Below are 71,920 nucleotides of genomic sequence, written 5' to 3' on the forward strand. Positions count from 1 at the left end.
AAGATAGCTTGCACAATTGTTAGGATGAGTTGGCACTCATTAAATTAAGATGACATAGGTAGCAACTTAGAACAAGTTGGTACATATTAAATTAAGATGACATAAATAGTAACTTCTCATTGTTTTCATTTGCTTTAAGGGCAACAAGGGTCAAGGTGCATGATCGCATGGTGGAATTCAGGCTTACCTATGTAAACTATGATTGACGAACTTGGGAGACAACCATTATAGACAAGCTAACTTCACTAGGCAACATGACACACCACATGTTGCTCTTGGCGCACCACCTAACATGTCTTGAGGCCCTAGGGGGGCTCATTGATTTTTGGCCTCATAGAAAAAGCATAGAAATTAGCCATTTTAGTGCATTTTTTGACATATAATTCAGACAAACATCGTTGAAAGATGCTCACGATCAGCAAAAACGTGCAAAAAAAAAATGCATGAAAAAACTTAACATCTACATGTACATTGAAATGATACATCTACACTAAATGGTGGAAGTGTTCGAGTGCACCTAGTTGTAGGGTGTGTGTTTGTTGTGTGTGTTCAATTCAAGTTCTCTCCAAAAGAAAAGAAAAGAAAAGAAATGATGCATCTAATTTCAGTACCCTCTCGGGGGAAAAAAACACACATACGCAACGCTACCACCATAACTACACAGGTTGGGCTTCTCTCTCTGGCTATGGCGGAGGGTTCTCAGGTGAATCGGCGGCAAGGCACTCGCCTTCTTCCCAAGCTAGCCTCTCTCGCGATCCGCCATGCTGATTTCCTCATGTATGTCACCTCTCCCCTACTTTAATCTGACTCCATAATTAGGGTTTTTTTCTGACTTAATCTGCACCTTCACAGTGCTACAAGCTGCATTCTTGGATTGATCGCTTTGCTCCTGCTACCAGCATTGGCCAAGAACACTTACATCTCCGAAAATGCTCTTATACCAGGTACGCCGGCATTTCCTTATGTTTGGTATATGGTTCTCTCTTGCTGTCCTCAGGAAGTTAAGGACTGCGGTGTATAGCGCAAGGATCAGGTCAGCCGGCCTGTGGTATTGCTTGAAGCCTTCTTGCAATCAGATACTCACGCGCATTGGCTAATACATCCCGTTAATGCGGTGATTTAGCTGCAAGCAATGTATCAACACCAGAAGAAGTAAAGGAGCAAGAAGAAATTGAGGGAGTCAAGGGAATGGTTGCAGCCACCGGGGAGAGGCCGTTCCTGTTTTGAAAACGGGAAGCTTCAGCTGTGACCTGTATGGGAACAGCTGACGGGCTGACCATTCCCTGACGCCATTGTCCTCGGGAGATGGATGGGGATGTCAGCAAGAGGGCTCATTCAGAGGGCCATCTAAATGTAATCTGACTCTTGTCAGCACTGGGAATGTATTCCAAGGTCAGCCCAATTATTTTCGACAGATCAGCACTGCAAGAATGGATTCTGAAGTTGCTAACAAGTACCCGTGGATAAATGATATGTTAGAGTAGCTAGCAGGTGCTTTAGTGTTCAAAAGTATGTGAGGATTCATTCAAATGACATCCAAAAGACAACCTTGCAAACGAATCATTGGAGATGCCATATGGCTGGACAAAGTCCCCCAGCATTTTTCTGTCATATGATGTCATGGATGTTTTAAGCCATATGGGGGCATATCCATCATGGTATTTAACGAGTATATTTGTGAGCGCGGTAGACACTCTTGCATTGATTTGGGTAAGAAGTAAAAAATCTACTTGTTGAAAATTTCCTATTTGGATCACATCGTATCTGTTGATGTTGAATAAAAGACCAGGCCAAGGTAGAAGCTATTTTGCTTTTGTAAGAAGCGTCTTCTCTCATGCATAATGCTCCACAAACCTGCAATAGAACACTGGCAATCCCAAGGAACTTCAAAACTTGTTCCCAGCAGCTAGGATTGGCCAACACAACCTAGAGTAGGGTGTTCTGCTGGATATTGGAGAAGCTGAAGTTGTTGATGCCGTTTGCACCCATTCTCAGTCTTGCACATCCACAGGAAGCTTTCACAATCATCTATGATGCTACACTGATCAGCCAGTGTCACTGATTTTCCCACAGCATGCACCATGGCAAGGCACTCTTAACATAGGTAGAAGAATACAACAGCTCAAGTTCACAAAGTAACCTGTTACCATAGGCCATTAGATAGTCAAGCTGCAGCAGCATGGCACCAATCCCCCCAACAACCTGCTGAAATCTGAATTGCAAAGTTTAGGGTTGAGAGAAGTACACAATGAACACTAGATTGGGTCCCAATTCACCCTCTCAAGGCATATTTGCGTGATTACTTAGAAGAAGGGAATGAAGTACAAGATTGACTTCTTTCTGTCCAACAGTATGGACTGAACTGGACCTGTTTGGGACTGTTTTAGGCTGCTCTGTAGAGGTGCGTTTACTGTCTGTATAGCCACCCTGCTGTCTTGCTGCTGGTTGCCTATGGGGCTGTGTTAACTTGCACAGGAAGCACCTCACACATGCATTTACAGTAGATGAGTCACTAGAAGTGTCATGTGCACACCCGTGCCATGGCTAATCTCTAGGAACATCATAATCCCTGATTAGGACATCAATTAGGACAACATCTAGGTCATCATCAGCATTAGAATCAGCATCATCAGTGTCATCATCAGCTTCAGTATCAGCACCATCAACATTATATATTTCCAGAATTACATTTTCTTACCTTGGTCAATGCCCCTAATTAATATGAATAAAGAAAAATATAAATCACGAGCATTATGGAGGAGCATAAGTACCCAGTTGGCAGCCACATCAGCAGTTGGCTGCCAGCAGGGGACTTAGGCAGCCAATTGGCCAAGCATTAGGGAGGTGACAACAGGTTTTGACCAGCCAGGGAATAAGCGCAACATTTAATAGGCTTTTTAGCATTGTACCTTGTGGCTGACAACAGTAGTGTCATATTTCTGACTATACACATGTGGAGGAACACCATGGAAGGATTGAGATCATGGTGTGAGTTCCTAGCATGGTTTGTTACATGTGGAAGGACTCCATGAAAGGATTGAGATCCTGGTCTGAGCTCTTGGCATGATTTGTTACATGTGGAAGGGCTCCATTGAAGGATTGATATCTTGATGTGAGTTCCTGGCATGGCTTAGTACATGTAGAAGGGCTTCATGGTAGGGTAGATACCTTGGTGAGTTCTTGGCATGCTGATGAAGTCTCATGGAAGGGTGGACACCCTGGTGAGCATTCTTTATACTATATGGGCGGTGCCCAAGACTGGTTCTGCACAAGATGAGTAAGTTGGGAGATGGAATCTAGAATACTATGCATAAAGCATTTGTGTGTGTTTTGACATGCATGAATGACTTGTCTTAGCTGCCTGGACAATGCCTGGTATTTCTGCTTGTGATTGTCCATGGGCTCCGGGGACGTCTGGAAACCTGTGGACGCGTGTGTGCACACCTGTTTGGGACTGAGGCGGTGGTCTTATGTGTTTTGTAGGTGGTAAGTGACCCCAAACCCAAGTTACAGTTTATATTTTATTACACCAAGGTTTAGGAGTGCAGGTGTTCACATACACTTAAATTTGGGTGGACAAATTATAAAGTGTTCACATACGCTTAAGTTTGGGTGGACAGTTTATAAAGTGTTCACATTAAGTGGACCAATTTTTAATGAAACTTGGCCATTACTCTCCATCTTGCAATAATAGCTCCACGAATTGCTATTCTAGGAGGGAGAAGCCAAAAGTAGCTAGGCGTCTCCTTTTCCAGCTGTTTTGGAGTGAAACGCCTAGGGTTGGAGGACAGGTGTGAGTTTGGCATGCATAACAACTCTACAAGGCTTGTCGACTCCTTCCAGGGTTGATATATAGCTGATTGCTAGCCTCCATAGCTGCTACAGATGAAAGTGATTCTTCTCTCTCTCCCTCTCTCTCTCTCTCTCTGTGCATGCAGCTACTTCTGGCTCCTGTGCAGGGCTGGTCGACTGCTGTACAACAGATTTCAGGGCTGCATTTGATGCTCCATAGACTTTGGGCTCAAGGCAAACAAGAGGGCAACCCTCTCATCTCTTGGGGTGAGCTGTACAGCACATTTGTGGACTGAAAACAGTGCTGTTCAATCAAATTCAGCAAGGTTCTTCGCGACAAATTCTAAGGCGAATAGAATCTAAACCTCCGCGAAGCCTATGGCTCTAAGGGTGGAACCTTCGGCTGTGAGAGCTAGGGTTTTTCATGGCTGGTTATTCGGGACAACACTACTGCTAGATGGTGTGATCACGTACTAGAGTATGGTTGTGCGTGAGGGACTCTTGGAACACTGAGATTGAGGTCTTAGGCAATTGTTTTATTCGTTTTCATCATATTCTTGATGTATCTGGTGCCAATCTGTGGAGTGTTTACTCTCTGGCACCCGTTCTCTTGTACTGGAACACTTTGTTGGCAATAAAGAAACCTCCGCGCGCGGGGCGGGCGAGGGGGGGGGTGCCTAACTTCAGCCCCTAGTGCTGTGTCTTGTGGAGGTTTCTCATATTGTTGTTTCATTGGTTACAAGCATGATTATGTATTGTGACATGCTTATGTATTATGCCATGATGTTATGTATGGGATAAGATTTTTTGAGTACACGCTTCCGTATTTGTGACAGTGGTATCAGAGCCTTGGTTCTCTAGTCTGTGGTAAATCCTAATGTTGAGGGTAGCAGATAGAGCGTTTTGAGCACAGAAGATTATTGTGTTGGCAGAAATTTGTGGTCAGCAAGCATGGCTGAACATGTGAGTGATGATGAGCATGTGATGAATACACCCGACAGACAGATGCAAGATGAGGTGCCCAGGATGTACATAACACACCACTTGCCACACCACTTACGGATGTATTATCTGAGTTGGAAACTCTGAGACACTAGGTTAGGCGATATCGTGATGAGACTGCAACATTGCGAGCCATATAGGCAAATCCCAATGTAGAGGGGGTTTTGCAGTCTAAGAGAAAGAGCAATACAGATGGCGAGGTCTTCAAGGCCATAGCTGCATAGTCAGGATATCCGAATCCCAAGGAATTGGCCAAGTCTTACTTGTAGGAAAAAGGAGAGATGAAGAAGGATGTGTCTCATCATGCCACTCATGCAAACTCTAAGGAGTCTGATGATGCCTCCTTTCATTCTTGTCATGCCTCTCAAAAACAAGAATACTCCAAGCATGAAGGCTCTTCTCATTCCCGGAGTAAGAGACAGATTTGATTCCCCTGACAAGTCACGCAGCAGGAAGAAGACTTGAGAATTCAAATCGGGAGATAAGGACATTAAGTTTGAAAATTTCCATGGAAAGATGGATACTATGAAGGCTCTTTCATTTGTCAGTCAATTTGAGATAGCCTTTTGTGATGGAAACTTCACAGAGAAGTAAGCTGCGACATGTGGGCATTCACTTGAAAGATACGGCCAGTGATATTGGTGGATGGCACTGCGGCTCTTTCATGGACTGACTTTAAGAAGTAGTTTTATGCACAGTTTTTGCCACCAAACTTTGTTAAGAATGTGAAGAAGGAATGGGATTGGCTTAAGCAAGAAGAGGGAGAGTTAGGAAGAGGGAGAGTCTGTGCAGACTTATGTGGCCAAATTTTGGAAGGTGCTATTGAAGGTAACTCCCTTCATGTTTCTTGACGAAGAAGAGAAGAAAAGAAAGTTTGAGGTTGGTTTACAGTCAGTTATACAGGACAGCATTGAGGTGTACCTGAATGAGACAATGCAAAAGCTCATTCATTCGGCTACTGTGGCGGAACGGTTGCATGTTTTGCCCAAAAACAGGCCATTTTCAGATCCATATAAAGGCAAGAAGAGGGCTGGTTATGACCAGAAAAAGGAGAGAGCTCCATATAAAAGTGACCAAAAAGGCTCCTCAAACACAAAGGAAGGTTCGTTTAAGAAGTCAGGGAAGAAGAGAAGAAAAGAAAGTTTGAAGCTGGCTTACAATCTGTAATACAAGACAGCCTTGAGGTGTACCCGAATGAGACACTGCAAAAGCTCATTCATTCGGCTACTGTGGCGGAAGGGTTGCATGTTTTGCCCAAAAACAGGCCATTTTCAGATCCATGTAAAGGCAAGAAGAGGGCTGGTTATGACGAGAAAAAGGAGGGACAACCCCATAAAAGTGACCAAAAAGGTTTCTCAAACACAAAGGAAGGCTCGTTTAAGAACCCGGGGAGTAGATTCTTTGATCATGGGCTGTCCAAACAGCAGAGGCTTGATTACATACGAGATGGAAAATGTTTTGGATGCGGCAATAAGGACCACTTGTACCCTAAGTGTCCAAAGAATCCCAAGAATGCAGGGGACAAGGCAGAGAAGCCTAATGTGAATGTGATTTCCGATGTGCAAGTCAGCCTGTTGAGAGCAGAACCATATGCAAGGCTTGGGGGCAACTGAAGGATCAGCCCACTCTTTTCCTTTTTGATGATGCATCCACAGATAACTTCATCTTTGAGGAGATGGCTGTAGCTATTGGATTAAATGTATCAGATTATGGTATGCAAATGAATGCTGATGCCGCTTTTGCTGGTAAAGGGGTGAATGTAACTCCTATCATTGGGAAACTTCTGGTAAAGGGGTGAATGTAACTCCTATCATTTTAGTTCAAGAGTGGTGCTATCCGCACAATTTTGCAGGTATTGGCTGTGATCCGCCAATGGCAGATCGCTATGCTCGGAAGAAAGGTTGTCATCTCGATATACTAATGCAAATGTAAGTTCAAGTTTTGTCTGCGGCACTGGTATAAGCACTAGTACAAGAGACTTTCATCATGGAGTACATGAGAATATGAAGCATTTGGGGCACGTCATCCTCTAGTAGAGGGTACACCTCTCTCAAGTATTTGGAGCATGGGTTTACTGAGTATGGCTGAGAGGTCTCCTTTTGTCATGGTACATGAGAAGGTGGTGTGATCGAGGTGGAGCATGTCGTGGATCTGGAGCTGATGGGAGGATCATGGTTGGTGTCTCGTGGGTTGGGGACGTCGGGTATGTTGAAAAGCGCGCAAGTCCATTCCGAAGTGACTCCTTGTGCTTACGAAGCTCTCCAAAGACTATGGCCTAGTGAGCTCTATGTTCTTGGAGAATATCATTATGTCATCAAAGAAAACACCTCTGAATTTTTGATGCTCGTGAAAAATGGAATCCATTGTACGATTGAAGGTAGCTAGGGCATTTGTGAGACCGAATGGCATCACTAAATATTCAGAGAGTCCAAAATCTGTGCAGAATGCCGTTTTGTGTACATCGTGGGGAACCACACGTACTTGGTGATACCCACTCTTCAGCTGAATACAGCTAAGCAAGCCGATTTATCCAATTTATTAAGCACGCAGAAGTATTAATTAGGCTGTGTAAGACAACCTGGATAGAATCCTCCTCTTTGCCAGTATTAGTAACATGCATACGGCCCTTGTGCATAGAAGTGATCCTGTTTCTATCCCCCTCTTTGCCGGCATTAGTAACATGCATACGGCCCTTGTGCATAGAAGTGATCCTATTTGTCTTGTATTCCTTTTGGGGCTCTAGGCGATGATGCCACAGCTTTCCAAGCAACACATCACATCCATTGAAGGGTGCAACCAAAAAGTGCTTGTGATACAGATACCCCTATACATGCACACAACTTTCCAATAATCGGAGTCACTTGCACCTCCTTGCTCATAAAGCAACCTCTACTTCAATTTGAGGTCCCATGTCCCTCACCTCAATGCCCAAGGTTGCGTGGAGATGAAATTATGCATTGGCATAAATCATCAAATGGAGCAAGCTGATCCTTGATTTGTTCCCAAGCTTTGCATACAATTCTCTCTTTACCTTTATGCTTTGTATTCCCCTGCACATCTGGAACTGCATGTACATACACTTTGTGCCTTCTTGTCATCCTTCTTGCGTTGTGGGCACTCTCTAAACTTGTGCCTCCACTCTTGGCCTCTTTTGAGTCCCTTTTAGGTGGTTGCTGCTGGATCATGAAATGGAGGGAAGTAGTGCACAAAGAGGAGGATTAACTAGATTAACACAATATGATTAACAAGGTAAAGAAACCCTAATCTACTCAACATACAGGAGAGCTTTGAGGGCTACACTTGGCTAAACTTGAATGAATTAATTAAAATTACAAGGTTGTTATATAGCCTTTTGCTAGTACACGATATGCATGCACGGAACGAGTGTCACCTACAAAGTTGCCAGTGTCCATTGAGGTGGCACGTTATGTTCACACCCATTACAAGTGTCCACCCTCTTAACAAGAGGTGTTAACATGCACCCACACAAATACACTTTCCCTTTGCTATTTCTCTTACAAACCCTCCCTCAAAGGGAAAGGGATAGAAAGGAAGTGAACATGTAAAGTTTGAGCAGAAGTTTGTATGGCAGCTGGAATTGGATCCTCTTGCCATGCAAGTGTGAGGACATGAGTTGCCACTGGAACCACAAACAAAATCCCTCCCTCGACCTCTAACTGAAAGGTAAGGGGTGGTTGATGTGTTCTCTCCATGAACCATGGGTCTGCAGAGGATGTGATAGCCAAGATAACTTCCATTGACTGGAGTCACTAACATTGATATTGGCACATATTGATGGCAGTCTTTATTTAACTCACAAAAATATAAAATACTCTTCTCTGAGATGCATTAAGACCAAGATGCACAAGATAATTAGGATCCCCTTCTTGAGTGAAAACATGCCCAATACTGAAAATTGGATGCCAAGATGTCGATGACCATATGCTTGGAACACATCAGTAGTAGAACAAGAGTAGAATAAGACTTTGACGATGTACCTTGAGGTCAAGGTGGAAAGGTACGTAGTGTACGGCACACTATCAGTACGTACGGAACGTACTTCTGTGTGGAACAAATTTTAAGGTACGTAAACAGTACGTACCATTTGTAAACAGTCCTAGAAACCTGAATATTTTGTAGACATAGCAACCAAAATACTTAAAATAAAGACTGAACCTCATTACTTAAAGTTTAAATCAGTTACCAAGCCCATTACACAATACCTCATGTCAACAGTCATAGTGATATAAGCAAGAACCATGAAAGTCATAGATGATAAAAGAGAGTACAAATATCATGTCTACAGCACATGTCTTGGTCCACAAGTGCAAAAAGCAAAACAATGAAACACTACAGTTGTCTAGACTCTAGACGCAAGAGTCTCAAATCTCATCATCAGATGAAGATGATGAGTCTTCTGAAGAGAGCATGCCTCCATCATTGATACCATTGCCCTCTTCATCGAACTCTGGCTCAGCAACAACAAGCTCCAGTGCATCCTCGTCATGTGCCTCGGGAATCTGAGAGTGAATGAGTTGGACAGCCTCATTTGCACGCCTCTGCTGGGTGCGACGAACTGGAAGCTTTCCCCTGCGAATGCTCTCTCGTCTCGCAGAGCCTGGATCTGGAGCTGCCTGGCGAAGAGGAATGCTGAGAGATCGTGCACGTGAGCGGGTCACACAACGATCCACACTCTCAAGCTCTCTATTTAAAGCTCTCAAAATCTCATCTTGCTCATCTCTAATCTGCCGATCCACAAGCTCCGGGCTGAGTTCATCTACCAATTTGAGTAGTGTTGGATCAACTTGTTTAAACATGCCACAAATTGCATATTGGATATTCATTGAACTAGAAAAAAATTTCTACTTCTAAGTTCTTCTTGAGTCCAATTTATACCTGCTTCGGTGACCCCAAAGCATGGTAGCTTTGCACGAGCCTCATGTTAGCTTTGCAGTACACCAACTTCTCTAATTGAGAAGTACTAAGGCGATTCCGAATCTTGGTGTGTATAAGAGTATGAGCTCCAGTTCCGCTCACATGCTCCAGCTGAGCAATCCTGTGCAAAAATGAGTGCAATGCGAGCAAATTTGTAAATCTTTTAATGCTAAAACATCAAGCTTCACTTCCGAAGACTATTCTTTAGAGATTAATTACAAGTTACCTGAGATAGAACACGAAGAGCAAAGCATGAAAGGTTTGGAAGACCAACCCTTCCATAAGAGTGCCACCATGTCAAAGGGAATTTCATGGCTTCCTTCCTCAATGACACAGGTCTCGCAAATGAAGCGCCAATACCACTCATGTACGTGGTGAACTCTCTATCGATCTGAAGTTGCTCCTCCTCTGAGAACATCCTTCCAACATACTCTGACTGCTTCATGCTCAAAGCAGTATTATTCCATAGCTCTGGCGACCTGTAGAGAGGATGGAGCATGGCAGCCATCGCATGGATGGGACGGCTCATGAATGTCCACCGTTTGTCTACAATGTCCAAGATCTCACCTCGGCTGAAAATGAGAGATTGAAAATACATGTCTTAGGTTATAGTGTACACATGTCAGTCCTGACATGTCATGAGAATCGAGAATCGAGAAGTCATAAAAATCAAAGAAAGAGGAAGAAATTAGAACTATTGCTTACCGTTGAGCAGTCATCATGGAGCACTGAGCAACATGGTCTTTCATTTGCATAAACAAATGAAAGACCAGCCCCAAAGTTGAGCCCTCCATGTCTGTAAGTCGGAGAAGGACATACACGGGCTTAAGTGCAACTGAAAGGCTATGAACTTGCTGCCAAAAATCATCATCCAGGATCCGCCTCTGCAAGTATTTTGTATGCTCATCCTCTGAATGATGCATCTGTCGCCACCTTGGATCCACAACTGTTGATGATAGTGAATCTCTTATCTTGTAGAGCCTATCCAAGACCAAGAATATGTAGGCAAACTTGGTCTTGGAGGGTCTCACCATATCCAAAGGGCTATGGCTCCGAAAGATGGCAAGAGCGTGATGCTTCTTGCGGAAGAAGGTGGTGATCTTTACAGCATCTGCAACAATGGGCTGCACCCAAACAAGCTTCCCAATGTCTTCCATAAGTAAATCAAGACAATGGGCAGCACATGGAGTCCACACTATATGTGGAAACTCTGCCTCGACCATTTGACCCATTGCCTTGCAGTTAGAGGCGTTGTCGGTCACCACTTGCACAACATTGTCCTCCCCAACCTCAAGGATAGCCTATCGAATGTGGCCATAAATGAACTCCCCTGTGATCCTGTCTCCTGCTCTCCCTGCATCCACGGCACGCAAGAAATAGGTGCCCAAGCAAGATGACACAAGGATATTGATTATGTGCGAATGTCTGCCCACCCATATGAAATAATAGTGCATCCAAACTCGTGCCAACCTGCTTTCACAGGAGTGAGCGCCTTGTCTATCAAGGCCTTCTGCTCATCCAACATGGATGTACACATCTTCGTATACTCAAGACCTGTCCACGTCTCAGTAGGCCCTACTTGCGCAATTGCTTTCACCATTCTTTTCCATTGGTCTGTCCTTAACACATTGAAGGATATATTACACTCAATAAGAGTACGACAAATCTCCATTTCTGCCACCCTTTGCCGCTCCTTTACCCAAGCTTGTGATGAGATACAAGAACGCAGAGTGGATTGCATCATATGGATGAAACTGAAAGTGAACTTGCCACTTATGTAGCCAAGTGTCCACGATCTCCTTGGTGCGCTGCCTTTGCTCGCCCCCGAACGGTTCCGGAGTAATATTGGGGCCTAAAGCTGAAGCCAAGGTATCCATACCCGAGAAAGTAGAGAGGGTAGTGGTCAATAGAGCGATGGAGTTCTGCAAAGCTTGCATCTGGGCTGCGATTTGTGCCTGACGTTCCGTCGAAGAAGCTTCGAGAGCTACTTTGAACTCTTGGAAATCTGATTTTGACACAAAATCGTCTAAAAGATCGACATCGGTACCTTCCGTAGCCGGCAAGCCTTCGCGTTCCACAAGGAGCTCCAACTCTGATTCTTGGGTCGACATCGTGAAGAGGGTACGTGGAGAGAAAATTCGATCTTTGCACAATGAAAGTGCGAGCGAACTTGAGAGCTTGAGAGCTTGAAAACTTGAGAGATGTGTGGCAAGAAGCCCACTTGAGGGGGTTTATAAAGGTCCAAAAATGAAAAAGCCCCCAAAAGCTATGCTTGGCTTTGTCTTTGCTTTTGTGTTTTTTTTTTCTTGAATAAATATAAATATAAATATATATATGGATATATATATTCTATTTTCTTAAAAAAAAATAAAACACCTTGGAAATCTTGGAGGAGTGTTTAAACCTTAAAAAAAATTTAAAACTTCAAAAAAAACGAAAGCTCTAAAAAAAAACGTGGCTTTCCTTGTTTTTTTTTCCCCCTCCTGGATTAGCCCGTCGGCGTGTTGGCTGCCGTCGCGGGAACTGCCTGTGCGAGTCATCCTGCCGGTGCCACCCTGCCTGCCGTCGGCTGCTGCCAATAGCTGCGCTTCACGCCAGCCTGCGCCTACCACCACCCGAGTATGCCTGGCCACAAGGCCACGTGGCCTGGGCTGGCTACGCAGGCCTGGTCTGGGCGCTGCCTGGCTAGCTACGCAGGCCTGGTCTGGGCGCTGCCTGGGCTGGTTGCGCAAGCCGCCTGGCTGCCTACACGGCCTAGGCCGCCTGGTTACGCACCTGCCTGCTTGCAACGCACCTGCCCGCCTGCCACGTCAACAAAACTCGGCCAGCAAACGCACTCGCCAGCGAGTATGCGATCCAGCACTTCTCTCGCTCTCTCTCTCTCTCGTGCGCCAGCAAACCCACTCGCCAGCGAGTATGCGATCCAGCACTTCTCTCGCTCTCTCTCTCTCTCGTGCGCCAAAAAGCAATGAAAAGCAAACATGCTTTTTTCTGTTTTTCTCTCACGCGACTGCACAAACAAGACTCCTCTTCCTTGCAAAGCAATCAACCCTTCCTAACTACCATCTCCCCCATCAACATGGGTTTCTTTGATGAAGGAAAACACATACTATTCTGAAATCTACAGTATGCACAGAAAAAACAGCAAGTTTTTTAACACATACCGTTCTTCGACCTCTTCTTCTCTACCCACCCACTTGCTCGTTCACGAGGTATGCTCTGATACCATTGTCAAATCCCCACGGATCTCCTTGTGATCGATCTCGGTTCGAAACTCGAATCCTGCAAACAAACGTTCGAACAAACAACAAGGGGGTGCAAGCTTGACTCACCTCCCAACCATGACAGCCGTGGGCAAGCCCACAGTCTTGGCTGTCCCCACCGAGCCACGAGCTGAGCTAACTAGGATGACATACCGACCAATCTCCTCCTCGCGACGTCCCATACAGCCACGAAGCTGCCCTCGCGGGCCTCGAGATTGTTGCTGGCCTCGGCTGCGTAAAGCAGGTGCACGTCTGCACTAGATCCAGGCTCCAAGACCATAGAGCTCTCACAAACTCGCGAGACTCTCTATATCCCAATAACTAACCTTGGCCACCCTTTTATAGGCTTTTGGTTGGTCATCGGGCGTCCACACTTGGGCGCCCGCCCGTCCATACTTGGGTGCCCGCCCGTTAGTATATCCCTAACTCAGCTCGTCAATCAGCCTGCCTAGTTCCAAGCTTCCCCAAGCCTCGAAACTAGTCTTGCGTGCATGTAGCACACGGTAGATACACACTGTGCACATGACACCTACAGCCATCAAAAGGCTGGTAGACCTGTTGGCAGCCCCTGGCCTGCCCCTAGGGCTGTCCTACAGCCCTCATGGCCTACCCATGGCTGGTGGGTACAGCCAGGACCTTCTTGGTCCTCATGGGGGTGATTTTACACTGTCCCCATGCCCACAGCCCTATCGGCTGGCCCCTTTCCTATAAGCAAACCCTAACTTGTCTACACAACGATCTGGCATCCAATACCATACCAGATACACAGAATCACTGACATCATTCCAGAGGGAGACTCACATTGTGGACTGGCACTGTTTCATGTGCAGGACAATGTAGACCTGACCTTGGACTCATGTGTAGGACAATGCACACCTGACCTCGGACGACTGGGATGGAACCCTGGCTGATTTGATGTGAGTAAGTGTCATGGGTCCCCTGCTCGGGTCATCCCCAAAAAAGATTTGTAATAAGTGTGTATGTGTTTGTACCGCCTTGTGTTATAAAAGGCTTCGGTACTTCAATTTATGACTTTTAAAGGTTGTCTCAAGTCACTCCACCATCACTCCAAAGGGGGGTGTGTTGGGTATTTCGAAGTCTCTGTGTGTACCCATCGCATACGTGTACCCTTGTTTGTGTACCCACTTGTAACATGTTACCAAACAAAAGCATTGGAGTAGAGTTTTTGCGTTGGTCACAAATTGGAGCTGCTACATCGACAAAAACTTCAGATTTCTTCTACTCAGCTCTCAATTTGTGCGATTTTGGGTTCTCTGCCTTGGTCTCGGAGCCTAAAATGATGCTCTCGGTGTTGATTGCCCGGCAACGCCATCGGATTAAGATTCATTGCTGATATTTGTGTGAGGTGGGGATCTAATCTCCCATAAAAATCTATGTTTTGATGTAAGTGTCATGGGTCCTCTGCTCGGGTTATCCCCCAAAAAAGATTTGTAACAAGTGCATGTTTGTGTTTGTAACCGCCTTGTGTTATAAAAGGCTTTGGTACTTCAATTTATCCCTATTTAGGTCTAGGGCGGGTTGACTTTCCGAGAGACTGATGTAAATGAAAGTCATGAGTGGTCAAGCTCTTTTGGCACCTGCGCCCTAGACCTTTGGTTCTCTGATTCTCAATGTGTCCATGCGTGTTAAGCCTTTGAGCCATGCTTGTTGAGCCTCTGAGCCTTTTGTGCCAAGCACACTAGCCTCTGAACCACGCTTACTAGCCTCTGAGTCTATAGCAGGGAACATGTCTTAGATGGAGCATTAGAGTGCACTGTTGAGCCCAAATCACTGTGACTTTTGAAGGTTGTCTCAAGTCACTTCACCATCGCTTCAAAGGGGGGTGTGTTGGGTATTTCGGAGTCTCTGTGTGTACCCATCGTGTACGTGAACCCGTGTTTGTGTACCCACTTGTAACATGTTACCAAACAAAAGCGTTGGAGTAGAGTTTTTGCGTTGGTCACAAATTGGAGCTGCTACATTGACAAAAACTTCGGATTTCTTAGCTCTCAATTTGTGCGATTCCGGGTTCTCTGCCTTGGCCTCGGAGCCTAAAATAATGCTCTCGGTGTTGATTGCTTGGCAATGCTGTTGGATGAAGATTCATCACTGATATTTGTTTGAGGTGGGGATATAATCTCCCATAAAAATCTATGTTTTGATGTGAGTAAGTGTCATGGGTTGTCTGCTCGGGTCATCCCCCAAAAAAGATTTGTAATAAGTGTATGTCTGTGTTTGTAATGCCTTGTGTTATAAAAGGCTTTGGTACTTCAATTTATCCCTATTTAGGTCTAGGGGGGGTTGACTTTCTGAGAGATGGATGTAAATGAAAGTCATGAGTGGTCAAGCTCTTTTGGCACCTGCTCCCTAATTCTCTAATTCTCTGTGTGTCCATGCGTGTTAAGCCTTTGAGCCATGCTTGTTGAGCCTCTGAGCCTTTTGTGCCAAGCTCACTAGCCTATGAACCATGCTTACTAGCCTCTGAGTATGTAGCAGGGAACATGTCTTAGATGGAGCATTAGAGTGCACTGTTGAGCCCAAATCACTGCGACTTTTGAAGGTTGTCTCAAGTCACTCAACCATCGCTCCAAAGGGGGGTTTGTTGGGTATTTCAGAGTCTGTGTACCCATCGTGTACGTGTACCCCTGTTTGTGTACCCACTTGTGTTTGTGTGTGAACTGTTAGAAGTCATCTCCTGTCTAGTTTTATACACCAGGGCCTTTGTTGTGGGTGTGCCCGCCCTTATGAGGTGTTTTCCCATTTTTCCCCACTCTCCGCATTTTTCCCCTATTTTTTCCCATTTTTCTGAGGCTTGGGAGGGCTGCCAGAGGGTGCCAAGAGCAGTACAGTGCTGGCCGACTGGATGTTTATCAGTCGTGGGCACTCTTGCTGCTGGCCGACTGGTTTTGATCAGTTTTGGGCACCAGATTGCGTGGACCTTTTTATCAGTCGTGGGCTTTTTCTTATGCTGGCCGACTGCCCTCTAGGGGAGTATATATAGGTCCTGAGCCCCCATACCTCATTTGTATCATTATTCGGGATCTTCTTGTGTATATCAGAGCAGAGTTACACGCCTACATCTCTCTCTCTCTTGTGCTGTTTTTCTGCCTGCGTTTTTGCTTTTGCTCTTGTGTTCCCAGATCTGGTCATCATCTCCGCTGCATATTCTGACATGGTATCAGAGCCTAGGCTCTAGATAGGTCTTGGGATTTGTGTGAGCAAGAGGGGGCTGTTTTGTGGCTGATTGGTGGACTGTTTTGGACTGTTCGGGAAGAGGAGAAGCAAGAGGAAGGCGGGCTGATTTGCTGGACATCCACTTGCAGGTATCAGTTCTTCTTTGTTCCCACCCACCCACCCTTTTCAGAGTACATCCCCGCTATGGCAGATCTGTTTGAGATGGCCGAGAGACATGTGAAGATCCCGACTCTCCCCACGTTCCCGGTGGACCGTCAGTTGGACGGGAGCAACTACGACATATGGAAGGTGATGATGGAATCCGTTCTGGAGTCCTACGATCTCGCCGATTTTGTCGTTGTTGGTGTTCCACGGCCGGAAGTAGAGGAAGGGGAGTTACCGTCAACCCGAAAGGACCGGGAGGCCCAGACACAGATGTGGGATCGTGTCAACGCCAGGGTCCGTTCGTTTATTTTCCTCAACTGCACACCGCAGGCAATCAATCATGTCAAGCACATGACGCTGGCCAGAGGTATATGGCAGCATTTGGCCTCACTTTACAACAGGGTATCGCCCATGAAGAGGATTTCCTTGGAAGTACAGATGCGGGTTATGAGCCCTGCAAAGTCGTCGACGATGCGGGAGCATATTAACAAGCTGCAGGCTCTTCAGCAGGAAGTTCTTCAGGCTGGGAAGGAGATATCGTCAGAGGACATGGCCATAACGTTGCTGTCACATTTGCCCTCTTCATACTCAGCATTCTACTCGTCTTTGATTACCAGTGGCAGGCTCAGCACCATCACGTGGGAGGAGCTTGTGCCCATGGTCTTGGACCAGGAGGAACGATTCACGAACCCTCCTCAGGGTGGAGGTTCGGAGGCCTTTATTGGCCAACGGTCGAAAGGCCGTAATTCGGGCAAAGGGAAGGCTTCATCGGAGAAGTCTTCTGAGAAGAAGTCCGACGCTGACCGCGAGAAGCTGAAGGCAGAGAGGACCTGTAATGATTGTGGCGAGAAAGGCCACTACTGGAGGCAGTGTCCCAAGCGGAAGACCGAGAAGGGTGAAGACTCCTCAGCAATCACGAAGACTCCGGCTTTTGTGCACCTGGAGGTGATGGACACCGATGTTTCATTTTCTTCAGGCAGGGAGGAGATTGGAGGACTCTCCGCAACGGATACTCGGGAGTGGATTCTCGATAGTGGTGCTTCCAGGCACATGACTCCTTCCCGTTCCGGTTTATAGGATCTCTGCAGGCTTTCTGGTCATATTCTTACTGGGGATACATCCACTATCCCAGTTCACAGTGAGGGCAGGATGGAGATAGTTCCCGATGGCAGAGGGGGGAAGCATTCCTCCCAGGTGTTGTATGTTCCGGCACTTGGTTTTCATCTGTTGTCAGTGCATCAGGTTTGCAAGACTGGCGTACGGGTGGAGTTTGATGAGCATTTTGTTGCTCTCCGGGTCAAAGCAACATGCCAAGTGGTTTGGGAAGGTGGAGTGGAGAATGGAGTCTACAGGCTTTCAGCACTCTCTCTCCCAGGTCCTCAAGATTGTGATGAGTGGCAGTGTGGTAATAGCTACTCAGGTGTGGATACGCTGCAGATGCGGGCTTTCCGAGACCAGATGGTGGATAGCTTGTCAGTAGATAGCAGCAGTTGGCAGGAACTTTCCAGTACTGAGGTTGGTAGTTCTTGTGTTCGTGAGTCAGAGGAAGCTGAACAGGTCACTTATGCTCTGATGTCTCGTCGTGTTCGGGACATAGAACTTCCAGTAGTTGAGGATGTTCTTTCCACGGGGACCTTTCGGAAAGCCAGGTAGGTGACAGGTGCTTACTTGCAGAAGGAGGTGGTTTCTCCAGGCTTTGTGGTTCCGGATTCAGAGGGGGTTGTTGACAGGTTTCATCAGGTTTCCAGGACTTGCTTGTGCACCGTAACAGGTGTTGATCCTTGTGAGCAGTGTGATGTCTCTGTGACTCAGAAGCTGTATGGTTCATTGATCTGGTTGATGGACACCGGATTGGACGGGAGCTTCCTGATGAGGCAGTTGAGCTCTTGGTTGCAGATGTCTCTTTGTGAGGCAGGATTGCGTTTCCTGTGGTTTCTGCGGCATGCGAAGGATCATGGACTCTTGTACACAGGAGGGGGATTGTTGGATGGAGTTCGACTCCACGGTTGGAGTGACTCGGTTTGGGGAGGAGATCCGGACACGAGGAGATCTACTTATGCCCCAGGAGCAGTTTTACGGAGCAGGAGGAGGTTACATTGCAGGTTTGGAGGAACCCATGGTCATCCAGAGGCACTTTGTTCGTGAACAGATCGTTGCTGATGACATCTTGCTGGAGTTCTGTTCGACGGAGGACAGTACGGTGGACCTCTTCACGAAGTCGCTCTCTCAGGACTTGCTCAGGCGGCACCCCAGCTCCCAGTGGTTGGTTACACAGCCAGGAGCTGAGAGGGGGTGTTAGAAGTCATCTCCTGTCTAGTTTTATACACCAGGGCCTTTGTTGTGGGTGTGCCCGCCCTTATGAGGTGTTTTCCCATTTTTCCCCACTCTCTGCATTTTTCCCCTATTTTTTCCCATTTTTCTGAGGCTTGGGAGGGCTGCCAGAGGGTGCCAAGAGCAGTACAGTGCTGGCCGACTGGATGTTTATGAGTCGTGGGCACTCTTGCTGCTGGCCGACTGGTTTTGATCAGTTTTGGGCACCAGATTGCTGGCCGACTGCATTTATGCAGTCGTGGACCTTTTTATCAGTCGTGGGCTTTTTCTTATGCTGGCCGACTGCCCTCTAGGGGAGTATATATAGGTCCTCAGCCCCCATACCTCATTTGTATCATTATTCGGGATCTTCTTGTGTATATCAGAGCAGAGTTACACGCCTACATCTCTCTCTCTCTTGTGCTGTTTTTCTGCCTGCGTTTTTGCTTTTGCTCTTGTGTTCCCAGATCTGGTCATCATCTCCGCTGCATATTCTGACATGAACAACCTCTAAAAGGGCTAAATGTGTGAGTGTGTGTGAACCCACCCTTAGGTGTGGATAAGATAAGTTTTCCATGTGTCACTTGTCTAGTATGTGTGTGTGATTCCCTTGAGTTAAAAGATAAGGCCTACAGCCTACAAAAGCATGTACTTGGTGTAAGCTCAACATAACATCTAATCAAGCTTTATTGAGTTGTGCAATTACTCTCTAAGAGCCTTGTTACCATAGACCAGGCGTTTCAGATGCAACGAGCTAGGCGTCCAAGACCCCTACTGGGCCGCATAGGCGCTCCGCTTATCAGCTCCAAGTCCAGGAGATACTCCGGTGATACATAGATGCCCGCACAGGACATGTGGACATTGATGCCCTCTACACAGTTTCTAAGGATGATGATGAGACCTCTCCACCAGCCACCCTAGCTTGATGTTCCTTGGACCTTGGGTCATTGTGCTATTGTATTCCTGAGGATGCTACTTGTATTTGTAGCTAGTAGTCTTTTTCCAGTGTTTTATTTTTCTATTTTACCAAGATCAGTGTAACACTTGGATACTTTGTAACGCCTTTTTGTCTCATAGACCCTTGTGGTCTTATGAAGACGTAAATAAAAGTTTCTCTCTCTCTCTCTCCCCCTCTCTGCACACACCATGGAGATCTTCCATCCCCCATAGCAATTGGCTCTCTTGGGATGTCTTGATTTACAATAGTGTCTTCACTCTAGACAAAGCACCATTCGGATTCCTCAGAAGGGAATTTGTGATTTATCGCATATCCATTGGCCTAATGTGTTATCTTCGAACGTGCAAGTATGAAAGGAAAGATATAAGCATTAAAAAATAAAGAACATAGCTCTACCCATATAAGGATGCTTAGGCAACTGTCATATCCAAAAGTCACAACGCTCCTAATAGTTTGGAGGGCTTTCTAACATTTTGCTATAATCAAGCCTTTTTCCTTGGCCTTATTTGCTTATGTTGCTTGACTTTTTAATTGCTGCCATGCCAGCTGTCGTTTCCTTCTGTCCCTCAAACTTTGTGCTCTCCTCTCCATGTTAAAATTAGAGAACAGGCTGGCTAATACAGGAAAGCTTTTTCCATAGAAACGTACAGAAAGTATAGGGAGCATGAATGGAGCACATGCTTCTATAGTGGGGTAGAACCTTGCCTAATTTCACATATTTGCAACTGCTCTTATCAGTCAATCTAGTGCTTCAAAGTTTTTTGTCAATCGGTAAGCATATTATGATTGCTACAACTATGCTATTTTTAATGTATTGACAGTTTTAGATTGACATCTATTTGTATACACATGTATTTTCTTGCACATGCACATGTTTTTATGCATAAAAAGTTTTTTGCACATCCAGAGTTAGTGTGCTATCAGTTCATCATGTCAGGATTTGGAATGCATGACTTATCTATTATCCATTGATGTTAAGGTAAGTCAGTTTTGTGTGCAGGTTCTGCCAGCCCGAAGTTTATGCATCAAGATGCCATGGATGCAGCTCAGCTTGCAAGGGAGTTACAGGTCTCAAGGCATAACACCACCAATGGGCCCTTGTAAGTACTTGTGTGTTTCACACACTACAGCAAAGACCGTCATGAAAGCTTTGTGTGTGGAAGTAGCCCTTGCTACTAAGTCGGTATATCCAGGCCTTTTATAGTGCATATGTTATATACTCTTTCTTAGCATACATTGGTATCACTGTATTAGTCATGATCTAATCCAGTTGAGCGGTTAAAGCACTTGCACATTTCATAAGGACTAAACCTAGTCTCGTTTGCTCTGTCTTGGTTGTCTGCAAACAGGACTGTGAGAAGTTTCTTAGTGAAGTATCTTGTTGCCATGGGTGCAGACTTCTACTTGCACCCCTTCCATCCTCCTGATCCTTCTTTCTCATCTATGCATTTTTTCTCCTCACAACCTTCTCTGGCAAAGGGTATGAAAACAAGTGCTAAAGATAATCTCAATGGTTCACAAAGATTGGGTATGAATATAGCTGGGATACTTCGTGCACCTCGAGGTGAAGGAAATGAAGCCATTGTGCTAGTGACTCCGTTTGACGCGGAGTCTCTTACGGATGCTGATGCATTCTCTTTGGGACTTGGTCTAGCTTTGTTCCATCTCCTTAGCAAAGCACCATGGCTGGCAAAAGACATTATCTGGCTTGCAGCAGACTCACACTATGGTGCTCATACTGCTGTCTCAGCATGGTTGAAGGATTATCATGAACCTGCATTTCTCAATGGACCTAAATTCCAAGATACTATCTTACACTTGGAACTTTACCATGGAATGTTTGATAAGAATGCTGCCTTGGAACTCCTTGAAGAAACCACAATGGGAGATTTTAAACGGGCAGGTGTCATTGGAGCGGGTTTAGTTCTAAATTTGCAAGAAGTCCAGGGAAGAGCATTGAGCGATGCTTTAACAGTGCATGCAGAAGGGCCAAATGGGCAGATGCCCAATTTGGACCTCGTAAATGTTGTCAATAATCTTGCGGTTTACAGAGAAGGGTTGCATATGAGATTGGACATGGCCGCTGATATGCTGGAATGGGCGTGGCTCCATTTTGTTGGTCAGGTTTTGGAGAAACTGGGACAAATGTCAGCTATGTTGAACACAGGATGGAGATTTGGCCTTCCCGCCTCTGAATATGTCCAGGGCGCTGCCACTCTGGCCCGCTCACTGTCTCTTCAGGTGAGTTGTCCGATTCAAACAGTATAGTTTTCCTGATCATTTTTTTCATGTTACTTATTTGTCTTACTTTTGTGCTCCATTACTTACCATGTATATTATGCTAAAGCACTGGGTTTACCACAGAGACTCCAGACTCTCATTAGATACCAAGGGATCAGATTATGCTTGGATTTAATATGAACAAAAGGATGGCATTCTTTCAAGCTTTGTGTGTGTGTGTGTGTGTGTGTGGAGTGCTGGTGTAGCAGTTACACATCGGGCTCCTAAGCAAGAGATCTTGGGGTCATATCCGAGTTCCTGCACTTGGGGTCAAGTCCCACTTCCTGCACTTGGGTGCCATCAAATGGATCATATGTTGTCTGTGTTGGGTATTTCGGAGTCTAGAAGTGTGTCCATTGGTGTGAACATCCCCGTGGGGTGTGAACATCCTTTATTAAGGTCTAGGTCAAAAGATGAGCCTTGATGCCTATAAAAGCAATGTACATGGTGGAAGTATTATCATAATTCATTCATCATTGTTTTGTGCAATCTCTCTCCATTGTCCCCACCCCCCTCCATTGTCCCCCCCCCCCCCCCCCCCCCCCCCCCCCCCCCCCCCCCCCCTCCGTGGTCAGAATGCACAGCGGAAATGAAGACAACTGCTGTAGAGAGCAAGGCACAGATGAAAGAGAGAGAGAGAAGCTGTGTAACTCTGCTATATACACCAAAGAAAATCCCGGAGAGTACAATATGGAGTGTGGGGGCAAGGGGCCATTTTATATGGCCCCAGGCTTCTGGTCGGCCAGCCTTAAACAGGCCGACAGCAGCACGACCAGCCATGGGCAGCCCCCCGACCAGAAAAAGCCAGTCGGCCAGGTCACCTGGACAGGTCGGGTGCCTGAGCAAGCAGTTGTCCAGAAACTTGGGGCAGCCGACAGCCCTGCCACACCTCCGTAACATGGGAAAAATACATGGAGAGTGAGGAAAAATGGGAAAACACTAAAACGGGCGGGCACACCACAACAGAGGCCCTGACATAGTGTACAGACAGGAGATGACTGCTAACACCCCCTCTCAGCTCCTGAATGTGGAACCAACCCCAGTGAGTTGGAGTGCCGCACATTGTTCTCCGTCGAACAATAAAGAAGCAAGATGTCACCAGCCAAGGTCTTCTCACGAACAAAGTGATATTGTATCTCTATGTGCCTGGTCCGGGCATGGAAGACCGGGTTCCGAGCAATAGCGATATAGCTCTGGTTATCGCATTGGATGACTGTGGGCTCCTTCTGTGGAAACCCAATCTCGCCAAGCAACCTCCGCAGCCACACAACCTCGCAAGCAGCACCACAAGCAGCCCGGTACTCTGCCTCTGTAGACGACAAGGCAATAGTAGGCTGCCTCTTGCTACTCCATGAAATAGCTCCTGAGCCGAGGGTAAAATTGTAGCCTGATGTAGATCTCTTCGTGTCTGGATCTCCTCCCCAATCTGAGTCACTCCAACCTTGGAGTTGAACTCGGTCCTTCGTTTCACCTCTAGTGTCATAGAAGAGTCCAAGATCCTTCGTACCCTGTAGATACCGCAAGATCCGCAATCCTGCGTCCCAATGAGACTTCAACGACATCTGCATAAACGAGCTCAACAGCCCCACAAGAAATCTTAAGTCCAATCTGGTGTTCAGCAACCAGATCAATGAACCAACTAGCTTCCGGTACAGAGAGGCATCAATTGGCTCACAAGGATCATTAACTGTAAGCTTCGTGTTCGGGTCCATCGGTGACGTGATAGGCTTGCAGTTCTCCATCCCAAAGGCCTTAAGCAACTCATGGACATATCGTTGCTGAGAGACAAAGAACCCCCTCTGGGTCTTCCAGATCTCCAATCCCAATAAGAAGTGGAGTAAGCCTAAATCGGTCATCTCAAACTCCTTTGACAAAGCAGCCTTCGTCACTACAATGTGCTCCACATGACTGCCAGTGAGAATGAGGTCATCCACATAAAGGATGATAAACGTGACCATGCCGCGTTCCCGAAAAGAGATACAAGTTAGGATCTGCAAACTGATCTCTGAAATCCAGTCCGTAGAAAGAAGGAATCAATCTTCCGATTCCAAGTCTTGGGAGCCTGCTTAAGACCATACAAGGCGTTCCGCAACCTGTAAACGATCCCCTTTGATCCTAGAACCTCAAAGCCTGGAGGCTGCTCAACTTATACCTCCTTCTGCTGCAGGTCACTATTAAGGAACGCAGATTTCACATCCATCTGATATACAGGCCACCGTTGAGAAGAAGCAAGGGCAAGAACGGTCCGAATCATGGTTCTCCTTCTCGCTGTCGGTGCAAAGGTATCCTCATAGTTGATGCCAGGTCATTGAGCATAACCCTTAGCCACAAGTCGGGCTTTGTGTTTGTCCACCGACCCATCGGACGTATACTTGGTCTATTTGCTGTACTAATTCTTTCTATTGGCTACTTCCCTTAGTGCTAGGCTTCATTATGGCTGAGTCTGCCTTGCATCTCCGGAGGTTTGATAGAAACTCAATACGAAGGGCTTTGTGTGAATATATGCCCTTATGTGTGTGTGTGTGTGGAGTGCGTGTGAGAGAGCATATCTTGATACAGAGTTCTACACCCACTATTGGGCACTGATGATGTTAGTGGGGATGTCGTAGTATCTAGTCCATACTATGCATAATGGAGTTGATAGTTATATAGTCTTGTGGGTTGACTACCATGAGTATATAACATGCACGTTCCTAAACGCTTGGAAGCCTGCTTCGGAAAAGATTCCTTGTGCTGCTTACCACCAATGCAAGAACTACAACGTCCCTGCCTGCTGCAAACATCTGGCAAGCCAAACACCATCTGGTCCCGGAAAGCTTGCCGTAGCGCATCCACATTCAAGTGGCCAAACCGAAAGTTCCACAAGTCACCAACCTGAGAGCCTGTAAGTGAGGAGAGTGCTGAGAGTTTGTATATACTGTTCTCCACTCTGCCTTCCCAAACAACTTGGCTTGTCTCTCGGTCCCGTAGAGCAACAGAATGCTCCTCAAACTCCACCCGGAAGCCAGTCTTACAAACCTCATGCACTGACAACAGATGAAAACCAAGTGCAAAAGACGTAAAGAACACGAGAGGAATGCTTCCCCCCTCTGCCATCGGGAATGATCTCCATCCGGCCCTCACTGTGAATTGGTATGGTGGAATTGTCGCCAATGAAAATGCGACCTGACTGTCGTTTAAGATCCTGTAAGAAATCACGGGAAGGAGTCATGTGCCTGGAAGCACCACTATCAAGAATCCATTCCTGAGTATCCCTGGCAGTGAAGCTGACTGCCTCCTCGCTCGAAGAAGATGAAGCATCTGTATCCAAAATCTCCAAGTGCACAAAGGCTGGAGTCTTTGCAGCTAAAGCTGAAGAATTGGCACTCTTCCCATTATTTCCTCCAATAGTGGCCTTTCTCGCCACAATCGTTACAGGTCCGCTCGGCCTTCAGTTTCTCACGGTCTGAATCGGGCTTCTTCTTAGAAGACTTCTCCGATGAAGACATTCCTTTGCCCTGGTTGTTGTTGTTGTTACGGCCTTTCGACCGTTGGCCAGTCAAGGCCTCAGAACCTTCACCCTGTGGAGGGTTCGTGAATCGCTCTTCCTGGTCCAAGACCATTGGCACAAGATCCTCGGTCACTTGGATAGGTCGGGTGCCTGAGCAAGCGGTCGGCAAGAAACTTGGGGCAGCCGACAGCCTTGCCTTGCACCATTGTCATTGGCTTGAGCTTCCATCGCATCTCTCCACTCTACTCCTACCTATCATGGATATCTTTCATCCTCCATAGCTGCATATGTGTGATGCTGGATGCCAATATCAGAGCTAGGCTAAACCATATCTGCGTTTTCTGTTGGGACTGCCCCACCATCAAACCTGCGTTTTCTTCCAATTAGCCTTGCTGTTTTTTTTTTTAATGAACTGAGCCGCCATCATCATCATCATTAAGGCTGTGTTTTGATGTTGCCGCCACCATGATCATGATCAGGGCTGCGTTTCTTTTCTGAGCTGTGACTGTCCAACCATGCCGCTAGTCCACAGCCATCAGCAACACCTCTCCTGACTTGCCATGTGTTGCTGCTGCTGCCGCTGATTCTGCAGCCCAGCCAGCAGATTGTGCAGCACCTCCAGCTGGCTGCTCTGCCTCGACAACAGCTGCCTTTTCATCCTCACCTAGCAGCTTTACCATTGTATCATGGTTCTCCGGTAAGTACTTCAATGGATCATAAGTTTTATTTTTGTTTTCCTTCCTTCAAGGAGGAGGCACAAGTTGCACAAAGAGGTGCTTTTTACAATGTTGCTGAATTCTTTAGTGATATCGCTTAGCTATATAGAAGAGAATATATTCTCTGCATTAGCTGCAATGTTAGACCCAGCCATGAGTATGTTTGATGTGACAGAAAGTTTGCTACTCAATCATGACATTCAAAAAGGCCAAGAAAGCTGTCTGATCTTTGTTGTTGGGACAACCACATGGGCTACATCCTATGCTTCCTTCATGGAGCTGTTCATATGGTCTTCATCAAACACGTCTAGCTCAAAAGCCATGCATGGACCTCAAGTCACATTGGCGTGGAAACGGCGACACAAAAGGATCTTCATCGGCATTGAGGGGAGACTCTTCTTCCTCAACTTCTAGTCCTTTTTTATTTGAGTCAAGGGTTCTTTGCCCGATTTATCGTCATATATTACATGGTTGTAGTGCCACATGTGAACATGGCATAACTAGGGGTACCTTTTCCTTAGGGTTTTTCCCCCTAGCAGGACACCCACCTTTTCATTATTGTTGTATTTTGATATTATGTGTGGTGACTTCTCAGCTCCACACATTCCAATGCAATCCCCAACTTTGCATATCTCTATCCATCTCCATCTCTGTGTACGGTGTACGGGCTTGCTTCTGTGTGCAACCCTGGCTCCCTTGGGCCAACAGGGGTATTAGAGCCTTGCCTAATCCCTAATCAAATTATGTCTCTTGTCAGAGGACCTGTCTCCTATCACGACTTGTCCACGCAACTGCTTGTCCAAGCTTTGGTTCAATTGCAAACAGATCCCGGGGGGGGGGGGGGGGGGGATACATGTGTATTGCTTTCAAAGCTTTTTTGGTAGAAAAGAACATAAGACAATGCCATACTCTCCTCAACAAAATGGTGTTGTTGGGAGAAAGAACAGGTCATTGATAGAAATGGCTAGATGCACGGTCAAAGGCAAAGGCTTGCCTCACAAATTCTGGATGGATGCAATCATTTGTGCTACACGTGTTTTGAATAGATGCCTTACCAAAACATTGAAAACCATAACACCATATGAGGTCTGGCACGAGAGAAAATCTAAAGTTGATCACTTTAGAGTTTTCGGATGTATTGCTTATGCACATGTACCTCAACAATTGTGAGGTAAGCTTGATGACAAAGCTACTAAGTGCATATTTGTGGGTTTACAGTAGTGGCAGTAAAGGGTACCATCTCTATAATCCTTCCACACAAAGGACTTTGGACAGCAGAGACGACGTGTTTGCTGAAAATTCAGACCAGCCATTGGCTGAATTTTATGGACAGCCACCTAAAGGCCCACATGACATGTTTCAAGGACTACTCCCATTAGGAATTGATGGCACAACAGATAAGCTATCAACTTTGCCTAATGAATAGCATATGGGTGCTCAAAATCAGACCTTAAATCAGCTCATTACACCTCAAAATGTAAAGGAAGCATTGGAGGAAGAACGGACAACAATGGAAGAGACTAGAGTTGTGCATCGTTCGTTGCTCCGTACCTTATAGGAGAGCAGGCTTTCAGCTCCACTTCGTTGTAATGCAAGAGAATATGTAGATGTTGCTTGCATGCGTACTCTTTGTGATGCAGATTTATTTGAAGAGGCTCATAAGGATAAGCATTGGGTGCAAGCCATGCAAAAAATGAGATGGATTCTATCCACAAAAATAACACATGGGACTTGGTAGACTTGCCGCCTGGCAAGAAGTCAATTGGCACAAAGTGGGTGTATAAGTTGCAAAGAAAGTCGCACGATCCAGATACTGTACCTGCAATTGCAACAGAAATCAGAAAATTTCAGAGGTATTTGCTTCAATTTTGGAATTTGCATGTCCATTATCATCAATTGAGCAGGTACAGGTCCAAATGGCTCGGATTTTGAGCAAAATTGGCAACATTGGGTGACATTGGTCACATTCCGGGTCAATTTGCAGGAAATTGGGTGTTAACATTTGGGGCTTTTGATGTAATTGTGCCATTGGGCATTCATATATGCTGTATGATGTGAGCAATCTCACATTCGGGCCAAAATTGCAGGAAATTGGAGTGTAAATCAAAGGGCTTTTGTGCCAGTTGGGTTGATTTGCATGCAGGCATTGGCATTTGATGCTTTGGGCAATGTGTTGATGCCTGTCAAGCACTCAATGTGCCTGTAAATCAAGGGGCTTTTATGTATTGGATGTATATGTGGCCAGGGGGAAGCATTGTGAAGACTTTGGATGCCTTCATGTGCATTAATGTACCATGTATGATCAGAAATTGATCTTGAATCAAGGGGCTTTTCAAGATTTTATGCTTGTTGAGCTTGGCAAAGCAGCAGGGAAGACTTTTATGCCTTGAACCCTCAGTAATCCACTTGCAGTCAAGGGGCTTTTGCTCAATTTCTGTCCGGGACTGTCGTGTGCAGTGATGGGGACTGTCAAGGTCTGATTTTCACTCATTTGGACAGCCAGGAGAGCATTTATTGCTGCTGTACTTGCTGGTACAGATTTGGTACAACTTTGTACAAGTTTTGGCATGGCTGTACACTGATTTGAGTGAGGAAAAGGCTCATTTTCAGTTGCTGTACTTGCCGGTACAGATTTGGTACATCATTGGTGAGCACTTAGCACTGTTGTACAGTGTTTTGGAAGGGAAACAGAGCACATCTAAGGTGCTGTCCTAAATCTGCAGCAACCAGATTTTGGTGATTTTATCACATACAGTGGGAGTAGAGTTGCATTTGTGCTTCCGCAGTGGGAGATAAACTTTGGGAGAACAACTGTGAGCACTTTGTGTGCTTTGGTGTAGTGTTTGCACATCTTGCAGGGAGTCAGGCATTGACAAAGGTTGCATATTGCTATGGCAACTATAGGTGAGAGCTCTTCATTGCTTCACATCAAGAAGCTTGAAGGCTCACATAATTATGACATTTGGCAAACCCAGTGCTATAATGTGTTGCTCCAGAAGAAGCAGCACAAGCCCATCAAAGAAAGGGGTGTAATGCCCGCTTCTCTTACTGCTGAAGAATGGGAAGATATGGATGAGCTAGCAAGATCCACTATCATGTTGTCTGTGTCCTCAGACACTTTACTTTTCAGCATACGTGAAGAGAAGACAGCTTGGGGAATGTGGCAAAGATTGCAGGACTTGTATGCCCAGCAAAGTGCCTCAAGCAAAGTGTATTGGTTGAAGAAACTCATAGGTCTTCAAATGAAGGAAGGGGCGTCTATGACAGCCCATCTAAATGAGTTTAATGGTATTGTCAGCCAGGTCATCAATCAAAAGTTGGCAATGGACGATGAGTTTAAAGCCACCTTTCTCTTATGCACTTTGCCAGAGAGTTGGGACACATTCAGGACAGCCACTAGCAATTCGAATGCTATGCTGTCATATGCAGATGTTGAGGGTGCTCTTCTTCAAGAGGAGATGAACAGGAAAAACAACTCTGTTGGAAAGTCCAATGCAATGAATGCACGTGGGAGATCCCAGCAAAGGGGTAAAAGCCAAGAACGGGGAAGGAGCAAGTCCCGCTCCAAAAAGGATTTGGAATGCCATTATTGTGGCAAGAAGGGACATATCAAAAAGCAATGCTACAAATGGAAAAATGATCAAAAGGAAAAGGGAAAAGGCAAAGACAAAGACAAAGACAAAGATGAAGCCAAAGGGCAAAAGTGGAGTCAAGATTGAAGAAGTCAATGTGTCACATGCAGGTGACAGTGAGGATGAAGTCCTATTCACGTCTTCACTTGATGCCCATTCACTTCTTGCAGGAGATGGTCATGGTATGCACTCATGGATCATTGATTCAGGTGCCTCCTTTCATGTCACAGGTTGCAGAGACTTGTTTGTCAGGTATACTGCTGGCAATGAAGGAGTAGTTTATTTGGGTGACAACCATGCATGTAAGATTCTTGGCAGAGGTGATGTGAGGCTTGTGTTTTCAGATGGCTCACAGCTTATGCTCCATGATGTCAGGCATGTGCCTGAGATCAAGAAGAACCTGCTTTCTACTGGATAGCTTGATGATGCTGATTATGTTACCACATTTGGTCGTGGAAAGTGGAAGATTAGTAAGGGCTCACTGGTTGTTGCTAGAGGCTCTAAGGTGGACACTCTTTACTTCATGCATGCTGGTGTTTGTCACCATGCTAATGTAAATGCAACCGAGCTGCCGGAAATCTCTATGTGGCATAGCCGGTTGGGACACATGAGTGTCAAAGGAATGGAGCAATTGTCTCGTTTTGGTTACTTGCCTTCTCTAAAGTTCTCAAGTTTTCAGTTTTGTGAGCATTGTATATATGGCAGCAACTCCAGCGTCCCCACAAGAAAGCTCTTGGACAGAAAGATGCTCAGTTAGAGCTTGTGCATACAGATGTATGTGAGATGCCTCAGCTTTCTTTGGGAGGAGCAAAATATTTTGTCTTTTATTGATGATGCCACACGCAAGGTGTGGGTTTATCCTCTTCGTTTGAAGAATGATACATTCTCAGTGTTTGAGAAGTTTGTTGCTCATGTTGAGAATCAAACTCGCAAAACATTGAAGGCTTTGCGTTCCGACAATGGTGGAGAGTATATGTCCAAACAGTTTCAGGACTTTTGTGATTCTAAAGGCATCAAGAGAGAGCTCTCTACTCCTTATGATCCTCCACAAAACGGGATAGTAGAGAGGATGAACAGGACCATTCAGGAGAAGGTCCGTTCTATGTTGTCACATGCTGCGTTACCTCATGGTTTTTGGACTGAAGCTGTTTTTTTTTTCCGAGAAAAGATCCTTTCATTAGTTATATAAAAACGCCCGTAGGGCTACAAAAGATCTCTCCTGCTCATAAGAGAAAAAGAGCAGTGAATACTACAAGGCGGTCCGGGAGACTCTCCCTAGGTGCTGCAAAATACAAGCATCAGTACAAAGGACTGAGGGGCTAGATCATACAATAGGGGGGGGGGGGGGGGGAAGCCAAACAGGTGGCCTGTAATGCCAACGGGGGGATCTCGTGTGTAAGGTGTAGAAGGGGCCGCTGCGCCAGGTGGTGTGAAAGGCCTGGCGCCGCAAGATCGCCTCATCCGAGTCGCCCCGGATGCGGTCATACTGTCCTCGCAGGGTGTGGATCAACTCCTGCCAAATCCCTCGTACAGTCTTTGCTGGTGGCTCCAGTCTCCCCTCAAAGGCCGTGAAACACCGGGCCCTCCAGGTAAACCAGATGGTGAGGCTGCTGAGGAGCTCCCATCGTAAATCCCTCTCCTGTGTCCAACTGGCGGACGAGAAATCCGGTGCCGGAACCAGGCGAGGCTGGCCCCTAATGAATCTGATGGCCTGACTGTCCTGCTCCATCTCATAGCCCATAGCAGGCCCTGACAAAGTCGACCAAGCAGCGGCACCCCACGTAAACATACCCTCTGGAGAGAGGGGGGCCAGAATACGCAGCATCCGCAGCCAAATCTGCTGCGCCTGAGGGCAATCCCAAAGGCAATGTCTCTGTGTCTCCATAGGGTGGCCGCATCGGACGCGGGCCGCCGGAAGACCGCTATAAACAAGCCAGGTGCAAACTGCTGAGCCCCTGTGGGCGACCAGCCACTGGAAAGTCGAGATCCTGCGGGCCTGTCGACTAGCCCAGAGCCGAGCCCAAAAAATCCTCCAGGAACTCCTGTGAGAGTCCCTGTAGCCGCCAATGTCCCGCTGCAGCTGGAGAGACCATCCTCCTCGCCGTCAAAATATGCCGCCCCAGTCGAACAGTATACTGGAAAAAGGTGATCTCTGTGGCCTCAAGGGATGCATAAGGATCATGCCACTCGTACTCCCCAGGGTCCCACTGTAGCCGGGCCAAGGGGTGCGCTGCATATGCCCATATGCGCCAATCCGGGAGCACATCAGCAGGGTCGGGGTCAATATGCCACTTCCGAGAAGCGGCGGCCACTACCCGTATCCTTTGAAAGGTGCACTCTGCAACCAAAGGCGACTCCACCTCCACTCTCTGAAGTCTGCCCTCATCCTGAATCTCATAGTAGAGGCATCTGCCATCCTCAGTGCAAGCTCTGACAGCAATCATTGTGTAAAGGCTCCCATCTGTTAGAAGTCATCTCCTGTCTATTTGTATACACCAGGGCCTCCGTTGTGGGTGTGCCCGCCCGTATATCATTTTTCCACACTCCCCGTATTTTTTCCCTATTTTTTCCCATTTTTCCTAGTGGTGGGAGGGCTGCCAGATGATGCCTGGAGCACCCTATTGCTGGCCGACTGGATCTACATCAGTCGTGGGCTTCAGGGTTGCTGGCCGACTTGTTTTGATCAGGCGTGGGCATCAGATTGCTGGCCGACTGCATTTATGCAGTCGTGGGCCTTTTCTCCAGTCGTGGGCACTCTCTGCTGTTGGCCGACTGCCCTCTAGGAGTTGTATATATTGCCCCTCAGCCCACACCACATTCTCATTCAGTTTTTCGGGATCTTGTGTATAGAGAAGAGTTTACACACCTATCTCTCTGTGTTTCTTGTGCTGATTATTTTCTGCAGTCTACTTGCTCTTGTGTACCCAAGTTTGGCTATCATTTCCGCTGCATATTCTGACATGGTATCAGAGCCCTAGGCTCTAGGAGATCTTGGGCGTTTTTCTGAGCAAGAGGGGGAGCAACAGGTTGCTGATTGGTGGACTGTTTCGGGCTGAACGGGAAGAGAAGGTGCAAGAGGAAGGCGGGCAAAGGGGCTGGACAGCCACTTGCAGATTTTCAGATTTTTTTCCCACCCACCCACCCTTTCAGGTTACTCTCCGCGATGGCAGATTTACTAGAGATGGCTGAGAAGCACGTGAAGATTCCGACTCTCCCCACGTTCCCAGTGGATCGTCAGTTGGACGGGTCCAATTACGGCATCTGGAAGGTCATGATGGAGTCAGTCCTGGAGTCATATGACCTTGCTGATTTTATTATCATAGGGGTGCCACGGCCGGAAGCTGAGGAAGGGGAGTTATTATCGACGAGGAAGGACCGAGAGGCACAGGCACACATGTGGGATCGTGTCAATGCCAGGGTCCGGTCGTTTATTTTCCTCAATTGCACACCACAGGTGATCAACCATGTGAAGCACATGACGCTGGTAAGAGGCATATGGGAGCACTTGGCTTCTTTGTACAACAGGGTGTCACCCGTGAAGCGGATATCCTTGGAAGTGCAGATGCGGGTTATGAACCCTGCAAAGTCTTCGACGATGCGGGAACACATTAACAAGCTGCAGGCCCTTCAGCAGGAAGTCCTTCAAGCTGGGAAAGAGATATCATTCGAAGATATGGCCATCATGTAACTTTCCCCCTTGCCTGGTCAGTATTCTGCTTTCTATTCCTCGTTGATCACGAGTGGCAGGCTCAGCACCATTACTTGGGAGGAGCTTGTGCCAATGGTCTTGGACCAGGAGGAACGTTTCACGAACCCTCCTCACGGCGGAGGTTCGGAGGCCTTAACTGGCCAACGGTCGAAAGGCCGTAATACCAACAAGGGCAAATGGAAGGCTTCACCGGAGAAGTCTTCTGAGAAGAAGCCTGATCCAGAACGAGAGAAGCTGAAGGCCGAAAGATCTTGTAATGATTGTGGCGAGAAAGGCCACTACTGGAGGAAGTGCCCTAAGCGGACAGGGAAGAGTGCTGATTCCTCAGCCTCAGCTGTGAAGACTCCGGCATTTGTGCACTTAGAGATGGTGGACTCCGATGCTTCATCATCTTTGAGCGAGGAGGCAGTTGGCTTCACCGCGAAGGATACCCGGGAATGGATTCTCGACAGTGGTGCTTCCAGGCACATGACTCCATCCCGTGACTTCTTTCTGGATCTGAAACGGCAGTCAGGTCGTATCTTTATTGGCGATAACTCCACTATTCCGATACATAGTGAGGGCCGGATGGAGATTATTCCCGACGGCAAGGGGGGCAAGCATGCTTCCCGTGTTCTTTATGTCCCTGCTCTGGGTTTTCATCTTCTGTCAGTGCATGAGGTATGCAAGACTGGCTTTCGGGTGGAATTTGAGGAGCATTCAGTTGCTCTAAGGGACCGTGAGACAGGCAAAGTTGTTTGGGAAGGCGGTGTGGAGAATGGCATCTACAAGCTCTCTGCACTCTCCTCATTGACAGGCTCTCAGGTCGGAGATTTGTGGCACTTTCGTTTTGGCCACTTAAATGTGGATGCTTTGCGGCGCGCCTTCCGGGACCAGATGGTGGTTGGCTTGCCAGATGTTGGTAATAGGCAAGGACGCTGCAGTTCTTGCATACGTGGTAAGCAGCACAGGGAATCCTTTCCGAAGCAGGCTTCAAGGCGGGCTTCGAAACCTTTGGAGTTGATTCACACTGACTTGTGTGGACCACAGCAGATACCATCCTTGGGAGGATCTCTCTACATCATGCTGCTTGTTGATGATTGTACCAGATTCACGTGGGTCTACTTTCTTTCCCAGAAGGACCAGGCTTTTGCTCGGTTCAAGGATTGGCACGTGATGGTGGAGAAAGAGTCTGGATATCAGGTTAAGACTCTCAGGGCTGACAAAGGAGGTGAATTCTCCTCGACTGTATTTTTCCGGTTTTGTGCAGATCATGGCATCAAGAGGGAATTGGCCAATGCAGTATGCTTATGCATTTCATCCAATAGTGCTAAACTATATATCATGGTGTAGGGTCTCAATGAACTCGACCATTTTAGATGAGCGAGAGGAAATTTTGTTTATGCCCCCTAACCTTCCCTCAACCCTCACTAATTTTGAGGCCCCCCTCACTAACTCTTTTCCTTGGTCTCAAACTCAGGGTGGCAACGGCTGTCCATAGCATTAACCACTCTCCGACGACTTCTGTACCCCATATGACTCCATTTGAGGCAAATTTTGGCAGGAAACCCGATGTCTCGCACTTCCGTGTCTTTGGGAGTGATGCGTATGTACATATTCCGAAGAAGCAGAGGGGGAAGCTTGACTCCAAGTCCCGCAAGCTGGTATTTGTGGGGTATAACTCTCTTTCCAAGGGATACAGGTTGTATGATCCAGAGAGGAACGAGATTGTTGTCAGCCGGGATGTGGTCTTTGAGGACGAGCATGTTCCAACATCCACTGTCGAGGAGCCGCCACTTCTTGGAGATCCAGAGGAGTCTGATGATGATTCCCAGTATACTACTCCAGTTGATCCACCTCAGTCATCACAGGAGGTTGAGCCCGCAGCTGGAGTTGAGCCCCCGCGACCACAGGAGGCTCCACGATGTGTTCGAGTACCTAGGTGGTTGTTAGACACCCTTCGGGAGTCAGGTGTCACGGAGCTACCCTCCGAGTGGACCACAGAGGACGGCCCTCGAAGATCACATCGAGTCCGAGATAAAAGCAACACGGCGGAGCTTCTTTAGGTGAACTATGCTCTGATGTCTCGTATCATGCGGGATAAAGAGCCCACTTCCGTAAAGGAAGCCCTTTCACAGGATACTTGGAGAAAAGCCATGCAGGTGGAACTTGATGCCATCGAGAAGAACAACACTTGGGAGTTGGTACCGAGGCCGTCAAAGCGGTCAGTCATTGGTGTCAAATGGGTCTTTAAGACCAAGTACGCGGCCGATGGGTCGGTGGACAAACACAAAGCCAGGCTCGTGGCTAAAGGTTATGCTCAGCGGCCAGGCATCGACTACGAGGATACCTTTGCACCGACAGCGAGGATGACCACGATTCGGACCGTTCTTGCCCTTGCTTCTTCTCAGAGGTGGCCCGTGTACCAGATGGATGTAAAATCTGCGTTCCTTAATGGTGACCTGCAGGAGGAGGTGTACGTTGAGCAGCCTCCAGGCTTTATTGTTCCAGGATCGGAAGGGATGGTTTACAGGTTACGTAAGGCCTTGTATGGTCTTAAGCAGGCTCCCAGGGCTTGGAATCAGAAGATTGATTCCTTCTTTATTCGGACTGGATTTCAGAGATCGGTTGCAGATCCGAACCTGTATCTCTTTCGGGAACGCGGCATGGTCACACTTATCATCCTTTATGTGGATGATCTCATTCTCACCGGCGGTCATGTGGAGCACATTGGAGTGACGAAGGCTGCCTTGTCAAAGGAGTTTGAGATGGCCGACTTAGGCTTACTCCACTTCTTCTTGGGATTGGAGATCTGGCAGACCCAGAGGGGTTTTTTCGTCTCTTAGCAGCAGTATGTTCATGAGTTGCTTGAGGCCTTTGGGATGGAGAACTGCAAGCCTATTACTTCGCCGATGGACCCGAACACAAAGTTAACCGTGATAGATCCTTGTGAGCCAGTTGATGCCTCGCAGTACCGGAAGTTGGTTGGTTCATTGATCTGGTTGCTGAACACCAAATTGGACTTGAGCTTCTCCGTGGGGCTGTTGAGCTCTTTTATGCAGACGCCATTGAAGACTCATTGGGACGCAGGATTGCGGATCTTGCGGTATGTGCAGAGTACGAAGGATCTGGGACTCTTTTACACAGGAGGGAATGGAGTCAAGCTCCAAGGTTGGAGTGACTAAGATTGGGGAGGAGATCCAGACACGAGGAGATCTACTTCAGGATACACTTTTACCCTCGGCTCAGGAGCAGTTTCTTGGAGCAGCAAGAAGCAGCCTACTATTGCCCTTTCTTCGACAGAGGCAGAGTATCGGGCTGCTTGTGGTGCTGCTTGTGAGGTTGTATGGCTGCGGAGGCTGCTAGGCGAGATTGGGTTTCCACAGAGGGAGCCCACAGTCATCCAGTGCGATAACCAGAGTTGTATAGCTATTGCTCGGAACCCGGTTTTCCATGCCCGGACCAAGCATATAGAGATACAGTATCACTTTGTACGTGAGAAGATCTTGGCGGGTGACATCTCGCTACTTTATTGTTCGACGGAGGACAATGCGGCGGACCTCTTCACGAAGTCTCTACCTCAGGCTACGCTCAGGCGGCACTCCAGCTCCCTTGGGTTGGTTTCACAGCCAGGAGCTGAGAGGGGGTGTTAGAAGTCATCTCCTGTCTATTTGTATACACCAGGGCCTCTGTTGTGGGTGTGCCCGCCCGTATATCATTTTTCCACACTCCCTGTATTTTTTCCCTATTTTTTCCCATTTTTCCTAGTGGTGGGAGGGCTGCCAGATGATGCCTGGAGCACCCTATTGCTGGCCGACTGGATCTACATCAGTCGTGGGCTTCAGGGTTGCTGGGAGACTTGTTTTGATCAGGCGTGGGCATCAGATTGCTGGCCGACTGCATTTATGCAGTCGTGGGTCTTTTCTCCAGTCGTGGGCACTCTCTGCTGCTGGCCGACTGCCCTCTAGGAGTTGTATATATTGCCCCTCAGCCCACACCACATTCTCATTCAGTTTTTCGGGATCTTGTGTATAGAGAAGAGTTTACACACCTATCTCTCTGTGTTTCTTGTGCTGATTATTTTCTGCAGTCTACTTGCTCTTGTGTACCCAAGTTTGGCTATCATTTCCGCTGCATATTCTGACACCATCCACCGTGGGGCCACTAGCTCGAAAGGCGTGAACCACTCCTCTGTGAGTGCCTCCTGAATATCATCCCTCATAATCAACCCCCCTCTTAAGTGACTCAGCCTCTCCACCTGGATCTTGATCTGGTAATGTCCACGGCCCAGTAGCTGTACGTCCAGGATCTTGCCCACATCTGCAAGAAGGCGGGCCTGGAGAAGATCCCGGATCTCCCCTCTGCTGGGGCGAGTGCCGACTATACGGCAGATGGTGGAATGAGCCTGGAGGCGTTCCACCTCTGCGGTGAGGCTCGCTTCCTCTTTTGGCGAAAGAGAAAGCCTGATGGGGGTGTCCTCAGGGGCGGGCGAGGGGGCTGCTGATGAGTCCCTCTGAGGCGGGGCGGGAGGAGCCTCCATCAGAGTCTGAAGCTATGGCGAAGGCGAGGCGAAAGCGGAAATCCTGCAAGAACCGAGCTGCACACCGAGAGGCGGAAGACAAAGGCCGTAGAAAAGGAAAAAACCCCCCCTGGGGGCGGAAGTCAGCAAGAAAAGGGGGGGGGGGTGAAGCGACGAAGGAGAAGCCCGGGGGGGGGGGCGGGAGCTGCGCGCAAGAGGGGTGGGGTGGAGAAAGAGCTGGCGGAGGGGGGGGGGCGTTGTAGAGAGGAGGGGGGCGCGAAAGAGGGGGGGGGGGGGCGCGAAGGCGAGGAGGGGCGGCGGGCAGTGCAGCGAGGGAGGGGGGCGCAGTAGCGAAGGCAGGCGGGGGGGGGGGGGGGGGGGCAGTAGGAGTGGCGGCGGGCAGCGCAGCGAGGGAGGGGGGCGCAGAAGCGAAGGCAGGCGGGGGGGGGGGGGGGGGGGGGGGGCAAGGGGAGGCACGAGGCACGAGGGGGGGCGCGAGGGGATGAGCAGGGCAGGTAGGCGGGGGGCGCAGGTGTGCAGGTAGCGCGAGCAGGGAGGGGGGGCGGGAGCTTCAGCGAGCAAAAAAAATTGGCGACTTTGTGGGCTGAAGCTGTTATGACAGCCGTTCATCTTATAAACAGGTCACCTAACACGAGGCTTGGTGGGAAAGTGCCAAAGGAAGTATGGACAGGGAAGCCTCCGTCCTACAAGCACTTGAGAGTGTTTGGTTGCGTTGCGTACGTGCACATACGCAGGGAAATGCGCACCAAACTTGATCCTAAGTCTCACAAATGCACATTCCTAGGATATGGTGATAGAGGTGAAATGGGGTATAGACTTTGGGATCGAGTGAATAGAAAGATTATACGCAGCAATGATGTCATTTTTGATGAAACATGCATGTATAAGGAGCCTGCAAGGCAACAGGAGCCTGGCAGAGTCATCTTTGATGATGATGGACATCATGGACAACAACAAAGGGTTGTAAATCAGCCATTACAGCATCAAAACCAGCCCTTAAATGGTGTTGAAAATGGTCCAAATGGACAGCCAGAGATGGCAGAAGATATCCCTATGGATATCCCACAGTTAGAGGAGATACCGGGCATGATCTTTCAACCTTATGGCATGGAACAGGAGCCACCAATTGGTGATATGCAGGCTGGACAGCAACCTGCAAATGATGGTCATTGGGTACGGAGGTCCACAAGACCCTCCAGAGCCCCTGACAGGTTTGTTCCAGGGGTTGACTACTTGATGCTCACTGACTGTGGGGAGCCCTCATGCTATAAGGAGGCTTTACAGAGGGCAGACAAGGCTCTTTGGGAGCGTGCTATGAAGTCAGAGATGGATTCTCTGCACAAAAATGGAACATGGAAGTTGGTGCATTTGCCTACAGGCAAGAAGGTTTTGCCATGCAAGTGGGTTTACATGCTCAAAGTTGCACCTGATGCAAAGCCAAGATACAAAGCCAGGTTAGTGGCTAAGGGCTTCAAGCAGGAATATGGTGTAGACTTTGATGAGATCTTCTCTCCAGTGGTCAAAATGACCACACTTAGAGCTGTATTAGCTTTGGTTGCTCATGATGATCTGGATTTGATTCAGATGGATGTGAAGACTGCTTTTCTTCACGGTGATCTCCATGAGGAGATATATATGCAACAGCGAGAGGGTTATGCAATGAATTGAAAGGAGAAGCTTGTATGCAAGCTGAAAAAGAATCTTTATGGGCTCAAACAGGCACCAAGGGAATGGTATCATAAATTTGATACATTCATGAAATCCGAGGATTTCAGGAGAAGTGACATAGATCACTGCTTATACACTAAGAAAGCTTTGGCTGGCAGTCTATTGATCCTCATCTTGTATGTTGATGATATGTTGATTGCCGGGAAATCTCGTAAAGAGATGGATGCCTTGAAGAAGAGGCTGCATCAGACCTTTGATATGAAGGATTTGGGTGATGCAAATCACATTTTGGGTATGCGGATACTTTGGGACAGAAATCAGCATGTGTTGTATTTGTCTCAGAAGGAATACATTGGCAAAGTATTGCAGAGATTCAATATGGATGGGGGGAAGAAGACTAGTACTCCTTTGCCTCCATATGTGAAACTCAGTGCTAGTGACAGGGCTGATATGGCCAAGATTCCGTATGCTTCAGCTTGTGGGAGTCTCATGTATGCCATGGTTGCTACCAGGCCGGACATTGCATTTGCAGTGGGAGTGGTTACTAGATACATGGCCAAACTTGGCAAGAAGCATTGGGAAGCAGTGAAAGGTGTCATGAGATACCTGAAGGGCACATAGGATATGTGCATATGCTTTGGCAAACAGGATGCATTAGTGCATGGTTACACGGATTCGGATTATGCTGGTCATCCAGATAACCGGAAGTCTACTACCGGTTATGTGTTTACATTCACAGGAGGTGCTGTGTCATGGATATCCAGGATGCAGAAGTGCACTGCCTTATCTACTACAGAGGCCGAGTATATTGCAGCCACAGAGGCTTGCAAGGAGGCATTATGGCTATCTCGGTTAGTGGTTGATTTGGGTTATACAGGGGATATTCCATTGTTGCATTGTGACAGTCAGAGTGCCATCCAGTTGGCAAAGAACCCTGTCTTTCATGCAAAGACGAAGCATGTGGATGTGAAGTATCACTTCATCAGAGAGGTGATAGAGAACAAGCAAATTCAGCTTGTCAAGATTCATACGGATGACAACCTGGCTGATCTGTTGACAAAGAGTTTGCCTCCAGAGCGGTTTGCTCATTGCAGACACTTGATAGGCATTGGATGAGGCCAGTTTCAGCCTTGATATGGCCTTGTATATTATCATGTACATGCTGTTTTTTTTATTTTCCTTCATTTAAGGGCACTTTGCCTTTAAGTGGGAGGTTGTTGGGGTAAAGGCATTATGCCCACCCTTATAGTGTGTACTAGCCCATAAGTTGTATAGTACATAGTACACTGAGTACGTGCACTATGTGTACTAGAGCAAATATACATGTGTGATAGGGGATTCACACACTCATACTGTGAGTTGACTTATCCCCACATGTCTCTCTCTCTCTCTCTCCCTTCTTCTCTGTGTATGTCTCCCACATGAAACCCTAACTCTTAATCTCTCTTCACAGACCGCGTTCCCGAAAGAGATACAAGTTCGGATCTGCAACCGATCTTTGGAATCCCTTCCGTAGAAAGAAGGAATGAATCTTCAGATTCCAAGCTCTGGGAGCTTGCTTAAGATAGTACAAGGCCTTCCGAAACCTGTAAATCATCCCCTATGATCCCAGAACCTCAAAGCCTGGAGGTTGCTCAACATACACCTCCTCCTGCAAGTCACCGTTAAGGAATGCAGATTTTACATACATTTGATACACCGGCCACCACTGAGAAGAGGCAAATGCAAGAACTGTCCGAATCGTGGTCATCCTTGTTTGCTGTCGATGCAAAGGCGTCCTCATAGTCAATGCCAGGCCGCTGAGCATAGCCCTTAGCCACAAGTCTGGCCTTGTGCTTTTCCATCAACCCATCAGAGGTATACTTGGTCTTATAGACCCACTTGACACCAATGACTGACCGTTTAGACAGCCGTGGAACCAACTCCCAAGTGTTATTCTTCTTAATGGCTTCAAGTTCCACTTGCATGGCTTTTCTCCAAGTCTCCTGGGAAAGAGCTTCCTTAACGGAAGTGGGCTCTTTGTCTTGAATGATACGAGAAATCAAAGCATAGTTCACCTGTAAAACAACTCCTTTGATTGACTTTTATCACGAACTCTGTGCAATCTTCGAGGTCTATCCTGTGTGGTCCACTCGGAGGGATACTCCGTAACACTTGACTCCCGAATGGTGTCCAACAACCACTTTGGTACTTGAACAGAACGTGGAGCCTCTTGCTGTTGTTGAGGCTCATCTCCAACCTCGGGCTCAACCTCTACAACTGACTGAGGCTGGCTAGCTGGAACAAAAGACTGGGAATCAACCTCATACTCATTTGGTTCTCCAAGAAGTGGGGACTCGTCAACAGTGGAAGCTGGAACATGCTCATCAAAGACATCCCTGTTGACAACAACCTTGTTTCGCTCTAGGTCATACAACCTGTAGCCTTTGGAAAGAGAGTTATATCCCACAAATACAAGCTTCTGGGACTTCGAGTCAAGTTTCCCCCTCTGCATCTTTGGAATGTGAACATAGGCATTACTCCCAAAAACATGAAAATGGGAGACATTTGGTTTCCTGCCAAAATAGGCTTCATATGGAGTCATCTTAGGTACTGAAGTCGTCGGAGATTGGTTGAGGGTATGGACAGCCGTAGCCACAGACTCTCCCCAAAGTGGACGAGGAAGATCACGATGCTCCAGCATCGCCCTCACCATCTCCACCACAGTCCGGTTCTTACGCTCAACTACTCCATTCTTTGAAGGCGATCCTGTATTGGCCAGCTCCCGCTTGATGCCATGCTCCGAACAAAACCGCACAAAAGCATTAGAAGAGAACTCCCCTCCTTTGTCAGCCCGAAGAGTCTTCACTAATCCAGACTCCTTCTCCACCATAACATGCCACTCCTTGAAGCGAGCAAAGGCTTGGTCCTTCTGGGTAAGAAAATAAACCCATGTAAACCTGCTACAATCATCCACAAGCAGCATAAAGTACAAAGAACCTCCCAAAGATGAGGTCTACAAAGGTCCAACCCGAAAGGTTTCGAAGTCCGCCTAGTAGCCTGCTTCGGAAAAGATTCCCTATGTTGCTTACCATGAATACAAGAACTACAGTGTCCCTGCTTGTTGCCAACATCTAGCAAGCCATCCACCATCTGGTCCCAGAAAGCCTGCCGCAACGCATCCACATTCAAGTGGCCAAAACGGAAATGCCACAGATCACCGAGCTGAGTAACTGTCAGAGAAGAGAGTGTTGAGAGTTTGTAGATCCCATTCTCCACTCCGCCTTCCCATACAACTTGGCCTGTTGCTTTGTCCCAGAGAGCAACAAAATACTCATCAAACTCCACCCGTATGCCAGCCTTGCAAATCTTATGCACTGACAAAAGATGAAAACCAAGGGATGGGACATAGAGAACTCGGGAGGAATGCTTCCCCCCTTTGCCATCGGGAATAATCTCCAACTTGTCCTCACTATGAATCGAGATAGTGGATTTGTGACCAATGAAGATGTGACCTGTCTATTGTCGAAGATCTTGTAATACCTCTTGGGAAGGAGTCATGTGCCTGGAAGCACCACTGTGGAGAATCCACTCCCGAGTATCCCTGGCGGTGAGACCAATTGCCTCCCTGCTCGAAGAAGATGAAGCATCTGTGTCCATAATCTCCAAGTGCACAAAAGCTGGAGTCTTTACAGTTGCTGCTGAAGAATCAACACTTTTCTCGGTACCCCGCTGAGGACACTTCCTCCAATAGTGATCCTTCTAGCCACAATGGTTACAGGTCTGTTCGGCCTTCAAAGCATCACGCTTTGAGTTGGGCTTCTTCTCAGAATACTTTGCCGGTGAAGATTTCCCTTTGTCCTTGTTGTTGTTGTTGCGGCCTTTCGACCGTTGGGCAGTTAGAGCCTCAGAACCTCCGCCATGTGGAGGGTTCGTAAACCGCTCTTCCTGATCCAAAACTATCGGGACTTGCTAACTTTTATCACAGCAAGGTGCTGTCCCTTTGACAGAATTGACAAAGCTGGACAAACTTCAATGGTCTTCTGAAGCTGAGCAATCCTTCAATGATCTCAAGCATGCCTTGACGACAACCCCGGTCTTGGCCATTGCAGATCCCACTCAGCTCTTTGATGTAATGACAGATGCCTCAGATCGTGCTTCTGGTGGAGTTTTGATGCAGAATGATCGTGTCATTGTTTTTGACAGCAGGAAGTTTTCAGCCATTCAAAGCAGGTATCCTGTGTATGATAAGGAGTTTTTGGCAATCGTGCATGCTTATCGGACTTGGAGACATTATCTTCTTGGAGCAGATTCAGTTGTACGTACAGATCATCAATCTCTGACATACATTTTCACTTAGCCTGTAATGAACTCTCGACAAGGCCGATGGGTTGAATTCTTGGCTAATTTCCACATGACTATCCGGTATGTTCCTGGTCTTCAGAATGTGGTTGCAGATGCTTTGAGCCGCATGCCTCGAGCCACTAATTTTGCCATCACAGATGTGCAAATGGAAAATGGAAATCCCTGCTTGTTTCAAAAATGAGTATTTGACTGATAGAGATTTTGGAGATGCATTCCGTGCTCTCAAATCTTCTAATACCAGTCCTGTAGAAATGAACATGTTTGCAGCCTACACCATCATAGATGAATTGCTGTTCTTTTCTGATCGCATTGTGTGCCTCACAATACTTCATTGCGCAAGATTCTCATTCAAGAGCATCACGAAGTTCCTTATGCTGCTCATCTTGGTATCAACAAGACATATCGGCTTTTGTCTGCTACATACTTCTGGCCTCAGATGCAGCAAGATGTTATCAAATTTGTCAAAGCTTGTCATTCGTGTCAGATAATGAAAGCCTCTCGACAACTTCCTCAAGGGTTACTTCAATGGTTGCCAGTTCCCAATGAGAGATGGGAAAGTATCAGTATGGATTTTATTACCACTTTGCCTCGTTCATCCAAAGGCAATGCTCAGATTCTTGTGGTGGTTGATCGATTTTCCAAAATGGCGCATTTCATTCCTTGCAAGAAAGCTGCTTCAACCCCAGATGTGGCGTCATTGTTTGTACAACATGTCTTCAAATTGCATGGTTTGCCGAAGACCATCATCTCTGACAGAGATCCAAAGTTCACTGGACATTTTTGGACGTCTTTGTTCAAATCTCTTGGCACGAATTTGTTGTTCAGTTCAGCCTATCATTCTCAAATAGATGGACAGACTGAAAGAGTCAATCAGATTTTGGAAGAAATGGTTCGACATTACATTCAATCCCGTTTGGCATCATGGGAAGATTATTTGCCACTCGTGGAATTTGCTTATAATAATTCCCATCATTCAGTAATTGGATTAACTCCATTTCAAGCAGCATATGGGCATACTCCTCTTGTGCCTACAAACTTTGTTTCACAACACAAAGTGGCGTTGGCAGATCAATTGGTTCAGGAGATGGAAGATGTGCTTGTGCAAGTTCGAGATAAATTGGTCCATGTGCAACAAAAATATCAAAAACAGGCCAACAAGCATCGTCGACATGCAGATTTTCAAGAAGGAGATTTGGTCTTGTTGTATGTGGCACCTCACCGCTACAAAACAGTGAAGTTAGTTTTTCCAAAGTTGCGACCTCGCTTCTATGGGCCTTTCAAGATTCTTAAGAGAAATTCAGTTGTCAGTTACAAGTTGGAACTTCCACCTTCATGGAGTAAGGTTCATCCGACTTTTCACATTTCCTTGCTCAAACAATATGTTCAAGGAGATTCGCCTGTTCCAGACTTATCTTCACATGTACCAGAAATTGAAGATGACTATATTATCCTTGTTCCATAAGTAATTCTTGACGTGCGACAGAAGGAAACAAGAACATAATTTCTTGTGAAGTGGATGGATTTGGATGAGTCTGATTCCACCTGGCAAACAGATGAAGACATGCAGCAGTACCCTAATCTTCTTCAGGAGTTCTTTGACAAACGGATGTCTATCATTTGACACATGGGTTTTATTTTAAATGGGAGGGAATGTCACGATTGTGAGGTATGTATGTATCAGATCCTCTCTTCATTGCTGATTCCTGTTAGGCCTTAATCAATGGTTAATCCTTGGGCACCCACATTGAAAGATGTCTAGTCATAATTTTAAAAATGTGTGAACACCCAATCTTATAAATATTAGGGTTTACACTACTTTATAGATTTTACATTTGAAAAAGACCAAAAAGGTAATACTTACCACCTGTTCACCGCCACACTAGCTTGTCAGCAAACAGCACACCCATGGTACACTGGGGGCATCCCCGTCCAGTGTACTGGCACGTCATAGGAGACAAACACACAAAAACAAGTCATGCGAAAACAAGTTTAAGCATGCAAACATGAATGCATGTGCACATGTAATGGACGAAATCTCCCTTTCATGAAACTTGTACAATAATTTCTTGTTGGGCACAAAACTGGCTCGACACAACTGTGAAGTCTTGGTCTTCCTATGGAGTGATAGTCCCATAGGCAAACCACAAATCCTGGCACGGGCCTTCGTATGGAGTGACAATCCCATAGACACAGCTCGGCACACATATCAGTCCTACCATGGACCCATGGGTAAGACGCAATCCTGGTCATACATGGGTGGCAACAAACAAGCTCTCGTCCATATAGCACAATACTGGTCACACAGGTGGCACAAAACTGGTTCCCGTCCATGTGACACAAGATGACTGACCCTTTCACATGGAGCACTGGCCTGGCCACATGTGAACATGGTACAAATTTGGCCGCTCTATGGAGTGACAGTCCTATACAAGTGGCTCTAGAAATGAAGATGGACCAAATGGTGACAAATGGCATCACACTTATTGCAGATGGTTGGAGCGACACTCGGTTCAGATCCATTCATGGTGGCATTGCCTATTCCAGAGAGCAATCTTACTTTATCTCATCGCATGATGTGTCCGGGACAGGGAAGAGTGCAGAAGCACTTTTCCAAGAGTGGTCAGCAGTCGTACAAGCAGTGGGTGAAGAGAAGGTGATCCAGTTTGTAGCTGATGGAGAGAATGCGAACAAGGCAGTGGGTGAAGAGAAGGTGATCCAGTTTGTAGCTGATGAAGAGAAGGTGATCCAGTTTGTAGCTGATGGAGAGAAGGCGAACAAGGCAGCCGGCAGATTGTTGTGTGAGAGGTTTTCTCATATCACATTTTCTGTATGCATGGCACGCTACCTCAACAATCTTCTCAAGGACATCGGGAAGTTGGACTGGATTGCTCCCATCATAGAGCAAGCCACCCAGATTGTATCCTTCATTTACAGGCACACTTTCTTGCTAGCTGAGTTTAGGAAGAAGTTTTCTAGAGATTTGCGCAAGTATTCAGATACTCGCTTCGGATACAACTTCCTCATGTTCGGGTCCCTTAACAAGTGTTCTAGTGTCTTAAAGTAGTTGATGGTGAGTGATGAGCATGAGAGGCATGCTTTGTTTGGAACTCCTGTAGGAAAGGCATGTGCGTCAAATATTGGGAACCCTCTTTGGTGGGAGCAAGTGAGATGCATCATAGCTTTGGGAAAGCCAATCATCCACTTGTTGAGGATGAGAGATTCACTTCAGCCATGCATTGGAAAGATTTACGAGGGGATGGACAAGATGGTGGAAAAGTTGGAGCACATCGAGCAAGATGAATAGAAATACCATGTTTTAAGGAAGTTATGCCAGGATAGATGGGATATGTACCATTCACCTATGCATGCAACAGGTTTTATGGTCGATCCCCTGTTTCAAACAGGCAATCATTACAGATTCGGAGGTGGCAAATGGATGGGAAATGATTTTGGAGAGACTTGAGCCTGACATTGAAAAACAGAGAATTATCAAGGATCAACTGGCAGATTACAGGGCTTGCAAGAGGAGGTTTGGAAGAGCCAATGCTTTGGTAGATCGCTTCACCACTGATCCATGTGTTTGGTGGGAGGACTATGGGGCAAGACACTCCAGAGTTGCAACAATTGGCCATCAAGATTCTGAGCCAGGCGGTCAGTTCCTCTTGTTTGGAGCAAATATGGAGCTCATTTAGCCATATCGCTTCAAAGAAGCAAAACCGGCTTGGCACTCAAAAGACCAATGATCCAATTTTTGTGAGCTCCAATTTGCGTCTTCTTGAGCGTAACGAGAGCCCCCAATCTTGGAAGCATTGGTCAAAGGAGGATGAGAAAGGTTCAGAGGTAGAGGAGCAGGCCAATTTACCACTTGACCCGATAGCTAGTTTGGGCGAAGCAGGGAATTGCGGCTCCAACGACATCCTAGATTATTATGATCTGGGCTCAGATGATGTGCATCTGTCACAAGTTTGAGTCTACTCATGAGTTCCAAACTTGGCGGATGTATTTGCATTGTACTTTCTATTCTAAATTCAACAAGAAATTGACTTGATCTTGAGGTGTCCTTTGTGCAAATTTGAAAAAGTCTTGTTGAATTTGTAATTACTAGTTTTTGGTTGTGTAATTTAATTTATCGTATATGTGCCGTTTCCTAGCAGTTGCTGTTTCCGTTTCCGAGGGGGGTGCCGTTTCTGTTTCCGTTTCCTGTTTCTGGTGACTATGCCACACAGTTACCATGTTGCATCACATGCATACTTCAGCTTATGTAGCTAATTTCATACAGTTTTTTTTTCCCTTTTCGATGGTTCAGATTCATCATGGATACAATGTTATACCTTTTTCCATGGTTCAGATTCATCGTGGATACATTGTAATACCTTTTTAGTCTCATAGACCCTCTAGGTCTGTTGAAGACGTTAATCTCTCTCTCTCTCTCTCTCTCTCTCTCTCTCTCTCTCTCTCGCTGTGCACACTCACACGCAAACCTTGTCATTGTTATCATTACTTGTGATCCTTTTTTATAATGGTTTAGTATTGTTTTTGGATGCTTTAGTACTGTTTTCTTGTCTTAGCCTTCTCTTTGCTCAGGTTTAGCCACGGCTTCTTAGCATGAGCATGGTTTTACAGGCTTTAGGAGTTCCAACTGGTGCCCATGGAGCGTTTCAGGATTATCAAATTGATGCAGTGACTGTGGTGATGTCGTATGCTACCCAGGGCCATGGAGGGCACATTGGGTCATTGATAAAGTTTGGCAGGTATGGCTAGCCATGATAGACATGCAAACCAAACTGGTTGGGAATCTCTTGTATCTCTTAGTGTTATACTTGTATTGAATCTTGCCTGTCTGTCTCTTGGCAGGCTTCTTGAAGGAATGATACGATCAGTGAATAATCTGCTTGAAAAGTTCCACCAGTCGTTCTTCCTTTACTTTCTCACTGGCCCAAATAAATTTGTCTCAGTGGGGGTCTATACTATCCCGCTATTGCTGTTTCTTATCACGCTTCCCCTCAAAGCTGCAGCCCTGTGTGCTCAAGCAAGTGGTTCCAGCTCACAAATCCCTTCAAAAGCGTCGGACCAGGTGCAGGCTGGATCAGCTGCTGTCTTTCAAGAGGACTCTACTTCAAGTTTTGCAAGGTGGTCTTTTGCAGTTTTAACTGTGTGTCTTATTGAGCTGTGGGCTTTTCTTGTAGCCATTTCTCCTCCTTTGGCCGACTACATGGCAGAGACCTCAGAGCTGAAAGTAGCTTTCTGGATTGCCTTCTGTGGCATAAGCTTATCTGTGTTATTTGTGCTTTTGCCATGGATGACAAGGGTTTTGGGGATTCCACATATGGGAAGCAATTGGACAGCCATAAAAGCTTCCATGCTTGGTGCAGCAACTATAGGTATTGGCATCATGTCATCAATCAATTTTGCTGCAGCTCTTGCTGGAGCTGTGCTACTTGTTCCCATGTGCCTTTTTGTGTACCCACTACAGCACTTGGGAAAAGAAAGAGGCCTACGTCCATTTTCTACAGCCATGGTGGGCCTGGCTTTTATAGTGATAGGCTCTCTGCCAGTAATATTTGTTGTTCTTCTGATGGTTCTTGGTGAATCATCAAAGCGCAGCCTTGTCATTTTGTGGGATTGGGTAGAATCGATGTGGAAGTGGGGTAGTGCTACTTACCTGTACTTGCTTTTGGTGCATTTGCCCTGTTCAGTACTTAGCATTCTTCTGTTGCTATGTGGGTCTAGTTGATGTCTAGAGAAATTTGTCCTCCTGGAAAATACTTTTACTGGGCAAGTTGGTCCCTTCAACATGTAACAGCATCCTCTTGTGTCCCCCGCCCCCCCCCCCCTCTCTCTCTCTCTCTCTCTCTCTCTCTCTCTCTCTCTCCCATATCAGTACTCTGGATGCACCTATCCTTTGCCTGACAGTGCAGGAGGTCCACTGGATCATTAGTGACAACATATGGCAGGAATATTCAGTGGACATGGTCTCCGACTCAGCCGCGTGGCACTAAGATGGCATTTTATAGAGAGCAATTCCTCCATCTGAGTGAGGACAGGTTCTTCCACCAGTCACCAGGTTATCTGCAGGTCCATCTTTCACAGGCAGTCCAGGTAGCCATGGGCCAGTTGTGGACATCATCTCATAGATTTCACCTTCAGACTGGGCGCGCAGTTGAGACCACACAGCGTCATCATCGAGTTGAGATTCTGCACCTTATGCAACATGCAGGAGGTGGAGCTGTGGAGTGAGATGCCTTAGGTACCATAGATTTGTTGGAGGGGTCACTCTCTTTGAACGGGGGTTCTAAGGCATGTGTCTAGTCATTGACTACACAGATCAGTGAAAACCCGCTCTGTGTGAAGTCATGTGCTTCACACACATGCACCTAGTGAGGAACACATACAGCATTGGATCACAGATTTAGGATTGTCAGTGTCAATATCTCAATTTTCTAGTAAGTCTATCTTATCTTACCTTATTCTCTCCATAGTACTCGCATTTTGCAAGCAGCATCATTCGTCTGATTCCCTTCATTCATGGAAACATTTCAATACTATTGGATATTCAATATGCCCAATCTTATTTGAGAAAGGTAATGTCTTCCCCTTCTACAAGGTAAATATAAGTGAAAGATCTACTATCTATTCTTTGAAGAGTTTCTTGAATTATACAAATAGTACAATCTTTTTCTTCCTTGTGAAAAATGAACAATTTGTAGGGAAAGCTTTGAAACCCATAACAGTAAGAAAGAACTATTGATTAAGTTACAAGAAGGATTTTATTTCCAAGTGGGAGCTTAAATTGAATTCTGTTTTTTATTTATGGAGCAGTGAGATTGACTAGAAATTCCTCTCAAGAAAGATCTAATGTTTTAGTGTGCCAGCTGCAGTTTCTTTGAAATGATCCATATAGATTATTTCTTAGAAGAAGAGCCTCTGTGGTCATCACCAAGCACGCAATCGTAAGTGGACCCTCTATATAGGTGATAAACATGACAAATGCAGGACCGATAAGCTGTCACCCCATTTGGGGTATCCTCTTATTGGCCTCATCATGGTGAATTGTGTCTGAACTTACACAAATCAGGCTTATCAAACAGGCTAGTGGACAATAGACAGTTTCCATGCATACTGAAGAGGCACTAAGATGCTAGTTGTATACTCTCAGATTAGATTGTGCATTAAGATACCCAAGTTAAGTTTTCTCATAGCTGTATACTCTCAGATTAGATTGTGCATTAAGACTTCTTGCCTCTCGTTGTTAGATTACTTCACCGCAGATCTTCGCACATTGCCAGGAGTAGGGTTCACAAAGTAGATCACTAGACATTTGTATATTTCATACTTGTTATAGAGACACCAAATATCCCAAGGGCTTCAATCATTGCTTCTTGACAAGCTCACACAAGATGTAGATCTATGTACCGTTTCCACTCGTTTCATTTACAATATATTGTCTAGGGGTGTATTACAATTGTGGCACCTTTAGTTTGGTCTCCTAGGCCTTTTTAGTCTTCTATGGACACTAATAAACACCTACCTAAGGACTAGTGCAGAGAGCTCTCGTTGATTTCTTCCAGACCCAAGCTCCAAGGGCAAACCCACCCACCCTTCTTGGACCCCAAGCTGATGTAGGAGCCCGACCTTGAGGAGTGACATTGGACAGAGCCACCGAGCTATGCAGAGGTTTGACCTCGACACAGAGGCCCATGCCCATATTCGTGCCACCATAGGAGGATTAGGGCCATCATCTTACACCATCATAGGACTTCCTTGTGTCAACTCAGCTTTACCACTTTGAGTGCCACGTCGCCCAATGCGGCATATCTTAGGACGATGTGCGAGCCTTATGCTATTTGTACATGGAGCTTTAGCATTTTAGCTTTGTCAATTTTCCTTCATTTTAGTACCCATGATGATGTAGTCCCATAGGTCATTTTGGCTTTTGTAGACATTAATATAACTTTCTTTCTCTCTCTCTCAACACACACACAGTGTGTCTGAAAGAGCGCACACACACACACACACACACACACACACACACACACACACACACATGCAAGTTGGTAAAATTATTATTATTATTTGATTGTAGTCTTTGTAACATGGCACATTGTATTACTGTGTATATACATTTTGGGCTGTACACTTTGTTCATTGAAAATGTTTTGTTCAGAAATGAATTCAAATTTTTAGGCTTAGATTATGGAGGAAACACTTCAAACGCGTTTGTTTAAAAGAGGAAATACAATTTCAATGTCATTTTAAACGCGGCATCTCCTATTTTATCTCTTTGGCTTTGGCTTTGCATTTAGTACCACGCCTTCTGGCAACAATGGTTTTATTGGTCATCATTTTTTCGGCCTCAAGGAAGTCCTTGACCAGTTCGCGGGCATGGACCATCCGACTCCATGTATGTCCTTAATACATTGAGTTGATCTGCCCTTTGAGTATCATGCCTAAGCAGCCTTAGGCCCCCATTACACGTCCCTGCCTTGGAGAGATCACCAGTATGCAACATCCCTCCCATGCTACCCAACAAGTGGTTATAATAGCCCCTTGTCACACATCTATGGTTTTTTTTTCACGATCTATCAATTTTATTGAGAAAAACAAACTTGTGTAAAAAAGTAGAGAGGTGTCTAGTGATGAAGATGTGGAAGACGTACACAAAGAGATGCCATCTTCCATACTCTACATAAGCAAGTTTCACTCACACGCACTGGCACATATGCACACAAAAGCATGGAGTTGAAAAGAGAATTGTGTTTAAATGGTGCAAAAAGGTCAGAAACAAAGGTAGATGGCATGTCATTAAAAATGAACGAGTCATTATTAGGGGAGAAAGTGTAAATATGAATGTGGGGTTTGTGGATTAAAAAAACAACGATGCATGGCATTATGGAGTTTCCATGGAACTTTTGGTCAAGTCTAAGCAACTTCGAGATGCATACTATCTTTTTGGTTGGGGCACGAAAGATGAAATGCCATCTTCCATCTTCAGTTCTTATGTAGAGTATGTGGATTTGGACTTCAAGGTATGATAAGTGTTATCAAGCCGACATTCAAGATTCATGTGGTTCTCTGTTAAGGGCTTTTGGCAAGCTGCTTCTTAAATGATGTTTATGCTCAGAATGATTATGATTGAGGGTCTCCTAACCAAGCTTTGCAAAGACGTAGAGTGACTCTTTGCCATGCGCTTGTTGGGTTCCAATAGTAACACTTTAACTAATTTACATGTTGGATTTCTACAAAGATGCATCGATACTTTTAGAGATGATGATACCATGTGAATCTTGCTATCAGTCATACAAATAATAAAAGGTGATGCCTTGGTCCCCAAGTATGGGATGAACTTGCTTGAGATGGGTAGATACTTATTCGCAAGTGAGTAATAGATGGAGGTAGGTGTATATGTAGTTGATTATCTCATTGGATATGTAATTAATATTTAAACTTTTTAGAAACAATGCATGTGCACATGCTTACCTACGTGTAATTATATCTTTATATAATATTATAGAGTAGTAGTGGTGATGGTGCTAGCAATGGTGGTAGAAGTGGTGGTAGTCATTGTTGTCGTCATCATCATCATCATCATCATAGTAGTAGTAGTAGTAGTAGTAGTAGTAGTAGTAGTAGTAGTAGTCATTGTTGTCGTCATCATCATAGTAGTAGTAGTGGTTGGTTGGTTGGTGGTGGTGGTAGTGGTGGTGGTGATAGTAGTAGTGGCAATGGTGGGCAATGAGAGTCGTGGTTGGTTGGTGGTGGTGGTAGTGGTGGTGGTGGTAATAGTAGTAGTGGCAATGGTGGTTAGTAAGAATAGTGGTTGGTTGGTGGTGGTGGCAGTAGTAGTAGTGGCAGTGGTGGTGGTGGTGATAGTAGTAGTGGCATTACTGGTTAGTGAGTAGTGGTGGTAATAGTAATCATGGTAGTGGTAGTAACAATATTGGTGGTATTGAAAGAGTATTAGTAGTCATAGTGGTGGTGTGATGGTGGTAGTTACAATGGTGGTGGTGGTGGTTATGAATAATTATTTTAATCATGCTAAATCTATATACTTTTTTTGAAAGCTATTTTCTTGTCATTGAAAATTACCTCGTATTGTTTAAGCAATGATATATATTACATGTTGATATAAAAAATAATGTTGAAATCTCTTTATGCTTTTGCTTTTTGTCTATTTTTAATTAATATACATCTTTTCAATGAGGTTGCATAACTATCTTTAAACTAAATTTGTGTGTGTGTGTAGATCAAAAAATAAAAGTATAGTCCTAACCACAAAAAGATAGAATGAGGTTTTTGTATTAATATTGGTAATGTGTGCACAATTTGAGAAAAATATGGAGATTTCCTCAAAGGAGTAAATGACAAACTTGACATGCAAAACCTTTAAAAGTAGAATTTACTATCTATCACCAAACAACAAATCATATTAGTATAGGGAAGATACGTGTGCTACCAAGATTTTGCACATGTTATGGAGGTCCCTAAAGCATTGCACATTGTTCACCAAACTAAGCGGTTAGCAAAAGTCAAATAAGTTATGAAAAAAAATAGTCTTAATAAGATGTAAAATATGGGCTTTCTCATAAAGGGATGAAATCAAAACCACTATCGAAAATTAAAAAGAGTATATGTTTGGGTTAATGGTCTAAAGCAAGCCATATGTGTGTGTGCACATGCACGTGTGCGTAAAGACACATGCACATAGGCACAAACATGCATGTAGAGGATAGCTAATAAAATAAATCAAGGAACCTTTTGGTTGACAACACTAGGTGTGGAGTTCTTCTACCAAAATATGTCAATGCATTATGCGTGAAATCCCACTATGGATTATTTAAGAAGGATATTAAAGAACTTGCTGAGCATTCGCAATGTATGAGACATTGCTATAAAACACATGTTATAGAGGTGCTATCAAGATTTTGCACATTGTTCACCAACTAATGGGTTAGAAAAAACCAAATAAGTTAAAATACACTCACGCATGCACGCATGCACAAATAAATCGAAACTCATATGGTCTAGCTCGTAGAGAGTAGGCAATAAAATAAATCAAGGAACCACATTTGTAATGGATGAAACATTGTTAGAGAATACATCTAACTTTGAAAAGTTGGTGTAAGTAGCGATAGTTCAATTCACTTCGAAAACTAATCAAACAAATGTCTCTCCAAAGAAGCATAAATTTGCCAACAATCTAAGCCTTAAAAAATCATTTCCCAAAGGCTTCTATAATAGTCATTCTTATACGTATTCTATTAAGGATGTAGAGGAAGAAGGTGATCCTTAGGATGAGGCCAAGTCACTCATTTGTCGATTTACCAACGTTTTTCCCAAATAACTTTCATCGTTGCTACATGAAGATAGAAAGGAATCTCTTGTAAGAAGAAAATCGAAAATACAAATAAGAAAGTGGTGATGATCTTCTTCACATCATATCTTTTTCCTCTTTCTTCTAAACAAGGTGGAGAGGGAGAAGGTGAACGAAAAACAAGGTTAAGCAAAAGAAGAAGATTGACAAACTTCTTCTTATTCTTCTTCTTAAATCTTTAGAAGAGAAATAGAAAAAATGTGCGAATGCATTTAGTTTATTCAAGTTTGCTATGTCTTCTAATCCTTTGTCCAATTATGATGGGATATGGTTTTTCTTATGGAATTACAACATCTTAATACAAGTTCAATTCAAGGTAAGGGATCTCTCTATCTATCTTGTTTTTTGCAATCATTAATTTTATTTTTTATATATGGGATATTTTATATTGATGGTCTTTTCACCTTATATTTTATGATGGTGGAAAAGAAGAAGAAGAAGGTGAAATATAAGAGGAGCATAAATCTCTTTAGAGATTCACCGTCCTCTTTCACTTCACCTTAATTTTCTTCTTGTTTATCTTCATGTAATGAAAAAAAGGAACAAGATGAAGATAGATGGTGAGCTTCTTCTTCTTTGTTACCTTCATCATTTTCAAATTCTTACTTAGAAGAAGAAGAAGAATAATATGGTGAAAATTTTTGTAAAGAGTATATTCTTTCCTCTTCTTAATTAGAAAAACAAAGAGAAGTAATGATAGCCCTAACACCAGCAACAACAGCATGGTGAGCTTCTTTTTCTTTGTTATCTTAATGGTTTTCAAATCCTTACTTAACAATAGGGTAAAGCCGCTTTATATGTTCTAGTGCCCTCTTACAAAAGTTAAGTGCTTGTTCGAGCGGGTAAGATGGCAAAGCGCCTTACGGTAGGTTGGGCGGGCAAAACCATGTTGACCTACAGAGTGGTTTAACATACCCCCTTTCTAATGGTGTGACTGCATCGTCGAGGACAAAGTGGTGGGAAGCATTGGGTAGCCCTGATGGTAGGCAGCTTATCGAGGCGGCATAGAAAGTGATTGGCATTGTAGAGGTTCTTCATGACCTCCTTTGATAGTGAAAGTGGTGTGATCCCTTCAACATGAGGTGGTTGGTAGAAGTGGTCCGTACCTTGTGATTGTTGGCATGAACATTGGGATCACATTTATTTAATTTAGAAAATCAAAAAGATTATTTAGAAAAAAAGCAAAAACGGAGAGGTTTTTTTTAAATGAAATAATTATATATAGTTAAGCAAGCAGAAGAAAGGGGAGAAATTTTTTGAAAGAAGGGGAAGGAGGAGAGGATTTTAAAATTTAAGAAGGGGTTTTTCTACCTGCGTGGGAGTATATGTGTGCACACGAATGTGTGTGTGTACGGTGTAATTGGGCAGGGTGTTTGTGCATGCATGTGTGCGAGTGATTTTGGGGTCCACGAGCATTGAGAAAATTTGCACACACGCATAAATGTGTGTGCATGATGTGCAAATGGAAATGCAAGTACACGGGCAAAGGTGGGTGCACATGTAAGTGTGTATACGGGGTGCATTTGTATGGGCATGCAAGCACTGGTGCATTTTTATGGAGAACTAGAAAACTTGCATATGCGTTGCATTATAGGAAAGCTTTAGACTGTTTTAAATATTTAGCGTTAGTATTTACAGGAGATAGTAGACTAGGAATCATTTTTAAAGTATGGATAAACTCTTGCTGCTAATAATTATTAGCAAGAGTCGCTTTTGTGTATATTAGAAAAACAAAACCAAAACGTGGAGTCCATACATGAAAAGTTGGAGGGGGGCATAGAGCTACTACTTCAGGTGATCGTTCATGCATATGGTCGCTATAAAGGTTTTGTTCTTATGAAGATGATGCTAATACTCTTGTGAAAAGAGTCCAGATTTTTGCATGTATGTGGTGCATTGAAAGAGTTTGTAGGTTCTTGATATTTTGGTGGATACTGTGGATGCTTTCATCTTGAGGGGAGATGCTTGTGCTTGAGAAAGTATTAGCCAACGTGGGAGGGGCTGTTAGTCTACATCTGAAGGTGTAGACACAAGATTCTCTTCAGTGTTGTGTTGTGATCAATACTTGCAAATGGCCATGTGTGTGGCTTGGTTAGCCTAGAGAGGTTATAAACCCAAGCTGCATGACATTAAACTATGTTGGTGTTTGCTCTTGGGGTCTGGGTGTTGGTGCTTTGCCTCTATCTGGAGGTGTTCTTGGAGGTGTTGGGTGAGGCTCTTGGCTATACAAGTAGCTTTCGGTTTTGCCTCTAACAGCACAAGTGTAAGTTAATGTACATGTGTATGAATATGAGTGTGTGTTTGTATGCATGCATGCTTGTGCATCAAAGTGGGGGTGAATGTGCATAGGTAGGGTGTGTGCACTGCATACAAATGTGGACAGGTACACGACGTGTGTGATGTAAATGGGAGGGGTACAAGCAAAGATATAAAAATGTGTGTGTGTGTGTGTGTAAGTGTGTGCAAATGGTGAGTGCACGTACATAATGAGTGTGCATAGAGTGGGTGCATGAAGGGTGTGGGGAACAAACGTGCGAGTGTGTAGGGGGTGTGCGCACAAATGTGGGTGCACATGTGAATGTGCATATTTTTAGTTGTTTTTTGATGTTTATTGTTATGTTTTTGGTTTTTTGTGTATTTTATCACTCTCGATCAAGGTAGTACTGTACATTTGAGCACTAGGGCTACATTTACATATGTACACATGGGCTAGGGTATGAGGCCTACTGTGTACATGTTTGGCGGGTAGGTGAGGGTGGAGAATCGTTTGCCCATCACTCTCGATCAAGGTAGTACTGTACATTTGAGCACTAGGGCTACATTTACATATGTACACATGGGCTAGGGTATGAGGCCTACTGTGTACATGTTTGGCGGGTAGGTGAGGGTGGAGAATCGTTTGCCCATTTGAGCACTAGGGCTACATTTACATATGTACACATGGGCTAGGGTATGAGGCCTACTGTGTACATGTTTGGCGGGTAGGTGAGGGTGGAGAATCGTTTGCCCATCCACGACGAAAGCTTGGATGCCACCATGGTCAGGTGCTTGATTAAGATTTTTCTTTCCAATTCCAACTTGCGAGTTAGTGTTGTAGTGTGGTGCACATAGGTGTTGTGGAGTCACAAGGATCCCTCCCGGGCTAGGGTGCATCTATGGAATCTCTTTGGGATTGGGGTGCACCTATGAGGCACTATAGAACACTTGGCACCACCGTGAATGACTCATCCAAAATCAGAACTGTTTGGGGTGCACCTATGAGGCACTATAGAGAACACTTGGCACTACCCTGAATGGCTCATCCAAAATCTGAACTATCTGATGCAACCCATGTACATGGAATTGATGCCAAGGGTTCTTACACCTACTTCAGTAGCGAGTTTGGCATGCACGTTGGGGGTGATGCCACTTCTCTCCATTCCTACTTAAGACTTTGGGCAGGACCTTGGGTTTCCACACCCACTTGGATTTGTTGTTCGAGGGTGGGTGTGTTTGTAGGGGTCCACGGGCATGAATTTCTTTGATTGTAGATGTATGAGAGAACCCTTGTGCTTCTAGCCATTTTGTCAAGATCCAACAAAGCGTAGACTTTTGGGGTGGTACTAGGTAAAGAGGACATTGCTTGGGTCTTTTTAGCTTCTAGAGTTGTGTGGATGATGAGGTTTTTGGGACCCAAATAGATGGATTCCCTTTATAGAAGCAATGGGCTTCTAGCAGCCTGAGATGGGGATCCAATATGGGGCTCAAGGTTTGGATAGAACACTATTGCATGGGGCTCCCGCTTAGCAAATCTCTACTCACGGTTGCGCTTTTGGGATAAATGCTGGGTTCCAGGTCTCATTGCTTGGGCATCCTACTTTCGTTGTCTACTTCTACCAAGAGGGTACCCATTCTTTCTTGGTGATCTCCTTGAAGGGCTATTGAGGTTGAGGTTTAGGGGGTGGTCTTTTTCTTCATAGGATCTCCATAATGGTTTGAGGGGGTGGCCGCGATGCCGGAGAGGCAAGAGTGTTGCGTAGTGTTACAGGTTACCTGTGTGGTGTAAGTGGAGAATGAGGCTTGGGATGATGATAGGTTCGGGGTGACCTTTCCACAACCAAGGATATGCTTATTTTGTAGGGAAGGTTGAGCGTTACAGTCCATCGTTTAGGAGTGACGATGAAATTCATTGGCAACAACGATCCATCCCCTTTGGAGGATGATGCTTTCTTTCATTGTACCTCTATGAGGATCACATAAAACTTGCATGACATAGGTTTAGAACTTTGCTTCAAAACTACCAATGGTCATGGATTAAGAATTATTTTCTGTGGTTATTTTGAAACTTCACTTCAAAACAACCAATGGTCATGGATTGAAAATTATTTACTCGTGTGTGGTAATGGTCATTGCAAAATGTGTGAGGGGGGAAGGTGGCCTAATGAGGTCCACATAATCCAAGACAAAATGTTGTGACTAGCCCCGGTGTCAACCAACGTGGGCCACAAGCTAGGTGGTCTTTCTAGGGGAGCTTGAGCTCAAGGCGAGCTAGTTCCACTGCTAGTTCTATTTTAAATGTGGTGAGTACGAACAAGGATGTGATTTTGGCACGTCCAACTATGTAAACCTTGTCCCCCAAGCTTCTAGTCCTCGGAGTCAGCAAGCTCTAAGAGGGGCTCATACTCTTGGTCCTCATCTTCACCATGCAACATCTCATTGCAAGCTCTATAGATATCAATCGACGAGGTGGACTTGGACCTACTAATAATGTGTAGGGGATGTGCACATATCTTTCCCTAGAAGGCGGTGTCTTTGATTACCTACTACATTAGAGACAATATTGTGGTGACTATGATGGGATCCAAATGAAGTCGTCACCTATCACATCAACAAATATATCGTGGGGTGGTGACTATGATGACCCATGGAAGGCTAACTCTCACCTCCCACTCAGTCCTCCTTCACTACATCTAGTAATGTGTAATTTTTTCAAACTGGTTCCAAAGGAAAAGGCTTTGGAACTAGCTCTTTTTTGTGGCCTCTTAAGAATGGTTACTGTTTTGATCAAGTGCTTTGCATGGCACAGAGGTTAAGGCCTTAAGCTTTGGCACGGAGTCTCTAAGATTGGGTCTAGAATGGGATGAGGAATTTTCTCAGGTGGGGTCAGTGGTTTGTACTTGGCCATTTGCTTAAGTATTGGATTTCATTTAGCCTCCTGCACATTCCTTACAAGATCCTTGGCTAGTTTAACATGCCCTCGTCAACACAGGGTCGTCGCAATACTCTTTGAGTTTCTTTAGAAGGCTTGCATAGTTAACAGGTCTCTTTTCTTTGGGTAGAGTTGGTTTGAGCACGAGATCACTCGTCATCTTGGTCGAGGGAGGTAGCTTCACATATACCGTCCGAACCAATTTCAATGGTCACAATGTCTTTGGGCCTTCTTCTACTAGACCTCTACCCATTGGGGCTTGTGCCTTTGAGGTCAAAGCTTGAGCTTTCTGCTTCTTTGTTGCTTTGTATGTTTCCTTGACTGCTCTCAACTTGGTTTGGAGCCTTGTAACGGCATTAAGAGGGACTTTATGAATAAGTCTCCCTTGTGATAGAATTAAATGAATAAGTCCTCCTTGTATGCTTAACAAGTTAAGTCTTGTTGATGTGACTAGTGATTCACTCTATTGGGGCAATCCTCAAAAGGATGTTTGAATCTACACTTGTAACATGTGCCTCAGTATGTTGGGGTTTGGTACTAGATTCGGGCATAGAATTGGGGGACTAGTTGCAATGGTTATTTTTGAGGACACTCGCAACACGGTGTGAGCCCTTACAATGGAAACATTGCATCGATGGCTTGCATGCCATATTATTGTTGAGGTCTCTAGCTCTTTGTTGCACCATGGCCTCAAACAAAGAGGTGGAGTCTATGGCTGGAGGTTGCTTGGGATATCCATATATGAATCATATTGCTCATATGACTCATAGCTCTCCTGTTTTGGACTCTTGAAAAGTCGACTGAAAACGTCATCGAGTACTGTTGCACTAGTGCAGATCGAGGAGGAACCAGTTGCTCATATGACTCATTCCTCTCCTATTTTGGACTCTTAGAGTTCACTAGTAAAGTCGTCAAGTACTATTGTACTGGTGCAGTTCTAGGAGGATCCAATTGAGGTGGTAATATCAGAGCTGGGGTATGGCATTAGTGTCGATCTGTACATGTATCTCACTATAGGGTTCTAATAGGTGGGCATTGGATTATGTACTAATTGAGAAGTATTTGGTATGGGTGGTAGGGCTAGACTTCTTTGGCACTGAAAGCATAGGTTGTGGTGCCGGGTTTCCCTGGTACTAATAATGGGTTATATCATGGTTTTGATAGTGTTGGCAATGAGCACAAAATTATTGTTATCTAGGACGTAGCATTGGACACTCTGTATTTATATGATTTCAGAGACAAATTGTGCACCAAACCATATCTCTTAATGGGAATAAATGTGGGTGTTGTGCTAGTCCTTTTAAGAAGAGAGAAATTAATCGACTCTGGGTTGGCTTCTCATCTTCTGGGCAACGATTAATGTACTGCTTCATCCTATTAACACAATCTCTAACACTCTCATTCTCACCTTGCTTGAAAGAGTAGATGTTTGCTACCGTGTCATGTTGAATCCCCATCAAGGAAAAAGCTGCAATGAACCTCTCTTCCAAAACTCGTAAAGAAGATTTGTCTGAAGCCTCTAGTGCCTGAAACCAAGCAAGGGCCTTTCCCTCAAGAGTGAGCCCAAATCCTTCAATTTGAGTATGCTTGTCAGTCACTTGCTCAGCTCGAACAGCTTGCCTAAATACTGCTACATGGTCATATGGATCTCCCGACCCTTCGTACTTCTTTACCAGTTTCTGAAGAGTTGATGGTCTTACTTGTCTTGAATACTCATCATAGGGCCTACGGCCTCTCACTCTCAGTGGGAATTGTTCCTCTCTTTGGTAAGATGGTCCATATGCATCCCAAATTGGTGTGGGTCCCCTATTACCTGCCTCACCAACCCCCTCCAAAGATCTTCTTACCCGCATTTCAGGAGGTGCATTTATGGGAGGCCGAGTTGGCTCCCCTACCCTCCGATTGTCATAGTGAGAAAAACGTTGTTGTGGTGTGATCTGTGGTTGCACTTTTGGTGTAGGATAATGTCTTGGTGTGCTAGAGTTGGGCTACTAGCAGTGGTCCACTTTGATGTTGAGGGTCCCTCTCTAGTGAACTCTCGTAGGGGAGGAGCAACAGTTTCTCCAAGAAAGGCTGTCTCTCCTGGTTTAGCTGTATTTGTTGAGAGCACTTCCATGAATAATGGTTGTCCTTTCCACGTGAGCTCCCGAATCTCCTTCCAATCTAAAGTTCGGTATTCATTGGCCCATTTATCAACTATTCGGTTCATGTGTCCTGCAAGCTTCTCGACTACCACCACAAGTGCTAGAGGAAGATCTAGCTCTGGCAATCTAGTTGTGGCATAATATCCCTCTAAAGAGTCCTTATAGACCTCTTGAAGTGGGTCATCCTGTGAGACCTTTGTTACTGGAATTTATCGTACAAACTCCCATTGGTTCTCAGCCCCCTGATCCATTTTTCTCTTGCCTTTCCTATCCCTTTCCAAATTTAGATCTACAAGAAGTAAATCATCTATGGATGGCTTTGAGGACTGGGCAATGGATGGTCCTGGCATGTCCGGCTCAATGAGCCAATCATCTCTAGACTCCCTTGCTTTGAAAAGCTTTGATAAGTCTAAGAACTCGCTTTTAGAGAGCTCCCCTAATTTGTCTACATTCTCTGGATGGTAGGTGACTTCGTAGCGAACACCATCTCCACCCATGTACATGTTACCCTGGTCATTGACTAGAGGTGCTCTATCAAGTTCTGAGAAGAAATCTGCGATCTTAACAAGATACCGTTGTTGTGGATCCCTAAAGATCTCAGCTCCTTGAGCATTCGTGTAGACATATTGGAGTCTCACATTGAGTGTTAACCCCATGGTGTCGGCTTCAAATGGATTAAAAGATCTTGTGGGTGTCCTATTTGGGGCTAAGGGATGACTATTTGACGGCCCTAGATTGTCCATGGACAATGAGCTAGTTGTTCTGGAAAGGGTCTCAGATTGGGATTCGAAAAAGGTTTCAGCAATATCTGCCAAATTTCCTACTGATTGGGTCCCACTTTCCTGCGTAGGTACTCTAGAAGGTGCCCTAGGCCCTATGGCAGTGTCTAAATGACGTCCCGATCGCAAATGCATAAGGTCAAATTTTTTTTTTTGGTTTTTTTGTTTTGTTTTTGTTTGTTTGTTTGTTTTTGTTTTTTTATTTAATCCTACCTATCCTCTAAATGCAACTAAAATAAATATGTGTGTAACTATCTATCCTATATATTTTTTTTTCTTGATTTTTAAATATTTTTTTAACTTTTTTTTTTCTAATTACACAAAAATATGAATTACGCTAAAAAAATACTAATTATGCACAAAATTACAAAAATTTAAAACAATGCAAGTTACACTAATTATGTAAAATTTTACAGAAATTAAAAAATAAAAAATTACAAAATATATGGACTCTTAAAAAAACACATAATTTACAGAATTTTTCTCTATTTCTATTTCTTTTCTTTTCTTTTCTTTTGTTTTCTTCTCTTTGTTTTTTTTAAATTTCTTACTAATTACACTAAAATACTAATTATATACAAAATTATAGAAATTCTAAAAAAAATACAAGTTACTCTAACTATACAAAAAAATTACAATTTTTTTTTAAAAAAATAAAAAATTACAAAATATGCAAAGAATATGGACTTCAAAAAAAACACATAAATTGTTTTTTTATTTTTTTGTTTTTTTTCATTTTCTTTCTTTCTTTAAAAAAAAAAAACTAATTACACACAAGCACAAAATTACAAAAATTTAAAACAATGCAAGTTACACTAATTATGCAAAATTTTACAAAAATTTAAAAATGAAAAATTACAAAATATATGGACTCAAAATACAAACACAAAAATTGTTTTTTGTTTTTTTCTTTCTTTCTTTCTTTCTTTCTTTTCTCTCCTTTTTTTTTCTTTTTTTTTGAATTTAATGTTTTATGGTATTTTTTTCTTTTTTATTTATTTTATATAAAAAAACAAAAACAAAATAACAAATTAAAAAAAAGAAAAAATACTAACCTCTTTTTTATTTTTTTTTCCTTTTCCTTATCGTTATCTCCTCCGGATCGTGCGCGGCTCCGGATTTCCCTCGCCTTCACGTGCTTTGCCTCCGTCTTCTTCTCTCCGTCGCCTCTGCTGCAGCCGTCGTCGTTTGCTTGCACTGCCTCGCCTTCGTCTGCTACTCCACGCAGACCTTCGCCAGTCTGCTTGCTTTGCCACCTCTTGGCTTCACACTTGGCTACGCCACCACCTTTGCTTGCCCTTCTTCGTCAGCTACTCCACGCCGACCTTCTGCAACGCCGGCCCCACACGGCCTTCTGCAACGCCTTCAACTGCTGCAGCCGTCATCACTGGTGGCTTCGCCCTAGCGCCTGGTCAGACCACCGCCTTCGTTTGCTTCTGCCAGCCGCCGTCAACGACCCCTGGACCTCCCCGCCCTGCCTTCTTTTTAGCCAGCTCTGCAGCCCTCAGGCGCCTTCCGCCTTCGCCACCTCCACGCAGGTTGCCTGGGGCTGGCCACAGCAGCGCCACTTACTTTGCTTGCGCCCACTTCGCAGCCTTAGTCACCTTTTGTGCCTTGCTCATCAGTAGACGCCTCTTTCACAGCCAGGCGGCCATGTTCACATCTCCCACACCGGCCAACTTCAACACCCTCGTACACGGCCAACTTCAATGCCCTCGTACACGGCCAACTTCAACGCTCTCTCACACGCCTTCCGCCTGCTTCAACGGCCACAACTTCACCGTCTTCGAACCAGTCAGCCAACAGCCACTGCCTTTTGTGTGTTTTATATATATATATATATATATAACAAAAATAAAAAACAAAATTTCAACCTCTCCTCTCTTCCTTTCTCCCTTCTCTTTCCCTCTCTCCTGTCTTCCTTAAGGGGGCTTCACACTTGGGAGCCTATGGAGCTTGCATAAGCTATGGAAGAGCTTAGCAACGCACCTCTTTTATTTTTATTTTTATTCTAATTACATGTAGCGAAAAGCATGAAAGCATGAAATGATAAAAAAAACAATGAATGTAAGCATAATGACGGTACTTGAAAAGGAATAAAAGCAATAAAACATAAAAAACAATGCGGGAGAAACCTCAACGGGATCGCACCCCCGAACTTAACCTAATCACTCAATGGTTTTGCAACCAAAAGAGGAAATAGTGGTGGTTTCCACACACTCTCAACCGGATTTGAGTCTTCTCCCCGGCAGCAGCGGCGCCAATGGAGAGACGGAAAACTCTCTCACTCGTAGCAAGAGTAGTATGATCCACACGTAGCTCAATCCAATGGGATTTGCATCCCTTTTGGAGCTAGGGATTCAACCCGTACCGGTGCACAAAAGCTTATCCAATTGATGGAGAGAATGCTAAGAATACTACTACTATTGACATAGACTTAAGAATACTACTACTATTGACATAGACTTAACACGCACACAAGCTCAATCTTGCCATACTCACTCACTCATCATCCCACTCATTCATACATTTAACACAAGAAGAAAGCTAAGCTATTGGATACACAAGATCAAAGCATTCTTCATTCTCAAATACTCATTTCCCTAGCATGCACACAAACCTTTAAGCTATCAACAAGAAACATGCACACTAGAGAATTGACATGAGAAGAGAGACAAACATCAACTCATTGCATTGAATTAACAAAAATAGAACCTACAATAATGTAGATGGGGAGAGAGAAGAGCTTGCACCTCTATGGGGAGAGAGGGAGAGCTAGTCTCAAGAGAGCTCAAACATGAGTTTGCCCAATGTGTCCATGCTCTCAAATGAGCCACTTTTCATACAAAAACTCTAAAACTCCCAAAAGTTCCCATGTGGGATTATTGTCAAACCCACTCCCACACTCATCTACAACTTGGAACTCTCTACAAGAGCCCTAAGTATCTTTTTGTTGCACCCTTGCATTGATCTTCACTCGTCACGCAACATGGCTCCATTGGGCACTCCATTGGGAAAGAATCCCATAATGAATGCCTGTCTTGTAGTTGGCCTTTTCATATGGGTTTAGTGATCTAAACTACTAGCCTGCTTTGCTTTTTACTGCAAAGTCCAAATAAACAAAACTTGATGGAATCATCAATCCATTCCATGGCCTTGCAAATTTGATCAAACTTCTCTACGTACTAAATGTGATCTCTAGTTCTATGAAATTCGTTCATCATTCCTGTTGGTTGAAACCCCCTTCCTATTTCAAATGCCATAAGCATATCTTCTAAAATTCACTTGGCAGTGGAACAACATAAGGAGGTGGTTGTATGCGAAACCCTATGTTTTAGGATAAGGAGGTGGTTTTGCGAAACCCTATGTTTTAGGGTAAGAAGGTGTTAACCCTAGGAAATGTTATAGCTCACCCAAACCCCCCTTATTAGAACACATCCAACAAAAATATTACGTGGTGAACCGCAACTGTCGTGAGGATCTTTCCAATGGCTGAGCTCATAACCCTTGAGGTCTCCAAGCTCTACAACTCCTTGAGAAGCAATTCCACCGCACCTCCCGCCACGCGAGCGTTGTCACACTGCCGCGTTGCACTACGTGTACTTGCCCCTCCTCTCTCACCTCACTTCACTCACACACTCACTAGCATGGATTAAGGAGAGATTAGAAAGAGCAAGACTCTATAGCGCAATGGGAGAGTTCTTTGTATTATGAGAGATACACTTATATAAATGGCCATAAGTGTTCACACTCACTTAAACTTTGGCTGGCCGAGCACTTTAGGCTCATAAGAGGCCTAATGCTATTACAATGACCACTCTCATAATATATCCATGAAGTACATCACTTGGGACCTCATCCTAACTTGCTACCACACACTCTTGAAGCGGGAATCGCCATAAGTATTCCATCGGACCATTACGGGCGCCTGTCCAAGCTGTAGATTTGGACACTATTACTTCATATCTTGAATGTATGACCTTTTGGTGTATCTACCTTGACTCCTTCATGTAAGAAAATGGTGGTAGCTCTTGTTAAACCTAGGAATGGGTTAACAGAAGGTGGTTAATGAAACCCTATGTTTCAAAAAGGTAAGGAGGTGGTTGCACTAAACCCTATGCCCTCTAGCATTGGGTTATGCATTTTCCAATGGCACTTGTCCTCCACCCACTAGCCTGGCTTTGAGGCTGCAGGCTTGTTGGGGCGGGCTAAGGACACATTATATGAATGCTCACATGGATATCTTTTGTTGATAAGGTAGTCCCTAACACCTTACCCCTCTCCCTGTGTATTTGATTCTTGTGGGAGTGAACCTTAAGATTCATGGTCTTGCCTCCTCTCACTCCTTTATTGTAGCTACACCCAAAAATAGGGTGGTTGAATGCCTTCTTCAATCATGAAATGTAAGGTGTGGTTACAGAGCCAACTAATGAATATTCGGAGCATAGAGGCCTATGAAGGCTCCTGTTTCTAAGGGTTCCATTGTTCCTTCGCTCACGTATGTGTTCCGTTGGCTCATACCTTCCCAAAGATCCTCTCTGGATGTAGCCTTCTTAATAGGGGAGCACTTTGCTAAGTGATGGTCGTTTGTTGGAATGAAAGGCTTGGTGGGTTTGAAGAAGTGTGGTTTGATGTGCCATTTTCAACAATTAGTCTAGATTGGGTTCACATCAAAGGTCCCTAGTGTTTCTAATGGAGGTTTGAAATGGTTTCAGACACATTTTTTTTCTTCTTCTTTTTTCTTTGTTTTCAACTAGTCTAGATCGTTCCCTGGTGTTTCTGGTGTAGGTCTGAAAATAATTTCAAAACACGTTTTTTCCTTCTTTTTTCTTTGAATATTATTGCTAGGTTCACATGTCGAGGTTCATGTTTCTACACTCATGTCTATAGGCTCACATGTCCAGGTTCATGTATGTAGGTTCATACCTCTATATTCATATATCCAGGCTTACCTTGTTTTTGCAGGCACACGTCTTTTTTGTATGAACTTGACCCTCACGTACTTCCCTTATATAAAATAAGCCTACCTAAGGCATGAAAATCTAGGAATTGGGCCTATGATAAGGTTGTGTATAATTATTGGGTCATAAGTGTACTTTAATTCCCCAATAATTATGAAAAACTATAATTTTCTTGAAATTTATAACTAGTGTACGGATTATTTAACAAGAAAATCTTCCAAGAACATGAGTAGGTATATCCATACGAGGCTTTACTCTAAAAATAGACTCATGTTTGTACGAGTCTTTATTCTAAAAATAGACTCATATGTTCGTATGAGTCTTTATTGTAGTAATAATTAGCCCGTACAATATTAGCTATACCTACCTTTAGACTCATGTTTGCAAGCTCATGTATCTAAACTCACATCTTTTTGTGCGAGATTGTGAGCTTACGTCTCCTACCCCAAAGCTTATTAAGCTTGGATTTTTATGGTTTTTAAGAATTTTTTGGACTTGATGGGATGTGAATAATGATCCTAATCTTAGCTCATGGTTGTTTTACAAATACTTAAGTCTTTTTTAAATTGTTCTTGATGGTTTAGGATGTTTATAAGCTACCAATTCCAACAATGTAAGAAAATTCATGAAAATTTACGAAATGCATGAAGAAAAATTGACAAACAATCCCACTCTAATTTGCCCTAATGGAGCTCAACGCTCATGTTTGTAGAGTGGATTCTACTCTTAATCGCAATAGATAAGAAAATCCTTGGATCAAAGCAATGAAACCTGTTGTTGAATGAGTGATAATTTGAGTGTTGATATCATCAATAACAACCATGTGGTGGAGGGTGTCCTTGATGAGGCAATGTACTCTAGTAATGGTGGTGCATTATCCTCGACCACTTGACTAGTTGTATGTCCAAGCTCCATTTGTTGTTGCTCTGATTCATCTTTGCCAAGCTACTAGTTCTTCACAACTATCATTTGTTCAGATTACATTTTCTAGTGACAATCACTAGTAGGTACTCATCATCATCATCGAGGGGGCTAGTGATTGTCACTCTATTGGGGCAATCCTCAAAAGTATGTTTAAATCCACACTTGTAACGTGCCTCAATATTTTGGAGTTTGGCACTGGATTCCGGGATAGAATTGGGACACTAGGTACAATGGTTCTATGAGGACACTCGACAACATGATGCGGGCCCTTACAATGGAAACATTGCATCGATGGCTTGTGTACGTGGCCTCAAACAGAGAGGTGGAGTCTATGGTTGGAGGTTGCTCAGGATATCCATATGAATCATATTACTCATATGACTCATAGCTTTCCTATTTTGGACTCTTAGAGTCCACTAGCAAAGTCATTGAGTATTTTTGTACTTGTGTAGTTCCAGGAGGAACCGATTGCTCATATGACTCATAGTTCTTCTTTTTTGGACTCCCAAAGTCCATTGGCAAAGTCATCGAGAGTACTGTGTTCCAAGAGGAACCAGTTGAGGTGGTAATATCGGAGGTGGGGTATGGCATTGGTGTCGATCTATACATATGTCTTGGTATAGATTTTTGATAGGTGGGCATTGGATTATGTGCCAGTTGAGAAGCATTTGGTATGGGTGGTGATAGGGCTAGTGGTTACTTCTTTAACACCGAAAGCATAGTTTATGGTGTCGGGTTTCCCTGGTACCAACATTGGGATATATCATGGTTTCCATAGCGTTGGCGATGAGCCCAAAATTGTTATTATGTAGGCCATAGCAATGGACACTCTATACTTGTATAATTTTGGGGGACAAATTCGACACCAAACAATATCTCTTCATGGGAATAGATGTGGTTATTATGTAGGCCGTAGCAAAGGACACTCTATACTTGTATAATTTCGGGGACAAATTGTGCACCAAACCATATCTCTTCATGGGAATAGATGTGGGTGTCATGCTTGAGGTGTTCATTGTGGGGTTACCCTTGGGGTTGGCCTTCGCCCCGATATGAGGGTTTGGATGATGCATTCCCTATCTCTTGGTTTGTGTGGATGACTTCTGCATCCTTGTCTTGTAGATTATCTACTAGGTCTATTGCCTCATGTGGTGGGCAGCGGCACTCATCAAAGATGTAGTGCCTAGACCTATAGAGATGGTCATGAAGCCTCCCGATCGATAAGTCATTTAGTCTTCCAGGGTGTTGCATCTCATTTGGGGATACTTGGTTCTAGCAATGTAATCAAGTCATTGTTTCTTTCTCATCTTGCTTGAGGTTATAGATATGTGCACGATGGGGCTCTATCTGGCTCCACAAAGCAAGAATCCCACAATGAATATATATGGGATTCTCTTTCTCTTGAGACCGATGAGAATGATAAGTCATCTATTCTTGATACAACATCTCATTTGGAGATACTTGGTTCTAGCAATGTAATCATGCTATTATTTCTTCCTCCTCTTGCTTAAGGGTATAGATCTTTGCGATGGGGGTCTCTGGCTCCATTGGTGGGCAAGAATCCCACAAATGAATGTGTCTCTCGTAGGCCTTTTCATGTAGGTTTAGTGATCTTAACCACCACTAGCTTGCTTCGCTTTCACGGCAAAGTCCAAATAAATAGAACTTGGTGGAATCATCAATCCATTTTGTGACCTTGGAAATTTGATCGAACGTCTCTACGTTCTAAATGTGATCTCCAGTTTCATCAAATTTAATCATCATTCTTGAGATATGGATTAACTTTGTTTGCCCTCTGCCTTGGTTACAACCCCCTTTCTATTTCAAATGCCATTCTAAGCATATCTTCTAGAATTCACCTAGCATTGGAACATAAGGAGGTGGTTGTGTGGAAGCCTATGTTTCAAGGTAAGGAGGTGGTTAACAAAACCTTACGTCACAAGGTAAGGAGGTGGTTGCACGAAACTCTATGCCCTCTGGCACTGGGTCGTGCATTTTCCAATTGCACTTGTCTTGGACCACTAGCCTGGCTTTAAGGCTTTGCAAGCTCGCTATGGACTGAGAACACATTATTTGAATGCTCACACAAGGATCGCTTTGTGATAAGATAATCCCTGACAATTGCTCCTACCCCTCTCCCCGTGTTCCTTGTTCCTTGTCCACAAATAAGGAAGAATTGGAACTAGGTTTCATGGTAAAGGCGCTTCTATAATGGGCTCCTGTGTAGAGCGGGACTCTTGCTTACATTGTATGCACTTACTATTGGGTATATTGAGGATTACTTATCCTTGGTAGTATAGCAAAAGAAACATGTCGCACTTACCGTCTAGGATTATTGGGCTGCTTGTCGATCATAGACTACTTGAGACAAACCCAACTTGAGGATCAACACCAAATGTTTGAAGCATTGTAGCATCTGACATGGTTTAACTGATTATATGAGTAGGTATATCCATGTGAGTCTTTAGTGTAGTAATAGACTCATATGTTCGTACGAGTATTTATTACAATAATAGACTCATATGTTCGTACGAGTATTTATTTTACAGTAATAATTGGTTCGTAGTAGTACAATATTAGCTATACCTACCACTAG

At 44.9% G+C, this 71,920-nt stretch overlaps 3 protein-coding genes across 5 annotated transcripts; 1 reads left to right on the forward strand and 2 right to left on the reverse strand.

The window, feature by feature from the left end:
* Positions 1 to 567: 567 nt before the first annotated feature.
* On the forward strand, positions 568 to 51,376 carry LOC147633347 (GPI transamidase component family protein / Gaa1-like family protein). Of its 3 annotated transcripts, none has more exons than XM_086806410.1 (7): positions 568 to 777; positions 853 to 944; positions 20,600 to 20,699; positions 20,949 to 21,840; positions 48,581 to 48,708; positions 48,812 to 49,087; positions 50,830 to 51,376. In XM_086806410.1, the coding sequence occupies exons 1-7, from the start codon at positions 590 to 592 to the stop codon at positions 50,909 to 50,911; spliced, it is 1,758 nt and encodes a 585-aa protein (XP_086662536.1). In that variant the 5' UTR covers positions 568 to 589; the 3' UTR covers positions 50,912 to 51,376. The 3 variants fall into 3 exon arrangements, with proteins under 3 accessions (XP_086662536.1, XP_086662537.1, XP_086662535.1); XM_086806411.1 differs by having other exon boundaries at positions 50,836 to 51,375; XM_086806409.1 differs by lacking the exon at positions 50,830 to 51,376 and having other exon boundaries at positions 48,812 to 50,537.
* LOC147633348 (uncharacterized) lies at positions 8,959 to 9,638 on the reverse strand. Its single transcript, XM_086806413.1, has one exon. It carries the CDS (start codon positions 9,636 to 9,638, stop codon positions 9,177 to 9,179), a length of 462 nt encoding a protein of 153 aa, XP_086662539.1. The 3' UTR covers positions 8,959 to 9,176.
* On the reverse strand, positions 9,020 to 10,961 carry LOC147633349 (uncharacterized). Its single transcript, XM_086806412.1, has 2 exons — positions 10,435 to 10,961; positions 9,020 to 10,301 (listed from the first exon to the last, which is right to left on the reverse strand). Exons 1-2 carry the CDS (start codon positions 10,959 to 10,961, stop codon positions 9,941 to 9,943), a joined length of 888 nt encoding a protein of 295 aa, XP_086662538.1. The 3' UTR covers positions 9,020 to 9,940.
* Positions 51,377 to 71,920: the final 20,544 nt, after the last annotated feature.

Source organism: Cibotium barometz, chromosome 12, assembly GCF_041138505.1.
Source record: "Cibotium barometz isolate CiBa-2024 chromosome 12, ASM4113850v1, whole genome shotgun sequence".
In the NCBI taxonomy this organism is placed as follows: domain Eukaryota; kingdom Viridiplantae; phylum Streptophyta; class Polypodiopsida; order Cyatheales; family Cibotiaceae; genus Cibotium; species Cibotium barometz.

Coding starts and splice junctions, on each gene's coding strand:
- LOC147633349 (XM_086806412.1), bottom strand. CDS start 10,961: ATGGGTCAAATGGTCGAGGCAGAGTTTCCACATATAGTGTGGACTCCA. Junction 10,302..10,434: donor TCCATGATGACTGCTCAACG/GTAAGCAATAGT, acceptor TCTCATTTTCAG/CCGAGGTGAGATCTTGGACA.
- LOC147633347 (XM_086806409.1), top strand. CDS start 590: ATGATGCATCTAATTTCAGTACCCTCTCGGGGGAAAAAAACACACATA. Junction 20,700..20,948: donor AACACCACCAATGGGCCCTT/GTAAGTACTTGT, acceptor GTCTGCAAACAG/GACTGTGAGAAGTTTCTTAG. Junction 48,709..48,811: donor TCATTGATAAAGTTTGGCAG/GTATGGCTAGCC, acceptor GTCTCTTGGCAG/GCTTCTTGAAGGAATGATAC.
- LOC147633348 (XM_086806413.1), bottom strand. CDS start 9,638: ATGAATATCCAATATGCAATTTGTGGCATGTTTAAACAAGTTGATCCA.